Source organism: Silene latifolia, chromosome 2 (assembly GCF_048544455.1).
Source record: "Silene latifolia isolate original U9 population chromosome 2, ASM4854445v1, whole genome shotgun sequence".
NCBI classification, from domain to species: domain Eukaryota; kingdom Viridiplantae; phylum Streptophyta; class Magnoliopsida; order Caryophyllales; family Caryophyllaceae; genus Silene; species Silene latifolia.
In genome coordinates, this window is record NC_133527.1 from 196,147,456 (window position 1) to 196,219,544 (window position 72,089).

The window sequence follows — 72,089 nt, forward strand, 5'->3', positions numbered from 1 at the left end:
CTAGTAAGTCCAAGCAAATCTCTAAACTTGCTCTTATACCCTTGTGAAGTGGAAGGGATGGCAGGTAGATGTTCGGGGTCCCACCCGCCAATAGCAGCAATTTCCTCCGGAAAAGGACAAATATCACCTCCTGGGAACGCGAAAACATGATAATTTGGATCCCAATAATCAAGACATGCATCTAAGAACGGTTTTACTACCTTAATGAGTTTCAAACTCAACAAAGACCCAAGGTTGTAAGCACCCATGTCATGTTTCTCAATATTCGAAAACTCGTTAGTCCATTCCTTCAAGCGAATTTCTAGGGTATTCATGATGATAATTTTCTCTTGAAAATTTATGGGGAGTTTTATATGTGAATCGACGAAGAAGAGAAGGAAGAATCGTATGATTTAAAGCTTCATCGACGCTTCTATTTATACTAATTGCTGTTTCCAAAAATCTGTCAGAACCGACCTGCTTGGGAACAGGCGCGGCACTCTTTGCGCCTCTTCAAAGGGACGCTTGACTCTTCTTTGCGCCTCTTCCCTAGCATCACTTCGTGATCTCGCGTTTGGATCTTTCCTAATTCTATAACCGAATAATTTCCTATTCCTACGGGATTTTATTTTGGTAAATCCGCGAAATTTACCGTGCTCCAGGTTTCCTTGATCCATGAACGCGCATTTCGAGGCGACGTCGGCATTTTCGGCCATTTTTTCTCACACTTTTATATTTAGTTTTCATTTTAATTCCTTTCTTTGATTCTTTTCTTTTTCATTTTCACTTTTATTTAATCATTTCACTTCTATTTTCTTCATTTTCTAACTTATATATTTCTTTTTTCTTTTTTTTTGCGGGGGTAACCCTCCCTATCGTCCGGTCATTTCCGACAAAATTTTTGCATTTTCGCGTCCTTTTCGAGTCTCATTTTGCACCAATTAAAGGCCTTATGCGTATATAAAAATGTAAATGAATGTGTTTTTCTATGTGAATTTCGGCAGCATGACGGTGCAAACCGTTGTCTACCAAACTTGTCCAAAAGCTAACCTGCAGATACAAACAACACAACCCAGCAGCAAAAGGCACTCAGGCCATCGTATATACAACAAAAAAAGCAAATGTACGAGCAAACTGGGGGCTTCGCCCCAAACAAATCCAGATGTGCAAACTGGGGGCTTCGCCCCAAACAAATCCAAGTCTAAACAAACTGGGGGCTTCGCCCCAAACAAGTCCAAAAATGTTCAAAATCAAGACTACAAAGACCACGCAGATTACTGCTGAGCACCCTCCAACTCAGCAACCCTCGCCATAAGAGCGGCAATCTCGGCGTCCCGAAACTCGAGCTCCCTCGACAAACGAGCCGTCTCCTCCCGGGACTGGGCTAACTCTCGCTCCAGCTCACGATCGGCCTGAGAACAGCAACAAGTTGGCTCATGTCAACCAATTCAAACAAAACTGGAAATCAAAAAGTCAAAAGAGATCCAACAAGGTTCATACCTGACGACCTCGACCGCCGACAAGTGCCTCGATAGCCGTAGCTCGTAGCCGGTTGGCCACCCTCCATAGTGCCACGAACCGAGATGGCGCGACCTGCGTTTCAAAAGCTTCTCAGTAAACTGAACAAGTTTAATCAAATGTGTTCTTACACAAAAACTATGCAAAGTAAAAGCTCACCCTCCGAATCAGATGCTGCCAGTCGTCTAGGCCAGCATCCGTCACAGCCACGTCAAAATCACGCAACTCGGAGATCGTCGTCCTTCCGGTCGCGTCGGTGTACTCGAGGGTCTCGGGATACACTGGGGGCTCGATGCCCGCCGCCTCAACCTCCTGCAAAGACAAGTAAGCTTTCATTAATCGATGATCCTTCATCGTAATTCCCGAAGCCAATCAAAGAGAAATAAAAGGATACTCACCACTACCGGCCAGTACGCCAACCTCCCGTAAAGGAACGCCGAGTAGTCCTCACCGAGGCGAAGGAGGTCATCGCCACCGGCACCAGCCAAGTCTCGCCTCCTCTCGGCCTCGAAGGCTCCCCCGAACATCGTCCTCGGAGGGTCAATAGGAACCGTCAATGCACCCGAGAGCACCGACGAGCCAAACGCTCGCCTAAGTACCACACATGACCCATCGACGTCCTGATAACAGTGAGGCTCGGGCTCCTAGGTCGAAGGACCTCGGAACAAAAGGAGGTGCCTCGGCATACTCCGCCCAAGGTCCGGGCACCCACCTTTGTGACAAGATAAAGACAGAGATCATTCCTATGATCGGATGAAGGGAAAGAAGTATAAATGCATACAAACGGGATACTCACGTTGCTGCTCGGTGAAGGCGTTCACATCCCGCCGGTAGACATTGTGAGAAGAACGCTTGCTCTTCGTCCGGCACATGACCCAATCCCTCACCACGGGATAGGCCCTCTCCAGCGGCTCCGTCCTCTTGGGCGCGAGGCCCGGGAAGTAAGAGTACACCCACGCCTGTAAAACGGGATAACCAATGACGATCTTTCGATCTTTGATAAAATAAAGGAATTTATTTTGGTCCAAAGGAAGGTTCATACCTCCAACAGTAGCCCAGGTCCGACAGCGCCAGGAGAAGTCCCCTTCTCCATCAACTCCGGACGAACCATGGCCCTCATGAAGCGGATGAGGACCGCAAAACCAGCGGTGACCCAGTCCCAACGCCCTAGGGAGCTCAGGTCAGCAAGAAAGGGAAGAAGCTTCGTCGTGACCTCTCACCCTTGTCTCGAGGTAAATCGAAGACAAGAACCACCAAAGCCACGAGACGAGCCCTCGCGCTCGGTTTGTACAAGGAGGAGGAGCCGTCTCCCTCCCATCGATCACCACCGATGCCGGGGTCTTCCCCGCGAAGTAATCTCGAACATAGGTCCTGGGTACCAAACCCGCACCGCAACGGCCTTCGGCGACGGGTTCCGGCCGATCAACCTCCTCGCCTCGGCCGAATCCGCCCTCATGCCGGTCTCCGGCCACACCATCTCCTCGATCCCGCACGCGGACGAGAAATCATGCCGTAATCCTCCAAGGTGACTCCCACCTCACCAAAAGGCAGGTGAAACGTGGAAGTCGTATCCCAAAATCGATCCAGGAAAGCGCGGACCAGGCTAAGGTTGGCCCGCAACTTCCTCTTCACGATATCCCTCCGGACCGAACCGGAGGACCGAACGCTCCACGCTCAATCATGGCCCTCTCCTCCTCCGACGACCGCTCGTAGTGCTCCATCGCCGTCGTGTACCCGAGAACGACCTGATATTCCCGGCCTCCTATTATGATTCGAAATAAAGCTATCTTTAGTTCTGAAGTGAATTTGAAGGAAATTTGAACGAAAAACAGAAAGAGGATAAGTAATGAGTTAGGGAATTCCTATTTACCAAGCTCTTCACCGTCCTGTAGGACAAGTGACCCTCTGCAGCCCACACAAGGTGCCTACTCTCCCAAGTCTCGGCCCACGCGGAGCTCCTCTCGGTGACGACCCCCTCGTCCGAGGTGGGCCCGTCGCGGAATCTCCTCCTCATCGGCAACCTCCTCCTCGGGAACCTCGTGCAGCAGCCCATCACCGCGTCGGTGAAAGTCCGCTCCAAAGCCTCCTCAACCGTACTGGCGTCAACCTCCATGGGAGTCCTCCGGAAGTGGAAGCATCATCACCTGCAACATTAAAGCAAGTCCAGGCCGCATCACGTGATGACAAGCCTTTGTTAAGTAGCTATTTCGAGCCTTCAAGGCCCGGAAGTCGCCCATTTCTGGCCATCCTTGGCCATATTCTCACCAATTCAAGCACTCATGTGACAAGTTGGGTCAAGTCAAGTCAAAGTCAAAGCCTAGTTCCGGGTTCGAGTCGAAAATTCGGCAGCATTTCGCTATAATGGCGGTTATGCCCTAGAAAGGTGTCCTGCAAAAGTTGTCACCAACCAAAATTCCGAGATGACAGGAAGTTTACCCGTCACCCAAGGGTCCCAAATATCAAGTTTCATCACAAATGGGCAATCCTAAGGCCATTTTCGAAGCCATTTTCGATCTAGTGTGAAACTAGTCTCAAAATTCGCTCAAGGGCTCAAAACTCGATGAAAATTCAAAGTGAATACATGGTTATGTTCCTAACATTGCCTACTATCCATTTCTAGCATCAATTTGGCAAAGCAAATCCATTTGGGGGAAAAGCCCCAAATTTTCGAGTAAAAGGGTCGAAAACCCTAATGTTTGCGGCTCAAAATTCGACAAATACGGGTGATTAACGCAAGATTAAAACACATACCTCGATTAGTCATATTTCAAGCAAGCTTTTGAATCTAACCTTGACGGAAATGGTGAAGATTTGAGAGAGAAATTGAAAGATTTGTGTTTCGAAATAATGAGATAAAACCCTCTGATTTCGCGTTTTTACGCAAGAATTGTCAAATTGGGGAAAGGACGCAGCAGGCGCTGCGCCTCTTCCAAGAGACGCAGCTCTTGCTGCGCCTCTTCCTTTTGTTCCCTCCTTACGAATTTTCGAAAATTCGTTATGAGTTCGTTATTTGTGGGCCCATCTTTGGTGCGCCTCTTCCTCGATGACATTTTGTATCATTTTGGTCCGTTTCGACGATTTTTCTTCGTTCCGGCCCGCATTTTATCCAGCGCGACAATATTTTGCAGTATCGTCCAAATTCATTTTATCCCTCGCAGCAGTATTTTGCAGTATTGCTCATTTTGTTTCGGCGCAGTGGTATTTTGCAGTACCGCTCACTCAAGACCTTCTTCCCCGACGATCAAGATGTCCCTAATCGTCGGTGTATTCCCCAACGAGAGTTTGTTTGAGACCAACGCAAGCAACTTCAACCTCAAGTTTTCTTGCCTGAGTTCGCTTGAGACCAACGCAAGCGGATTCCCCCCAGCAGTTTCTACCGACGTCCTGCTGCTTTCAACATTTCTTGTTTCCCGCGAAGTTCGATTAAGTCTCGGTATGGTCTCTTCCTATGGCTGGCGAGCTTCCTTACGTAGTCTAATGGACTTTAAACGACCCTCCCCGATAGTCGACAGACTCTAAAATGTTCCCGACGACAGGTCCTTGGCTCAGACCCCTTGAGCCGCCTCGCGTCGCCATAGTCGTCAGGTTGTAATCTTCGATTGACCTGATGGCTATACTTTGACTTTCGCCTTGTCCAAGCCTCAGTCAAAGTGGGGGCTCTGTAGACACCTCGTTTCTGCACCCCTCGCAAACCACCCGGTGATGATTGGGCCGCATGTTTGGTTCGCGGAACGATTAGTGACGATTCGTAAGATTATCGTCAAGTGATTGCTCAAAAATTAATGTCAGCCTCTTAGTTGTCATCCACGTCCCGATACGGTCGTTTTGTGATAATTAGAGTACATTCGAGTCGGGTCAAAAACCGTCTCCATTTTTCGATATTTGTAAAATCCGAGTCGAATGTTTTGGAATGTTCCGGATATTTCTATTCCATATTTCTCAAATTTTATCTTTTGGCAAATAATATCCCGTAATATTCAAAAGATAATCGAATTAAATCCGTCCTACCATAACTAAAACACGGAAATCTTTCTTAAACAGGAGGAAACCTCCTGGGAATAGACGCAACAGCAGTCTTTGCGCCTCTTCCAAGAGACGCAGTGGCTGCTGCGCCTCTTCCCAGGCCCTTCTTTGCATGATTTACGTATCTTTTTTATATCTTTCCGAGATTCACTTCCAAAGAGTCTCCGAAACCCTATTCCTCCGTGTGATTAGTATAAATAGGAGCTTTCGTTCCTCATATTTCTCACGCGAGTGTCCGCCCTTCTCTTCTCCCTTTGCATTCTAGACTTTGTTCTTACTAATTGGCGCCTACGTGCTTGAACCTTCGACCACGTAAGCTCGGATCCTTCCGGGTACCAGCCTCTCCGTTGCATGACCGACCAATTTGACCACTACACTCAATCAATCTAATTAATCAACTTGTTAAATCGTTTTCCTCTTACGAGGGCACTCTTTCCTTTCATTCGCGTCGAGCATTCACTAATCGATTTTCTTAGTCCATCTCGTTCCGTCAACATGTAAGTCTGAGGGTGTAATAATTCTCTTTTATTTATTGTTTTATTGTATTCATCGTTGTAAGATTTACGTCGAAAATACCGTTTAAAACCGATTTCTAAAACCCCTTTGTTAAAACCTGTTTTTACGGATTTCCGATAAGTAACCGTCGAGAAAGGACGCAAAGCAATCGCTGCGCCTCTTGAAGGAGCGCGCGATTCTGCTGCGCCTCTTCGTGAGGCTGCCGCAGTTCCTGCTTCCTTTCTTCTTCGTTTATTCTCTGTAATTCGTTCGTGTTTTTACTTGTTTCGTTTGTTCTTGTTAATTCTTCGATATCATAATATTATATCTCACATGTATTATATTCATCATTCATTAACATGTTTTAATCGTCATAAATCCGACTTAAATCCTAAGTAATCAATATTTGTGGGTTTTCGTCATTAATATTCAACCCGAGTTTTAGAGATTCAATTCGTCAATATTGAGTTTCTGGAATTTATCTTTGATATATTTGCATCCATATTCATTGTTAATTCGTCATCATTCATTATGTTCAATTAATTAGTTTGTTTAGTTGTTAATTAATCATTCATTAACATCGACCCTTCACATAATTAATCCGTCTAATTAGTCTCATCCATGTTTTCTTGCTTTTATGACCTCAATCATGTGTAAATAATCCATTAATCACTTTCATCCGAGTAGATAATTTAATCGATCCATAAATTCACCAATTAACATTAACGGTTTGCGATTCGGCTTCACGGCGAGAACTCACCCTTGGAACAGACGCAAAGAATCGCTGCGCCTCTTCCAAAGGGCGCGATGTCTGCTGCTTTGTTCGAGATGAGTTCGTCACGAACTCCTTTTACGCCTTGACGTAGCTTAATTAGTTTACGTATTAATTCACTAATATCCGTATTATCACCTTCTGTTTTGTTCGTTAATTTATTTCTTTATTCTTTTATTCCTTTTTTTCAAATAATCCGTTTTAAAGGTATTTTCGACATAAATCGCCTTATCCTTTGTAATTAATGTAATTTTCATTATTGTATTTTATAATTATTTCTTTCATTATTTGTATGTTTTCACATGTAAATTGAGCATTAAATCCTACTTCGACCAAATTGCATGGTAAACTAATTGTTCATCGACTTAGTTAATTCTCACATGTTAGGATTAATCAATGGATGTTGCATTGCATGCATATAACCGACGATATATCAAGTACGAATAACTTCCCTAATCATTAGTAGAGGCCGCTATCGAGGCGGGCGGGATTAGGTGCTCGATCAAAAGAGCTTCCTAATACGTACCCTCACCCCTTACTCCAGATCTCCGTGAGCACCCGTGTTCATTGGCATCCACGAGAGTCATTCTAGACATAGAATGCTAAGGGTAACGATTGCTTAGTGTTCATGTCACTACTTTGTGTCCTGACATGACACGAGGTATTCGAACGGTTCCAATTTCCCATAAAAATTGGTGGCGACTCCTTACAAAATGCAAACGCTTGTTTTCGAGCCCCTTCGTCCCAAGCGCCCCCGTGGGCGGCCCGCTGTCCACACAAGAGCGGCAGTCTATATCAAGAAACAGACGCCAGCTCACACTGTCACATCGACAAGAGCGGCAGTCGTCAAGAAGAAGCAGGCGCCGTCGCAGTCACCCCAAGTAGTAGACGCTACGGCAGTCACCCAAAGAGGTAGACGCCGCAGCAGTCACTCCAAGTGGTAGACGCCACGTTAGTCGCTATCAAGAAACAGACGTCGGCTCACACTGTCACATTGACAAGAGCGGCAGTCTATATCAAGAAACAGACGCCAGCTCACACTGTCACATCGACAAGAGCGGCAGTCGTCAAGAAGAAGCGGCGCGTCGTTATCACCCCAAGTAGTAGACGCTACGGCGATCACCCCAAGAGGTAGACGCCGCAGCAGTCACTCCAAGTGGTAGACGCCACGTTAGTCGCTATCAAGAAACAGACGCCGGCTCACACTGTCACATCGACAAGAGCGGCAGTCTATATCAAGAAACAGACGCCAGCTCACACTGTCACATAGACAAGAGCGGCAGTCGTCAAGAAGAAGCAGGCGCCGTCGCAGTCACCCCAAGTAGTAGACGCTACGGCAGTCACCCCAAGAGGTAGACGCCGCAGCAGTCACTCCAAGTGGTAGACGCCACGTTAGTCGCTATCAAGAAACAGACGCCAACTCACACTGTCACATCGACAAGAGCGGCAGTCGTCAAGAAGGAGCAGGCGCCATCGCAGTCACCCCAAGTAGTAGACGCTACGGCAGTCACCCCAAGAGGTAGACGCCGCAGCAGTCACTCCAAGTGGTAGACGCCACGTTAGTCGCTATCAAGAAACAGACGCCTTCTCACACTGTCACATCGATAAGAGCGGCAGTCTACATCAGGAAGCAGACGCCGCGACAGTTACGGCCAGCGCAGTTGATACTCGCAAAAGCGATCAAAATGCCTTAAGAGCGTTTAAACACAGTTGGGATGCGCACTCTAGACTGCCTCGGCCAGGCCGAGGCGGAAGCAAAAAGACAACTAAAGACCTCGGCCAAGCCAGAGGCAAAGTGAAGTCGCTAAGTACAGTTGATACGCTCAACTATTAGCGCAAGGAAACTCAAAGTGAGGTAAAGACCTCGGCCAAGCCAGAGGCAAAGTGAAGACGCTAAGTACAGTTGATACGCTCAACTATTAGCGCAAGGAAACTCAAAGTGAGGTAAAGACCTCGGCCAAGCCGAAGGCAAAAGAAACGAACTCTTATTAAAAATAATAAGTTACAAGTGAGGAGAATACAGACGACGTCCGTCCCCATAGAGATAAGCCAAAGCACAACCTACCAAAGTTGTACAAAATACAGGGAAAGAAAAGCAAAAAGTTACAAATATGTCATTTGAAGCGCCAAAAGATGGCAGGGAGGAAGGGCTTAATAATTGGCTCCCGAACAGCTGAAGCTATCCGAGACGCCGGGTGAGCCCGGTGACGACCGCCCGTCTCCCTATGCCTGTTGCTGCTTGCCATCAGCAGCGGTAGCAGCATCTTCTTCGATGGGCAACCCGGCAGCGTTCTTAGCAGCCTCAGCTTCAGCAGCCTCCGCCTTAGCCTCAGCAACCTCAGCTGCCCTCATTCTCTCGGCTTCCTGCTTGGCCGCCTTAGCCTTCTCAGCAAGGGCCGCTTTCTCCGCGGCCGCCTCTTTCTCTATCTTCGCCCTTACCGCCTCCTTGGCCTTCTCCTCCGCGGCTTTCTCCTTAGCTTCGAGCTTATCGTCTAACAGCTCATCAAATTTGCCCCAAGGAAAGGAACCATCAAGAGGAAAGAGCTCCCTAATCACTTCCCTGGCAGCTTCTTCGGCCGGATCCCGGTATTCGACACACATGTTAGGGAGCATGACGGTTTGGAGCATCTCAATGTCCTCCTCCTTTTGCCTGATTATGGCCTCTTTGCTCCGGACCACCTTCCCCTGGACCTGAAACTGGTCCCTGAATTCATTCCTCTGTTGGAGATAAAGGTCAGCGTGCCTCTGAACGAGGTTGCACTTCTCCAGCAGCTTAGCAGCTTCGGCAGCCGCAGCCTCGGCCTTGGCTCTCTCAGCAAGGACCTCCTTTTCAGCGTCCTCCCTGAGTCTTCTCTCAGCCAAAAGCGCCTTCTCAGCATCTCCCCTAAGCCTCTGCTCATCGAGGAGATCCAGCTTCACCGCCACGGCCACCTTCTTAGTGGCATTAAGCTCAAGAACAGTTTGAGCCACGGCTTTCTCCTGCTCTATGATACGAGCACCGGTCAGCTCGTTCCACCTCGCCAGCTCCTTGATCAGCTCCGTGCCTTCCACTATAAGCTGGGAGACGGAAGCCTTCTGGGATGAAGAGCCAATGGTGACCCTTTGATCACCAGCCTGCACTTGCTGGGAAGCCTTCTGGGATGAAGAGACAATAGTGACGTTTTGATCACCAGCCTGCACGGGGCTCTTCTCCACTCGCTACTCATTAAGAGCAACGGCCGACAACGAGTGATCTGCACGAAATTCAATTGAAGCATCCATGTCAACATACATGGACATACCGGAGAGCCTGTCACCGGAAACGTCTAATAAACCGGTTAAATCTGGGCCACGGGATAGATATGTACCGTGCTTGGCCTTCTTGGCCGGAGGACGCATTTCCTTGCTAACAGCAGCTTCAGCAGTAGCCGGAGCAGGCCCCTTCCTCTTACGAAATAGGGGAGATCCCTCCGCATCGGAGTCACCATTGGTAATGTCAACAATTTCCACCGTCTCCTTCTGGACTGAAGGGATGGGAGGTGGAACCGGTGTCGACGCCGTCGCCGCCGAAGACTTTGTTTTCCGCGTCCGACGCGCCATGCTACCAACAACCTTCGCCTGGGCCGCCTCCATATTCAAGCCCTTCAGCTGTTGCTCCATGAGATCACTCGGCGACGTTCTGCGGTCATGGGCTAAAGCCTTAGGGTGCAAATCAGCAACGGTCTTATCCTTGTTCAGCCCCATTCTCCGAAGGATATCCTCAGACAGGTCCGGCCCAAAGTGGTCTGCAAAGGAAACAAGGCAAGAATTAAGTAGAAGAAATAAATAGAAGTTCAACAGAAACGTCGAGAGCAGAGATGGGCCTCACACCGACCCCACTCACCCTGCGCTAGGGCCGGTATGAGGCCGACATGGCAGAGCGGCTCATCCTGAAGAATGATCTGCGTTGGGGGAATCCATCTTTTCGGCACCCCCTTGTCCGCCTCAAAAAGCCTCATCGACAGCTTCTCATCCGCCTTAAGAGGGACCTTGCTGGCGTCCATCTTAAGCTTTTTCCGGGAAACCCATCTGTCATGCTCCGCCTTAGTCTCGCATCGCAAATTAACTTGGTGCTGGAAAGACCGGGGCAGCGGATAGTCATTTGGCACCTCAACATACACCCACCGATCTTTCCAGCCTTTGCAGGAAGAAAGTTTATCAACGGAGACGTAACCCGGCTCCATCTGCACACTATACCATCCGACGCGACCAGAAAACGACGGCTTGAGGTGGTGAAGCCGACGGAATAAATTTACCGTTGGAGCCTCTCCCTTGAAGAGACAGAGCCAGACAAAGCCGACTATGGTCCTAATGACCAACGGGTGCAGCTGGGCCACGGCGACGTTCATGGCCCTAATGATGGCCATGACATACTCATTCAACGGAAACCGGAGCCCGTACTCCAAGTGTCGCATGTATATGCCGGTGCAGCCCGGTGGGGGGCAATAAACGGCCTGACCCTCCTCAGGGACAACAATTTTGTATCCCCTGCCAAAGTGGAAATGGCCCTCGAAAAATGTCTCGCCGGAACAACTGGCGAACTTATGGGTCCAAGCACGGTCAAGACGGACCTTACAGGCGTCACCATGATCCATGACGTACTGCCTCCCCTCATTAGGATGAGCCCTTCCAGCATCATCACCAGACTCATCACCGAAGTCATCATCATCATCATCATCCTCCCATTCCTCCAAAATTTGAGGATTAACTTCAGGAGAAGGAGACCTAGGGCCCCCAGACTTTATCGGGATGGCATCTAGTATCCCCTCCTCATCAAGACGCGACGGGGAACCCCCCGGCGCAGAAGTGCTAGTCCCGGCGTCAGCAGCAGACATGATAGCAAAGATTACGTAACGAAATAAAAGACTGAAGAAAATTTGTTTTTTTTTACCTTGAAGAAAAGCACTAGCCGAGGTGACAACTCTGAAAGTTAGAAGAAAAAGAAGCCCTTGAAAGTTTGGAGATGAAAATTTTGGAGAAAATTTTGTGAAAATGAAATTGGTGGCCAAATTCACGGAACAACTGCCCTATTTATAGAGAAAAGCCCGTGAAGAAGGACCAATCAGGGTACAGCCTATGAAGTGTCAGCCAATCAGCGAACAGACACGTGTCAGGCATGCAAACACGAAATGTCAATCGTTGCAACAGTTGAACGTCAATCAATGCAACAGTGACCAAGCGTATTCAACACGCCCCTTCACATCTCTGCCTATTCATCTTCCTCAACAAATTCCTAGGTATCTGCTCTCCGCCGGCCACATGATCAACCAAGCTAGGAAGCACCGGCCGAGGGGCAATCAAAAAACTACCGGCACTCTCAACCCTGGTCTCGGCCAGCGTCGCCTTCTTTTCCACATCGGATGCCCTTTACACATCCATGTGGAGGGGGGATATGGTACGACCTAAGCAGAACCAGGCCGAGGCAGAAGAAGCCGATACAGAAAAAGTTTCAAAAATTACTTGCGCAGAATATACGCTCAACATACATCGGAGCCCATACCACGGCATAGACTACGCTGGGGGCAAATTGATGGGGCATATTCTGCACCGCTGACCAAGTCAACATATTGAGCAAGGTCAAAGATATCCACAGCAAAGTCAACGACTTAGACAGCCTAGCCGATGAAGCCCATCGGCCTGTCACCTGGGTCTCGGCCAGGCAACTAGCTAGCCGGGACACATATCCGCGTACTCATATCCAAGACCACTCGGCCGGCCTACCATGGGTCCATCGGCCGAGGGTAGAACGGTCTTTCCACCTGCTAGCCACTTGGCCACTTGGCCACTACGTGACAAAAGGTGAAAGTCTATAAATACTCCTCAACCTTCATTGAGGAAAGGATCCACAATTAAACCTAAGAATCACTATTCATCTGGTAATATCTTCCTTATCTCTCTACAATACTCTTAGCCAAGCAACACACAACTTATCTCTCTAAGTTTACTGACTTGAGCGTCGGAGTGAGTACGCTCGGCCAAAGCCGAGCCCTCAGTTTGTTCATTGTTTCAGGAGAGGTCAAGGGAGAAAGTCAAGCAAAGACGTCATTCTACAAGCACGGGTGGTAACGATACTTGCTTTGGAATTACACCCGGAACATTATATTTCCAATAAAACAAAACCCCAGAATGATATAAATGACAGAAAAAACTCGGAAATTGGAGACAGACAAACGGATCTCACCAAAAGGGATACTTTTATTAATGGATTCATAAATTTTCATACTAATAATTGATAAATAAAAATTTTATCGGGCTTACCGTCGATTAATGGTCGATGAAAGCCCCGAATCTGATTGTTGGAGGCTAAGGTCTTTTTTTTTTTTTTTTTTAATTAGGTAAGAAAACTAGGTTGATCCTCTAGGGTAGGACCAACCTATCTCATCATTTCGAATGAGGCAGGTAAGTTGAAAGCCACCGGCTATCAAACCACCTCGAAAGAGTTGGACATGAATGTTCAATAGTAGCCATGAAGTCAGCAACCTTGTTGGCTTCACGAAAGCAATGTTTAATTATCACTTCATCGAAAAAATGAAGGTCTAATTTTACATATTTGATAATACTAGAAATTTCTCAAGGAATTTACCAAGTAAATCGAATTGAGTTAATAACACATAAATTATCACCCTCCACAATTAACTTTGAGATTCCTAAATATTTAGTGGCTAAGGTTTTTTTGACACTATAACCTCTTCTCCAAAAGGCCACAACTTTTTCGTAATATAATAAGTACGAAGTAAATTGTTTTCTAGGAGACCAAGACTTTGCAATAATAATTAATTATTTTCTAGGAGACTTGCAACTTTGTCATAATAATTAATTGTTTTCTATCACTATTATGAGCCATTTCCAAACCGCCATATGCTCTTCTCAGGAAGACCAGGACATTCTCATACGTAGTAGTAATTAAAATTGTTTTCTAGGAGACCTAGACTTTGTCAAAATAATTAATGGCTTTGTATAACATCTATAAACCGACAAAAGGGGTACTCAGATGGACTTTGGTGCGGGTCAGTCTGGCCCACCCAACCGGGTCAACATCCCCTCAGCCCGCTGGCTTGCTCCTTTGGCCCGCCCCTATACCCAGGCCGATCCCGGGCTCCCTCTACCCCTGCCCACACTACCCTAACCCGCCCCTTTTCCCCCCAATTTTCCCAACTGGGCCGGTTCAGGCCATCATTTCCCAGCCCGCACACCCTCGACCCGTAGTGAGGGCTCGGGCTCCCTCCCTACCAACCCGGCCCGCACCAACCGAGCCAACAATCCACCTCTACTCGTAGTTGCATTAGGATCTTCTGCATTTCCTAAAAGAAATACTCCGTATATAGATTGTCCATTTCCTCTCAATGCCAATAATAGATATTGTTGGTTGTATACTTGTATATAGGCTTGTTAAAACTTAAAACTGATCCGGCCCGGAAAACTAGACATGAATAACACAACTGAATCTAAATTAAAGATCTGAAGTTGACTTGAAATCCGAATTGACCCGACATTAAATACAAATACAATGTTTATTATCAGATACTAAACGTCATCCCCAAACAACTTGACAACAACCAACCGAAAACGACCCATCCAAATTGAACCGATTAACCTGATTCGACCCGATCAAATTAACCCCGATTTAGTTGTGGACTTTTATGTAGTATTCTATCACTTCCTTCAATCTAAATATATAACCAATAGGAGAATAGTCCACATAATTCTATTAAAATAACTCAATCCGAACCTGAATTGAAGACTCGAAAACTTAAAATTTGAATTGACCGGGCCTTATACCTTATCCAACCCAGACCGAATGTTTATTATCGGATATTGACCGGGCAATTGGGTAAAATTTACATCTTGCTTGGTTCCTAATGACAAGAATCAGCAGATGATCAACATATACTCGTCTATTTAAGTGTTCACAATATTGCAATGTCTTATAGTATCTAATCTAATTCCGTTTAATTTTTACAATAGTTTTCATAAAACATGAATCAACCAAATGAAATGAGCGTAGCCATGATAGAATCAACCATGGTAAGACCAGCAACAGAAACACCAAAAGAAATTATTTGGCTTACAGACGTAGATTTAATTAGGCTCCCAATCCTTAGCCATACTCCTGCAGTCTACATTTATCCAAATTCAAACAATAATCCTATTCCTGAGGTTAACTCTACCCTTCTTAAGTCGTCTCTTAGTCAACTCTTGGTTACATTCTATCCCATTGCCGGCCGGTTAAGCAAAAACGATGTGACCAGTCGTATTGAAATCGATTGCAATGCAAAAGGAGTCTTATTTGTCGATGTTTATTAGCAAAATAATTAGGGAGTTGGGGTTGGTTTGAAACTATTTTGACTTATGGTGTCCACGTCATCAATTTTTATTTTTTTTCCAGTTTTTATAGTAGCGGCTTAATTTTTTTTTTTTAATTTTTTTTTTTTTTGAAAAAAAAAGTAAATAATAAAGCCGCTAAGAAACCTAGCGGCTTTACTATTCATTTTTTTTTCAAAAACCCTCACCTTCTAACACTGATGACAGCCTATTCTAGAAATGAATAACTACTAAAACCGCTAAGAAAGTTAGCGGCTTCCCTATTTCTCTATTTTTCATAAGTTTATGACATTTATTATCTAAAAAATGACAAAGAGACAAAGCCGCTAAGAAACTTAGCGGCTTTGCCAAAAAATTGGAAAAAAAATAAAACTGATGAGGTGGACACCATAAGTCAAAATAGTTTCAAACCAACCCCAACTCCCTAATTATTTTGCTAATAAACACCAATTTGCCAAAATTATACCATTTCCAACACTTTCACGAGCAGAGTGTCACATTGAAGTCTTAGCTCGTTCCTCGAACACTAATTTGCAGACGACAGTCGCATGCTAACGACCAAGGTTTTATATGACTATGTGAGGGATACACTAGTTTCGGGGTTTTGTTTGTTAGTTTACTGATGGGCAATTTGATTCATGGTTTCGTCCTTATTGGTACGAATATGAGGCTTACTTGAAGCGATTAAACATTCGTGGAACCCATATACAATTTAACGCTTCTGCTAACATGTGATATGCATATGAAAGTACAGAAGATGGAGTGTATTTTTCATCTCTGGAAATTTAGAATATGAAAGGTGCCACATGATATGTTTGCACTTTGGAACAACTTTACCCGATTTACGGTTCGGATAATGATACGGCGCCACCGGGTGGCGCTCAATTTCGGCACAACCCTTTCACATGCATCCCTTATTATTGGGGTCCCCACTTATTTTATGGGATTTATCCATTATTTTGGGGTTCACATTTATTGCTTGTGAGGGTGGCGCCGAAATTGGAAGCCACCGGATGACGCTAACTCATTTTCCTTTATGGTTCCACTACTGACACGCCTAAAATGTCGAACTAAAAGACGGCCAAATTAACAATTTATATACCACTAAACACACTAATTAGCACTAATTTTAAACTAGTAAAATAGCAAGCAAGGGATCGAACCCAAGAGAAGGTGGGTTTTGCAATAGTGTAATTAAAGAACAATTAGAACAATTGTGACACAAATAACAACAAACATATAAAAAGGGGGGGGGGGGGGGGGGGGGTTGGGTTGAATTTTCAATTTTAACAAAAACAAGGCAATTTCAAACAAGAGTGCTATGCAAGTAAACAATCAATCAAGATGGTTCAAGGATGGAAATTTATCAATTTGAGAAAGACTTAACCCGACCCAAAATTTGGCACTTTAGTTGACAAAACCCTTCAAGCAATCCTTCAATTATATATTATCACTCTTGTGAAGATTAATCTTCTAAATCTTCTAAATAATGGCCAAATGACAAGGAAATCACACTTAATCAAATAACCCAACTTATCAATTCTACCAAGTAGAAATCACATACATTGGTCAAATTAACAAGAAGATACGAGCACAAGAGATTCAATAGAGGTAATTAGACACAATGAAATCACAATTAATGCCTAATTACAAGTTAATCCTTTACTTGCTAATTAAGCCAAGAAGAAATCACATTCATTAGCATAACAACAAGGTGATGCAAAGATGGAATTGCAAGGAAATCACACTTAACAATCCCAACAACAATAAATTAAGGAACTTGATTAATTAAACAACAAGGAAATCACACTTAATTACTCAAATTCAATCAATAAACACAAAAGGATTAACAATGATAATGAAATTAAAAGAAGGATAAAAGAGTCTTACAACCAAAAGATTAAACCTTGAGTCGGATTAAGAGAGGAGATTAGTTCCTCATAATTAGATCTAACCCAATTCAAAAGATGAAATAATCCCCAAATTACAACCCTTGATTAATAAAAGTGACAAAAGATAATTAACCTAACTGAAAACATTGTATTTATAACATCCCGTAACCTAAAACTTATGGGCTTAACAAAAGACAGGCCCCTAATACAAATGCTAATAAAAAATTGTCAAACCCAGAAAAATCGCCCCGTGCGAGTTCTGGGTCTGGAAAACTCGCACGGTGCGAGTTTGCTCCTGTAGTCCGCCTTTCTTTCTTGATTCCTTTGCTCCTTTGGAAGGTCTCCTTGGTGCGTTTCTTCAAGACTATCCTTGGCTCTTCCTTGGACATTCCTCTTCTATCTATTGGCTTCTTTATCTCCACTTGAACCATGCTAAATGGCAAAGCACTCGGAATTTGGTCAAACAATGTAAAAATCGTCACAAACCACCCCTAAATGTTACCAAATGAGCTCAAAATAGTGCCAATAAGTAGTAGAAATGGGAGCTCATCAACTACCCTTTGTCTGGATGGAGATATTTGGAGAAAGAAAAGGGATCATTTCCCTTGTTTGGTTTGGGTTTTAGGGTGATGGACGTGAAATGATCATTTCCCTTCCCCCATCGCCTCCCTCCATTATTCAAGGTAGACCTGTTAAATTCTGACCCGACCCAACCCATTTTTTCAGGGTCAAGGCTCGAAAATTCCGACCCGACGACCCGTTTGACCCGAGCCCGAAATGACCCGTTACTCTAGGGCCGAGACCTGATCCGAACGGGTTGACCCGTTGGCTCATAGGTAAATCAATAATTTTATTAAAATATTAATATTTATATATTATTTTTGAAAAAATAGTTAATAAAATATTTTTTTATTACTTAAAATTACACACAATTAAAAAGTCAATTTTATATAATTTTTATTATGTTTAATAATAAAATAATTATTAAAAAACTTTATTTTAATAATTATGCCAATATAATTAATGTAAACATTGAATATGATTAAAATATTAATTTTAAATGTGTGTTACATTTTTAAAAAAATATTTTTTTGATCGAAAAGATCGTTAAAAAAAGGCTTTAGAAAGTATTTCTTGACCCGTATTCTGACCCATAACCCGTATAACGCGACCCGTATTCGACCCAGGACTTGTATTCTGACCCAATTCGGGACCCGACCAGCCCGACCCATTTGACAGGTCTACTCCAAGGAGTGCGGTCTATGAGCAATTCTACTTCGAGCTTAAAGTAAATGGATATCAGTTAGGGATTTTAGTGATCACCTCATACGAAATTCAGTGGCCGTTCGACTGATGCTGAAGTAAGGAACTTGATTCAATGCCCATGTCCTATGTATATAGGAATACATGTGAAGTGAACTGCAAAACTAGCATCTATCCATGCTGAGTTGATTTGCCTACATTTTACACATGTCAAACTATTCGAATATCACAAATTCTCATTTGTGACGTGTCACAAGCTTGTAACGGGAAAATGTGATCATTTAATAATAAAATGTAATTATTATCTGATAAATAAGATTTGCGAGCAACATAGGTGCGGCTTGTGTGATTAAGGGCAAATAAAGCATGTACAATACGGAGCATATTCCTAACGAAAGTCAAATAGGGGAATGATAACGTCAAATATGAAGCAACTCTGCCGCTCATTATGTAAGAGCATTATTTTAATACCGTAACTTACTAACTTATCTAAGGTGTGTTTTGAGTAGCAAATACATTGCGGTGTGACGTTATGACCACCAAAAAATATATTCGAAAACCCATAACCAAAGTGTCACATTGATGTGAGATACCATTGTACAACCGCTCACCGAGATGTGAATGATAAGAAATCTCATAAATTTTGTGCAAATTTGGTTTGTATAATGAGTGCTTACCGTGTACGAACTATATACGGATTATTATGTTTACATTCTGACAATTGGAGTATTCGTAATATTTTCTCTATTTTTCTAATTTAGGTCTGTGAAGTGCGTGAATCTAGACTTGGCAAAGTTGTCAATAAGGCTGGTCCGAGATCCAAAAATGACCTAAAAAATGTGACTAAATCTTAACCCGATATATAGAGCCAAACTAACTCAATCCAACTTGACCCGACTCAAAATAGAGTTCCGCGAGTGATTGTGTAGCACCGAAAAACTTGTATGAAACTCTAACCATTGTTTTTGCCGACACAAAAATTCGAATTCGAGGGAGTTTTTGATAAACAAGTAAATTTTGAAAATCAAACGTACTCCGTAGGCATTAATACTTTGTAAATCATATGACTTCTAATATCACTTAGTGTAGTAGTGAAATCCATTGTTTTTCAAGTAGGAACTTAAATACGAGTAATCAACTAGAGAATGGACTAATTGATAAGGACTCTTAAGAGAGGTAGACGTAGATGATAAACGAAAGAAATCAATTTTTTCACCAAAGTTTTACTTTGTAATTTTAAGGGTGTGTTTGGATAGCAAAAGTGGAGGGAAAGGGAGGGGAGGGGGAAGGAGGGAAGGGAAAGGGAGAGAAGAGAAGGGGAGGGGGAATGGGGTGTGAGTGTTTGGATACAATTTCCCTCCAAATCTTGCCTATTGTGGAGAAATTTTAATTAGGCTTAGAGGAGGGAAATTGGATCCCTCCAAATCTCTCCCCCTCCATTTCCCTCCACCCTCATTTGCTATCCAAACAAGGGATTTTAAATCCTTTACTCTCCCTCCCTTTCTTTTCCCTCTAAATCCCTCAATCCAAACACACCCTGAAGGACAATAATGAAACTCCGTACTTGACAACATGTTACTCTCAGTTTAATGCTCGACATTCAATTCAGACAGTTGAATGCTAACAGTTGTGTTGATGTGTTCCATCGCCTTCCTCTAAATCTATCAGTACCAACTGCAGAAATTTCGACAACAAAAATAAAGACGGGACGACTGAAGCGTTTTAAATGAATCAGTGATTCCTAACTATAAGAACACGACACATCAACACACGTCTATTATTATCGGTCTATAAAAACGTCTACAAGATCGCTCAATCGCTTCAATTTTTACAGTCGAGTTCAAAAAACATGAATTATTGTCCCAGTGAAATAATGAGCGTAACCATGATAGAATCAAGCATGGTAGTACCAGCAAAAGAAACCCCAAAAGAAACTATTTGGCTTACAGATGTAGATTTAATTAAGCGCACACCCTTCACACATACTCCTGTCGTCTATATATATCCTAATTCAAACAATAATCCTTTACCTCAAGTTAATTATTCTACCCTTCTTAAGTCATCTCTTAGTCAACTCTTGGTTACATTCTATCCCGTTGCTGGCCGGTTGAGCAAAAACAACGTCACCGGTCGCATTGAAATCGATTGCAATGCAAAGGGAGTCTTATTTGTTGAAGTTGAAACGAGCTACAAAGTTTCAGATTTTGGAGAGTTTACTCCTAATCATACGCTTAGGAAGTTGGTCATACCTGTGTGCGACTATTCAGGTTAGTGAAATATACAAGTATATAGGAAAGGTGGACACTGTATAAGGTAAAGCTATCTCATTTTCCTTTGAACAACGAAACACGATTGAATTTTTTATATTTCATCACGTAACTCAACCTATTTAGGTAATAGTCTTGCATATTTTTGCCTTTTTCACTTAGTTAGACTCGGTTAGACAAAACTATCTGAAAAAGTTGCTGAAACTTGAAAAGGTTGTTGAAAACTGAGAAGCTAACTGAAACTGAAAAGATAACTGATAAGGTAGCTGAAAATTAGGAGCTGATAAGGTAACTAATTATATAAAAATGTGTTTGACAAACTAGCTGAAAAGGTAGCTGATTTTGTTAAAATGACGTAAAAGCATATAAAAATTATTTAATATTATAGAATAAAGGGGTAAAAAATGGAAAATAAGTAATTTCAGGTACCTGATTTATCAAATGCTACCTGGGATAGTATTTGAGAAATGAGGTACCTGATTTGACCAAATAAGCTACTTGTCAAACACTTGAAAAAGAATCAGGTAGCTGAAATTTTGGTCAAATAAGCTACTTTGATCAAATAAGTTACCTGGAGTGTCATGTCAAACAGAGCCTTAGTTACCTTCATTTACATATGTTCTTATATACACTAGCAAATGAAATGGAAATTTAGCGGACATGCAAAATGAATTTTTATTCGGAACTAAATTGTAAAATTGTGGATTCTAAGTGATTCTAATAACACTTATCATCGATCGTGTAGGTGGTCTCGCGAACATTCCTTTATTTATGGTGCAACTCACCCGATTTGAGTGTGGTGGGGTGTCCCTTGGGCTAGCAGCGAATCACTTTGTTGGAGACGGGTCTGCTTATGTGTATATGACCAACGAGTGGGCTAGACTAGCCAGGGGAGTTGGACTTAACATCGTACCAGCCTTTGATCGAACTACACTTCTTGTTCCTCGTAACCCACCCCAAGTCAAGTTCAACCACCTTGAGTTTCAACCACGCCCATCAGATTCCGACCAATACTCTAGTAAGTCCTTGTTCCTCATTATATATGTTTTTTTGGTTGGCTTGTGACTTTTTAAGCATGGGCGGATTCAGGGGCAAATTATACTGGGCTGTTGTCCAACATCTTTTTCCGCGTAAATGTAAACAGTTAATATTTCTAGGATAATGATAGGACGCCATCAGTAACTGATTTTCCATATTTCTATACCTCAGCAGTCTAGCACCGGTGACTGAGAAGTGAGAATGTATGTTATGTTAATTTAGAGAGAAGAGCACAACTAGGGGTCGAGGTGATCAAGATCGGGTTTGGGTCGGACATGGACGGGTCTAGATTTTAAAAAATTGTCCGCCAGGCCTAAATCTGTTGTCTGTGTCCATTATAGCGGGGAGTTTAATTGTTCATACCCGTGGGTTTGTGGGTTCAAAACTATAACAAAGAAACTTGATTGTTACCCAAGGTGTGTGAGTCTAGTGTAATTTCAGGGCAACTTCAAAGCCTCCAAAGGAGGAATTGCGAGGTCCTGGGTTCGATTCCCTAGATGAACACTTTCCTGGGGACCTGACGCCCGGAGAGGGAATAATCCCCGCGGGAAAGAACTCACATGGTACAGGCGCCTAGCAGGGTGGGGTCCTGTATCCGGGGAGGATCCAACCTCCTCGTCATCAAAAAAAAAAAAAAAAAAGAGAAACTTGATTGTTATCCTAAAATAAAACTACCTATTATAAAGAATAAAATAGGTTTATGAACTTTTTTTTGAACTTAACTTTGTTTTGCTTAAATTTATATAAGAAAAATAGGAAAATATTTTTTTTAAGCGGGTCGGCTCATGAACATTTCTCTTAGTCCATATTCACCCATTAATTCTAGCGAGCTTATTTTCTTTATCCGTTACCCGTTAATTTAATATATTTTTATGTCCAAACTCGCTTAAATAGCAGACTGAACGGGACGGCCCGCACTTGATTAGCTCTACTAGGGGGAACCTGCCTTTTAATACCCATTCTCTTTGTAAGTAGAGCTGACAAACTTGACCTGACCCGATTTGGCCCGAAACAAACTCGATAGAACCCAAAATTTTAGTAACCCGAAACCAACCTATCGGACCCGTTTGCGACCCGACACCAAATACAACTCGATGTTAGTGACTCGAAGCCGAACCTGACCCGACCAGAGATTAACCATATAATATTGATGACCTGACAATTATTAAGCTTAATATTGATCAATAGAGTAATGCCTAAAAAAAGGACCTAAACTATGGTTCTTTTTCCAGTTAAGGACCCGAACTATCTAATTGGGCAGTTAAGGACCTCTTACTAACGGCGTGAATAATTTCGTTAGATATGCAGTGGGTCCCACACTAAATGCTTCCTCTCTTTCATCATTTTCCATATTTTAACTGTTTTCTTCCTAAATGACCGGTCCTAGTGTCTTGTTTTGTGTTGCTGACTATCATCTTATTCATTGAATTCTCACACACAAGAAAATTGAAAATAAATTTGTTTGTCACAACTCACAGCCCCAACTACAACCACAAATATTATCTTACAACCAGTTGTATATTAGCATTGTACAACCGCCTTAAAGTTGTTGAGTTCTTTACACAAAGTTGTCGAGCTATTTTATAAGTTATTGAGCTAATTTAAAAAGTTATTAAGTTTAATAATTATTCCTCTTAAGCTCAATAACTTTGTATTGTAACTCGACAATTTTGTTAGTAAAGCTCGACAAGTTTAAAACAAAACTCGACAACATTGAAAAGGTTGTACATAAACTACATACAACCAGTTGTATAATCTACTAGACCGAGATGACTCGCGATTGAGTAGACCTATTAAACAGGTTAGGATAAATACGGGTCACAACTCACAGGTCAGGACAAATTAAGATTGAAATACACGCTAATGCCTTACTTTTACCATTTTCAAACCACAAAAATATTTTTTAAAAAATAATTTTTTTTTAAAAGTTAACTACTAATTATAAAAATAAAACTTTTTTAGTACGCGAAAGTAGTAATTAAACCCCTTAACTTTAGTCAAAGGTGAAATTAGGCCCCTTAAGTTTGATATGTAGCAATTAAGCCCTTAACTATCCCCAGAAGTGAGATTAAACCCTATTTTATAAATTTTACTAAATTTAGATCATAAAACCAATTTATAATCCATTTTATTAACTACAAAATATATATTTTTTTTAAAATAAAAATTTTTACATTACATATTACATTTTAGCATTTATTTCTTATAATTTTACACTATTTAGATAATTTATTATACATGTAAGAATATATATTCAATTTTATACCATTTACTAAATATGTATGTAAAAATGATCATCAAAAATTAATAAATTGTGTAGAAATTAGTAAAGTTGATATTAAAATTAGTAGTTTTAGGTATTTAAAATTTTTTATAATATTAGAATAAAATTATTTTGGTTTTAATACTTTAAAAAATTTATAAAATAAGGTTTAATCTCACTTTTGGTGAAAGTTAAGGGGCTTAATTGCTACATATGAAACTTGAGGGGCCTAATTTCACCATTGACCAAAGTTAAGGGGTTTAATTACTACTTTCGCTTAGTAACTACTTTAATATTAAATGTTATAAAAGTCATTTCGTGCTTGGGTCGTATAAGTCATGGCTGGAAGCCTAGAAAACGGGTCATAATTAACAGGTCTACTTGTGACCAAATAATGCCTTGACCCGATAACCAATTAATTTTAACCTGGCCCATAACCAATCGATAAACCGGACTCCAGATTACGGACTCGCTCTAACCCGACTTATAACACAACCAGTTGACGTGCTTACCAGTTACCACCTCTGTGGCTCTCTGCCTCTATGCTGCTTACCAAAACTTGGGGATAAGAATTTCAGTTTACTTATTTAGATTTTAAAAAATTTCTTGACTTCTTGTATTACACTAAGATTACAAGCTTTATCTCTTGATAATTCTAATTATCAAGCAATCATAACTTATAAGTAAACCAAAGCAATTCAGACTATGATTGCAGTAAAATTTTGGCGGGCTTTCACTTTTATTCTCACGGCAAGTTAACGGAATCAAGGCACAAGTCCTTAACTGTAAAGTCTGATAGTTTAGGTCCTGAACTGAAATAAATGGGAAAGTTTAGGTCCTTATCTCACCCTTAACTCTTGATCAATATGTAGGCGATTTAGTGTGTATCTTGATACTTTTGACTTAATAACAAAACAGCTAAACCAAAATAATGGTTGAAAACTAGACCTGATAATGATCTCACCTGTTATCAATTCTCCAAAAAGACCCAGCCCGACCCGACTGAACCGGTTACCAATTCTAATTGAAACCATGTTATACATTTGTTTACCGATCACTATACCAACTACTCACACAATACTCTATATTAAACAGGTAATTCTCAACAAAAGGAGGAGGAGACAAAAGTGGGACTCTTCAAATTTTCACAAGAACAAATTAATAATTTAAAGCAACAAGCAATGTCTCACGAAAATAAGTACAGCACGTTTAATGTACTAGCAGCCCATGTTTGGCGTTGTGCGTTAAAAGCTCGTGGTGTCGAAAACGACACACTCGTCAAATTCTCCACCCCGGTAAACGGACGTCTAAAATTTAATCAAGTTGTTGTACCACAGGGGTATTTTGGTAATTTCGTATTCAACTCGGCATATTTAGACAAATGTGGTGAAATAGTGTCCAAACCACTGTGGTACGCCGCAAGCAAGGTTAAGGAGACGGTAACAAGAGTGAACGAGGAGTACATAAAATCAGCAGTTGATTTTCTTGGTCTACAGCCTGATGTAACGGCTTTAGCGAGTGGGCCTCATAGTTCAAGGTGTCCGGATATTCATGTTAACTATTGGAAAGGGATACCATTTTATGAAGCGGATTTCGGGTGGGGCAAACCCGGGTTTGTTCGTCATGGTGGGATCGGGTATGAGGGTCTCTGTTTCATTATGCAAAGTGAATATGGTGAGGTTTTAGAGGTGGCTATTAATCTTTTCACTAGTCATATGGAGCGTTTTGAGAGAATTATTTACGACTTCTAATGTCGAACGAGTACTAGCTAACGAATCAGTTCGACTTGGGTCGGATTATTTTAGTTCGAGTCATGCATATAGGCTGGGTTGGGTTAAGTTATTTTAGGTTTGAACTATTTTTTTCTAGGTACGATGTTTGGAGTCTTTTCGGGCCGGGTTGTCTCCAGCCGGGTTATTTTCAAGTGTAAACGGGTCATTACAGAGTCCTAAATAAGATATCCTACTAGATTAAGCAAATGAGTCAGTTCGGTACGGATCATACAATCGGGTTAGAATGGGTCATGCCATTTTATCGTTGTAAAATGTACTCCATCACTTTTTATCATAAATGACTACTGTTTATTATAAAGTGGAACTTTTTATTCGTTCCATCATTCAAATGTCTAGCACAACAATAATTGATGAGACAATAATGGTACTCGTATTAAACAAAATGAATTGAGTTTGGGATTTTAGTGATCACCTCATTTGAAATTCAGTCGCCTAGTTCATCTTATTCAATCCCCATGTCCTATGTCGGCTGTCGCATGTAAATGCTAACGGAAACGGGCTTTTCCGAAGAAGCCTTTCATTATCTTGTGTATCGATGACAATCTACAATAAAACAATAGTCAAATAGGAGAATGATAACGCCAAATATGAAGCAACTTTGCCATTCATAAACTCATTATGTGAGAGCGTTGTTTTAATACCTTAACTTTTCTAAAGTGTGTTTTGAGTAACATAATACATTCCAGTGTGACGTTATAACCACCCTAAAAATATCATTCTAAAACCCTTAAGCAAAGTGTCACATTGATGTGAGATATCGTCGTACAACCGGACACCGAGATGTGAATGATAAAAAATCTCAAAAATGTGGCTAGATTACAAGAAGTTTGGCTCATCCCTTGACCACTAGTTTACAGATGCAGTTTGAGGAAAGCAGTGAATGACCACAAAATGACAGTACAAGCTAACTAACAACATTTCCTAATTACGAGTTACGACATGAGTTCAAACAAGTTCCAAATACTCGGTTACGAGCAAATATTAGATACGCAATTATTTGTAGATGAAACGGAATAAGATGTCTCGCTCAACTTTTCGAAATTTAGGAGAGGAGAGGAGCAAACTAAATAATAATGCTGTGTGACATTAACTGTATTAGGCGTATGGTACCACTTAAAGTAGAGTAATTGTACTGTTGTACGAACATAAGCCTCAAACTAGTTAGTGCTTCAACAGAAAAGCAAGTTTCTTTGCAAATTGGAAAGTGCATGAGTTGATATTGGCTCACAGCAAGTCAGCAACCACTCTTTATTGGGTCACACTTTTCTAGTCACTTTCGGGTCTCAGGTCGGGTTAGATTTGTCAGGTCTAGTTAAGGGTACACAGTCACATAATGCCAAATGCAAATCTTCCGTATATGTTAAGCCAAATAACAAGTTTGGTGTTTTAGTGATCACCTCATATGAAGCTTGGTTGACGTTCCATCTAATCCTGAGGCAATGAGCTCTTTTATATGCCCTTGTCCAGTACAGTGCTCTACCAAATCGAATGAACTATCCGAAAGATGTATGGTCAGTGTCTTCTGTATCAAATGAAGAGCCAACATCAGACTATAATAATTACTCCCTCCCATCCAGACCAAAGGTAACATGAACCCGTTTTTTCTCTCACAAAAAGTGGATTCATGTTACATTTGGTCTGAATAAGAGGGAGTATATTCTTTTTTGTAAATCAAATACGAGTATACATGCCATCGGAAGAGCAGAGCATGAATCTAACCATGCTTGCATTAAATCATTAAGTTCTCTGTGATGAAAGATCCTGAACTGCACATGGCCCATTTTACTGGATGTGTCCGTTTTAAACAAAAAATTGTGAATACGAATATGAAATACTCCGTACACAAAATCTCATTGAAGACGGCACGTATCCATCACTTAAAGTGACGGATACCATTTCCTCTCACAAATGACCCAAATAGAGGAGAGAGGGAAGCACATGGGGGTGCCCCCACCTTGTCCCTCGTATCCGTTTTGTGAGTGGCATTACCCGTCACTTGCTCCGACCCGTCTTCAGCAAGACTAACTGTACTCCGTAATAAATAGGAATTGCTTTTGATTCCCTGGGTTTTAAGGATCACAAAATCTCATTGAAGACGGCGATATCCGTCACAAGCTTGTGACGGATACCATTTCCTCTCACAAAATACCCATGAGAGGTGAGTGGGGAAGCACATGGGGGTGCCCCACCTTGTCCCATCTCCCTTTTTGTAAGAGGTCTTCAGCTTGTGACGGGATTAGCCCGTCACAAGCAAGACGCTTTGAGGAAGGATATACAGTTAACCCAACTTTTAGCAATAGAAACGCCATCAATTCACAATTTCATTCAAGTCAATGCTTCATAACAAATGAGACTATAGGCAAAAAGCATGTACTGTTGTTTCAGATAACAAAGACTACATCGTTCAAGTGTCGGTTTCAAAAAGAAGAATATCACAAGTTGCCCGACAAAACAAATGTAATTTACCACCATACCAACCACTATAGTTTAGGTACTATTCACTACGATACTCCTATCACCTGTTTGTATGATTAACAGGAAACTTCATCAGTCTTGACTCTTGACTTCTTATTCATTTGCTACCTGTGTCCTATGTTACTCCGACTCTTCTAATCACCCCACATACTCGTGTACGATACTCGACACTGGGACAAGAGTATGTATGACACTTTAACACCTCATTTTAAGTCAAAATATGCATATTTCTCAAAAAAAAAAAAAAAAAAAAAAAAAAAAAAAAAAAAAAAAAAAATAATTAGTCGAGTCATTGGACACGCACCCATGTCGGATACTTTTAAAGGAGTCTGAGCAACATAGCCCATGTTGGACAATCGATACTTAGTACTTAGTTTACTCTAAATATAAATCCTGGTTTCGCCAGTACTACTACATATACATCATTGTATGACAATATAATTATTGGCACTGATCCTGAGGAAGCACCCGAGTTCGACACTTATAGACAAGTCTAAATGTGAGTGAGGCTCGAAATGTTTTGTTATATGACTGCAATAATTAGATGAGGACGTAAGTTTAGTTACAAAATTACGTCCATACCATACTGCAACGTTATGCGTTCAACAAAAGGAGCTTACCACACAGTCTTATCTCTATTGTCCCTTGTATTTTTATATTTCATCTGTTAAGTGCATTATTCTACCAGATCCACAGACGTGCTACTGAGACTCAGAGCCATTCATGTAGTTCCAAATCCTTCAATCATGAAAAATCATGTAGATTCATGTTGGGCGTCGAAAAATCAACACAAAGCATGAATGTTCTAGAATTTAGAATGTCACGACGTAAGTTACTTTGATTCAACGTATTATCTTGCACATGGCACGCAACACTCGTGTACAAGTGTGACATCTAGACACTTCATTTTAGCGAGCACGAGTTTTTATAAAATAGCAAAGTTCATTATGGACCTATGTAAGATACCTCTAACCGAGTATGAGTAAATAGTTCACAACAACTACGTTAAGGAACAAAAACTGCAGAGCAAGTCATGAGTTGGCTAGTAATAAATCGAAAGTTACCTTGAGTCAGGGTAGTTTTCTGCAATTCTTTTCTGCAATTCTGCCACATCAGGACAGTGAATGTTTGAGCATCATACAGCTTCTGCAATGAAGGGTAAATCGCATGTTAAAAAGTCAGGAAATTAAATGAATAAAATACTAAAAGAGATTTGATCTAATTCTCCCAACAATCATGGAGGCCGTGAGATATCCAGTAAAAAATCTAGCAATTGAAAGATGGCAAATTCTCATTTAAGACGGGAATATCCATCTAAAGCTTAAGACAAGTTAAATAAGTCTGGTAATTTTATTTCTGTCAATAATTTGTTCACACTCACTAGACAAATAAGGACAAAGCTGCAAGAAAATTGACTCCATGATTCCTTAACAAACAGAATGATACAGACAGAAAGACGAAACAGGGGATGTCGGCTGCAACTAGTCAGAACATTGTACTACAAGACTTCACTATAAGATGCACTACTCCAACTTCCATTTCAAACCAGTGAAATAAAGGTAGCGGACATAATAAATTGTTTCTTAGACTCGGATGCAAGTGTTGGACCCAGGCATATGCCAAAAGTGTCGGACTCGTCTAATTTATGAAACCATTCATGTTTTGGCCAATTTCCAACCAGTCTTATGAGATCCAGTAATTACCATATCCAACGCCATGTACTGAGTAGCAGTAGTACTGTAGAACGGGAAGACAACAAACCTTCGGTCTTGTTTAAGACGACGTATCTGTTTTATCTATAAAACAGAACCAAATACTACCACATGGTGATAATAGGGATAAAGGCGCCATTTGGTATCTATTTTAACCGTCTTAAGGTATAAGACGGATATTTCTGTCTTACGCAAGAGTTTGTAAACCTTTGAATATGCACATAAGGTAGTTTATGAGGTTTAACCATTCAGAGCATAAAAGGTCAATATAAAAGAGTTTCTTCCATCACAGCAAAAGGAAAATAAAAAATAAAAGGCTAAAACGTAACTTTCATCCTTGTAACACTAGTCTCAGCTGTCTAATTCTACATCTTTATCTACAAGATCAATCTTGTTTCTTTTAACCAAACCTCCTCCTCCTACTACTACTACTACTACTCCCATCTTGTCACCACTTCTTACAAATTATTGTCCATCTATCAATTTAATATTGTAACTAGGTTCTTTTAGATAATTATACGAGTATTACTTAATACCTACAAAAGCAAGATAATCACAAATTTTCATTTGTGACGTGTCACAAGCTTGTGACATAGAAAATGTGACCATTTTCTGATAAGAAGTAGTAACCATTATTTGTTGATGATTACTTTTTATCATAAAATGGTCATGTTTTTTCCGTCACAACTTATAACCGTCACAAGAGAGACCAACTAATAATTAATACAGCCCACGTAGCGTTTACTTTGATATGATTGTAACTAGCTGTAATTGACATGATTATGCTTAATTAGAATAATCACCCCTTTGATCTTCAAATCACTTCTAGAGTCTAGGGATAATTAAGCCCAAGTCTAGATCTTTCAGCCAGAGATTATTCAAATTCTTATTTAAGACGGATATATCTATTTTAAACTTAAAACGAGTACATTTATGAACAAGACAAAAACAGAATGCACAAAAAAAAACAAGATATTTGTCTTATATGCTAAAGTTGAATGATATTTGACTTGTTTTAGTGTTACGAAGGTCCGTCTTAAGGGAGACTAACTCGATTGATTATTCAAGTTTAGGAGGCATACATGTTGCACCCAAGTGAGCTAAGTAAAGGTTCAATATCTGTACGGTATATCATACTTCGTACTTTAGTAACTAGTGTATGGAAATGTGGCCCTAGATTTGGTTTCATCATCTTCTCTAATGTGGTATTACACTAGCAAAAAAAAAAAGAAAAAAAAAGTTACGTTAAAATTGCTAGAGGGCAAAAGATCTCCCGCTTTAGTGACATGGGTATGCATGCTTCTAATTGATCAGCTTTTTAGGAAGGGTAATCACTATATAAAATTGAAATCAAATCTAACCTAAAAAACATAGCTATTCTAAGGTTTATTTTTGTGGATATACTGATATACATACACCTAAAAATCTTGACTGTTAAATGCATGGTGTCACAATCTTCCCCTAATCACCAGTTGTCACGGACGACCAATAGTTTCAAGTGTACATGCAATAAATCATCGAGTTTTGGACATGGCTATTTTGTGAAAAGGATTCATTTATTTCTAAAATGAAATGGAATTTAGCATGCATTCTCTCGGAAAGTAAAGTCTGAGTATTGGACACGAGGTATACAACCAAAGTGAATTTCCAAAGTAATAACATACTCCGTATTACTGAAGCAGGAGCAAAAGAAATTACGCTAACATCGTAGATTTTTAACAAGGTTCCTTATGAATCACAACAACAACAACAACAACAACAACAACAAAAACAAAAACAACAATAACAATAACAATAACGGAGCCGTAGTCCCAAAATGATTCATGATGGAAATAACCAGTGATATTCCTTATCACAAGAGTGTGGAGGACATTGATGTATTAAGAATAAAGTAACCTATGAACGCTACTTATTCTGTTGCTGCAGATTCATTGCATGCAAAGTGATGACATTAGTCTGAATTTTTTTCCAAAATAGGGTTTTATAACAAACAATTTAACAAAATGTGATAACTTTGAAACTAATTACCCAAAATGGGTCCACGTAGGCTCGGTTTTGGCGATGCTAGGTTCAGATTAAGGTCGCTTAGCGGGAGAGCGACTTGAGGTCAAACCGCCCAGCCACTGAGCGACTCAAAAAAAAAAAAAAAAAAAAAAAAAAAAAAAAAAGGTAGCTGATGGGAATCGAACATGGAATTTAAAACAATCCAACCACACCCCTAACCATAACACCCAAGATAATATTATGATTTAATAGGGAGAATAAAATTAGATATTTAATGTTAGTAGTAATAAATGCATTCTGGGACTTGAACAACAATTACTCAATAATATTTTTATGCACTTTATTTTGACATGTAAATTTGATTGCTCAGCTGGTTAGGTAGTATAGAATAAGTGTCAATTTTGTAGATGGTTTTGAGTTCGATCCTGTTAAACTGCGTTCTTCTTCTTTTTTTTTTTTTTTTTTTTTTGGCAAAGACCCAAGTCGCTATGGGGGAGGACGATTTGAACTGAAATCGCTCGCTCCCCGAGCGACTTTCCTTGAAGTAGCGTACTGCGGTTTGGGCGAACATTAAGTTACACTTTGGGTAAGGTCGTTGAGCGGGAGAGCGACTTGAATCCGAGCCTAGCTTCGGTGATGACGTGGACCCATTTTGGGTAAATACTTTGAAACCCAACCCATTTTGTTAATTTGTATGTGTTTAAACCCCATTTTGGAAAAACATTCCATTAGTCTTAGAGCTTTCACAAGGTCAAAATCTGAACCAACTAAACCAAACATTTTAGAAGGATTAGGTCTTAAGTCTTGACTAAAACGGGGAAGCTAATCAAAACACAGCTTACTAAAAGATGCAAAGTTTTCATCCGTACTTACATAAGCAAAACAGAAAAAGAAAAACACTTCATTCTTCCATTGTAAACAACTTAATAATAATCATTCCAATTAAAGTCAAAACAAAATCATGTTAGTATCTGACCAAACTCTATATAAGGCATCCTTTATCTATCTTACTCCGATTATTCTAATTCCTACATGTACCCGTGTCTAACACTCGACTCTTAGATATGGGTATGAACTTTAACACCTCATTATAAGCCAAAATATGCGTAATTTTTTATAAAAATGGCGGTCTGATGGTTGGACAAGCACCTGTGCGGGATAATTTTAAACGAGTCTGAATAACATAAGGCCTATTCTTTCTTACTTACTTATAGCTCATTTCAGTTCAGTTTAACTTTATTCAATTCAGTTCAGCTTTATTTAGCTCAGCTATCACTTCACAAATTCACTGTCATTTCAGCTCCATTTAGGCCATGTTCTCAACTCTTACTGAATAGACCTGAAGTAAAAGTTAATTTGTAAAAAGATGACTGAACTAAACTAAATGAAGCTGAAATTAAGCTAGAAAGAACATGGCCTAGTTCAGCTCAGCTTCATTCAATTTAATTGAGCTCCTTTTAGTCGAAAAGAAAGGCACCATAGTCCTTTATTAAATTTAATTGAGCTCCTTTTAGTCGAAAAGAAAGGCACCATAGTCCTTTATTACTAAGCAAATGAAATTATAGCAGTGAAATCATGGATGGACCCATAAGATTGGTCTAAACTCTAAAGTGCTGTATGATTCAAGCTAAGCTGGACTGGCTTCACGTATAGTATCACATTGCTTACTTTCAGAACAGTTTCTTGTGGGTCTTGCCAATCAATACTTTTCTTATTGAATTTCCCTTTTTATCACCCAAATCAAATGGGCAAATTCTCGTTTCAGACGGGGTTTTTTCCGGCAGAAATTAAGACGGATAAAATGTGACATCATTTATGATAAAACTTCTTGATAAAACGTTACCAATAACAACTTTGGTAACAACATTTTATCATTAAATAGTCATTCTTTATTATAAAATGTTGACATTTTCCCGTGTTAAGATGAGTCCGTCTCAAGAGAGACCTAGTCGTTATATTTTCTCTTTGCTTATTCCCACCTTTAAATAGACGTCTTGTGTGTTTTTCCCAACTCACCATTCCATATTCCTCTTTCTCTCTACAACTTAGTACTACAACCTTAGAAAAAATGGGACTTCTACCATGTCCTCTACCATGCCATTCAGAAACCGAAAATCAAACCCATCCACGTCAACTTCGATCAGGCTACTCGTCTTCTTCTTCATCTTCATCCTCGCTTAATTCTATGCATAGTCTTTCATCCCTACCTTCTCTATCATTTTTCCAACAACTCGACGACCAACACCTTAACACATCACACCATGAATGCATTTCCACCCTCAAAGGTCACACATCCTATGTTTTCTCCCTTACGCTCTCGGGAAAGTACTTATATAGCGGATCATCCAACGATGAAATCCGGGTTTGGACCCGAGACCCGTCCACTCACCATAAATATGCTGAAAAACCCGAGAATAAGAGCAATATAGTAGCTACTACAAATGCTGCAGTCAAGTCCCTAGTGGTCTTAGGTGACAAACTCTTCAGTGCACACCAAGATCACAAAATTCGAGTTTGGAAAATCGACAATTCTAAGAAATACCAATGCATGGCAACTCTTCCAACAATGAACGACCGTCTACGAAGCCTAATTTCAACCAAAAACTACGTACAAGTACGTCGACACAAATCATGCACATGGGTTCACCATGTTGACACCATATCATCTCTCGCCTTATCAAAAGACGGTTCGGTCCTATACTCAGCGTCATGGGATAGAACGTTCAAGGTGTGGCAAACGTCCGACTTTCGGTGCCTAGAGTCGGTATCCAATGCTCATGATGACGCCATCAACGCAATTGTAGTATCTTATGATGGATATGTCTACACAGGCTCAGCTGACAAGACGATCAAAGTTTGGAAGAAGCAAAACGGAAAAGAAAAACACTCGTTAATAACAACTCTAGAGAAGCATAAGTCTGCTGTCAATGCATTGGCTCTAAGCAGTGACGGTTCCATACTCTACTCCGGAGCGTGTGATAGATCTATTGTAGTTTGGGAGAGGTCGGCCGTTGGTGGGGCTCACATGGTGGTAGCTGGGGCACTTAGAGGGCATAGCAAGGCCATTCTGTGCCTATCAGTGGTGTCTGAGCTATTGTTTAGCGGTTCCGCTGACAAGACTATCAGGGTTTGGAGGAAAACCGGCGTTGATATGAGTTATACTTGTTTGGCAGTTTTAGAAGGACATATGAAACCAGTCAAGTGCTTGACTGCAACTGTGGAGAAAAATAGTTCTCCTGGTCCCGGTTCTGGTTCTGGTTCGGGTTCTGGCTATTTAGTATATAGTGGTGGCTTAGATTGTGATATTAAGGTATGGCGAATTTGGGTTCCTCTTTTGTGATTAGTTTATACCGTTGCATTTTTTGTTATGTTTTTCGTGTAATTAATAAGTTGTACATATAAGAGTGATGATGTGTGTATCGAACTATCCATATATGATTATATGGTTTTTGGTTTTTTGGAGATGGCTCTGAGTATAATATTTCTACTCGAGCCTTTTTTTTTTTTTTTTTGCTTATATATTTATGAGAACTACAGCTTAATTTATTTATCTCTTATTTTTGGCGTATAATTGGATAAGATGGTCTGTAAGAAATACGAACACGAAAAAAAAAAAAAAAAAGTTTAAGAATTTTGTGGTGAGCTACGGACCCCTATGATGCCGAAAATGGTCTAATGTGTCCAAAAAACTCCTTGCCTATACTCCGATCTTCCATTCTTAGCTTTCGGAAATACCGCATGGAAATGGTAGAAGTTTGTTTACACAAATTTCTTCTAAGAAATTTCCTCGTCAAAATTAGAGGAAATTTCAAGGTCGTTCGTCAACTTAGGAATATAAAGCTACAAAGCAAAGGTTCACAGCATGTTTGTGTGGAAGGTTGGAAGCCTTTTCACATGTTATCGGATTTGCTTTTCTATAATTCTTCCTCAAGTTTACATATTCTAGTTTCCCGAACATGAAAGTAAGCCAAGACAAAACCCGCCAAAGGAAGCGTTAAATTTGTATTATAAATCAGAATAAAACACGGGCAAGGGTCAGTTTTGGCTTAAAATGAGGTGTCTAAGTGTCATATCCTTGTCCGAGTGTCGAGTGTCGGACATGGGTACATGAGGGAATTAGAAGAGTCGGAGTAACATAGCTTGTACGTCCTATCACACAAAAAAAGGAGAAAAATGAAGACATCCAACAAAGCATCGACTTTAGCAATACAACTCCATCAGAAGCAAGAGACGGAATCAACAGCAGCAAGTAGTTCAGAATTCTCAGTATGGGCATAAAGGCTGCTCTAGTTAGATAACTAACACACAATTATCAAAAAAAAAAGAGGTGAGCATAAAAAAAGAAATCTATGTCATGCTCATAAGAACAATAGACCTTGATAAAACAGAGCTGCTAGCTAATTATCAGTATAAATTCATGTAAAAAAAATTCAGCTGAGTTCACCTAGTCTTTTAACCGATGATATATTACTAATACATTGTACGGTCTCGGGTTTAAGAATTAACAGTGACAGTTTGCTAACTTTGATTTCCTACAACGCTAATGATCCTGTTCGAACCTCTATACTATATTCTGTACAGACTACAGAGTACAGAATAGCATTGCTGTGTAATTCTGAAATGAAAAAAATCACCTAGATAAAGTTTAACCTTCAGCACAGAAATTTAATTACAAAGAACAAATTTTATTACGACGACAAAAATCATAATCACGGTTTCACCCTATATGCTATGTAGTACTCGAACTATACAGAACTATACTGCCTCAAATCTAATTAGCAGGACAGGCCTACGATGCATAAAGAGAGTTAATCTTAGTTTAATCACAAGTGGAATACGTAAAAGTCGCTTCTGTTTCCGATAATACATTGTTTAATCGTTGCTTTATCTTTATATCGTCTAGAAAAATCAATAATTGTGGATTAAGGAGACAAAAGGTGGCCGGTAACCTGGTTCTCACAATCTTTAAATCGGATTTTTATGTTATGTAAATTAACACGTGGATTACGAAAACAGCATAAGGTGATACTATAATCATACCATTCTGCACATTTTTACTTTATTTGTTCAATGGTCAATATACGCTTAATTACCTATCTTAAAACAGCCGGTTATAAGATTATAAAAAGCGAAAGCGAAGATTTTACAAAGAAGGTGCTGCAATCACCCATATTGACCCAGAATCCTCTTCGGTAGGTACGCAGTAATTTAGTAGAACATTCTGAACAGAAGCATTGTAAAAGACAAGCCCATATTCTGGTCTAAAATCCGCAAGTGCAATGCATTTTAAAATAAGAAACGCTAAAGACAACTGCACTCGAGGATTCTGGTAACAAATGAAATTTCAACAGCAAAATTACCCCAGTGCCTCAATGACTCCATTATTGGAGGATAATAATTGAAATCTAAAATCAGGCAATTTTATCAGAGTATAACTCTCCATTTTAGCTTAGGTTTTAATCAATATGATACAAATTACAAATGGTGAAGTTTTCTTTCGGATTATAGTAGCACAACTTGACTGCTATTCCAAAGGCTAAAGACAATTTAATTTCACACATCGTTCGTTCAATTATTGTCATTTAAAAACAATATTTTCTTCTTTGAATTATTCATCTGATAAAATAGCCAAGGCTTAAAAATATTGCTCTTGCCCATTCTGAGAATATGAGATATAGTCATATAAAAGCCGAAGTGACGTAAGCCGCTAATCATAATTGATTATGATTGAGCAAAGTGCAGCCTCACAGGCTAAACTGTACATGAACTTCCATAACCATAAGCATCAAAAGTCATTGTCTTAGACATTTTTCTTAGTGGTATATTCCAATATATGAGCTGCAAGGCATTATAATCTTGTTCTATAGCATACGTTTCTCTAGTATCACCTAACATAACTAGATATTTTGAAAGTTTAAACAGATACGGAGTACTATAATATTTATATAGAGAATGAAATTATTAGATTCGTGATCTCACAAGTCACTCCTTCCAGTTTCCGAACTAAATGATACAAAAACAAGACCAAAATTCTGGTACAAGAAAAATAACACCTGCCACATATCGAAACCAAAAAAAAGAAAAACTGAATTGGTAAGCTCAGTGTAAAGGAAGACTAACCTGGAAGTCTGGAACATAAGTCACGAAAATTATGGATGCTACGTTTTCAACAGATTACTGGTACATGAATCCCGAATATCACATTTCTGAATCAGAGACCTCTAACAATCTGATGTCTGACCTGAACATAAGTCAAATTAACATAGATAGGGGTGAGTATATATGCGTGTGTAGCATGATTACCACTGAGTACGTTACTATGCAAAGTATCATATCTACCTCAGTTTGTCCATATAAGAATGTCTGCAAAAAAAAAAAAAAAAAAGACAGTAGATAGGCATTCAACCACCGCATTTACAGTTACTTGTTCGTAAGGCTCACTTTCGATAAACCTGCAAAACAAAGAGGGTACTCAGTGACTCAGGCAACAAGTCCCAAAAGCTTTTCAAGGTATTACCAAACTGCAATTACTCGACTACTCAACAGAAATAACATTGAGGGACCAAGAAAAATTACTTATCCAAGACCTGAAAACCATAACAACTAACAAGTTCATAATACTTTTAAACTGTACAAATCTCTAATCAATCACTACATAAGTGCGAAAAAAATGGCTGATTCTTATAAAGTACAGGCCTAAATAATCCTTCAAAATGCCAGTGCTATCTTCTATTAATTTGTTTGATGAGAACTGATGTAGCAACCATCTGTTGAACTTAGAAACATGCTCATGTTATAGATATACCTCGTGTAACTTTTCGTGAAATGTGTGTCATTGTGAACGGAGAAGAACACATAAGAATGGTCTTACATTACAGACCAAGTCATTAATCATATACTTAAATGAGTAACATCAAATTATTTGTAGTGAATTAAGGTAATGACTACACATGAGCAATCCTTCCAGGTCAAAAATCATTACCAACTTTCACCTTATTCAAGCACAATTTTCATGACCAACAAACGTTCCTTTAATTTACGACTTAAGGTCGGACGAGCCATTAAATTTCTGAAAAATCACTCATCCGCACATCACACCAAAACAATATTACTCCAACGCCTTAAAGGCTCTTAACTACTCTAGGACAAGGGGATCAGATATACCCCGTCTTACAGCCCTACCTCTAAACAGACCGGTGTTTACAAATGACACTAACAATAGTTGGTTTGGAATTGCATTACACCATTTCACCCAAAATTTTGCCTATCTAAAACCATAATTGCATAACTCGTGGTACTCTGGAGTCTCCAATACGAATATGTTCTATGCATATACAATATGCACTCTACACACTGTGACACGGTTATTTTAAACCAAATATATCATAATACATTGCAATATGGATACGAAATAAATAGAAATCAATTCGTAATTCGCGGAGATCTGAGGGAATCCGAATCCAGTAATCATGTTCAAAACCCTAAAGCTTGCTAAGCATAGTGAAAGCCAATTAACATCCTACCACAATTAACCAGTAAATAGCCGTTTCTTCACACATTAATAAATGTAAATTATTCTGTTGGATACACCTAATATGACAGCCCACACAAGTTTGGACAGAAGAAAAGATGGGCCAGCAACTCATCCTCTGGCTCCTGATCCAGGCCCACACACAGCTGTACATTCTAGGTTTTCATTCTAGGTTATTATAAATAGATGCCTCCTTTTCTTTTCAGTAATTAAGAGAATGACCAGATTTTTCTTACCAAATTCAATACAAAACAACTACTTCTTTCATCATCAATTGTCATCATAATATTTACTGTTTCGTTCAAGTATTCAATCATCATCATGTTACATCAGGGAATTTATCATGGTATCAGAGCGGGTTAGCCTGCCTCTGTCTACCTCACCATTCTCATTATTCAGGTGTTATCTCGTTTACTTCTTTCCTCTGTCCTTGTCATCGTCTGTTCGTTTTAGTTTATAAAGTTTCTATCTTTGAGCTTATTTTTCGAGTAAAGTTCGTATCTTTAAGCTTTATCATCATGGTAGATCCCCCCAAAACTTCTGAAACCATAGATCCTCAAGACCCTTTATATGTTCACCCCGCCGACAATCTTTGGATAGTCTCGGTTTCCACCCCATTTGAAGGCACTTGGTTTTAGTTCTTGGAGAAGGGTTGTGCAAATTGCTTTGTCGCAAAGAATAAGATAGGATTTATCGATGGTAGCATTAAACGTCCCGCTAAGATCGACCCTAAATACGAATGTGGGAGAGATGTAATGACATGGTCATAGGATGGTTGACACACTCTGTTAACAAGGAAATCAGTGATAGTGTTATCAATCGTGACACGCCAAGGAAATCGGGATGATTTAAAGGAGAGATTTGAACAGTTTAGTGGGGCGCAATTATACCAAGTTCAGGATGAAATGAACAAAATTTCTCGAGTGCGACTCTATATCCACCTATTACACCAAATTGAAGAGATCTTGGGAAGAGTTGAGGAACATGTGTCCCTTACCAACTTGCACTGTTTCGCCAAGCAAACCATGGTTAAAAATGAAGAGAATCAAAGGGTAGTTAAGTTTCTGATGGGTTTAAATGACAGCTACAAAGTGGTGAGAGGCAACATTCTAATGATGACTCTTATGCCGTCCATTAGTGTTGTTTACTCTTTGCTTGTGCAAGAGGAAAAGCAAAGGGAAATTCTTGCTCCAACTCCTCCGAATCTTGATGCTTCGCCATGGCCGCAAGAGGGTGGTCAAGCCGGCCCTGCAAGGTTACAACAGGGGCAATCAACAAGGAACAACAAACTACAGAAACAACAATACTAGTGCTAATGTCATGAATTCAGGAAGACCTATGAATCTTGAACAAACCTGGTGATACAAGATTGTTCAACTCCAGGAATTTTACACCCAATAATGGCAGAAGAAGCAATTATTATCGCACCACTGTAACATGGAAGGACATAGCAATTCCGGGTGTTACATTCGCACCCGAGCTCGAAACAACGGAAAAGTTTTGCCGAATCGCTGCAGGGAAGGTAGAAGGAGAGTGTTCAAACAATGCCGCTCACATGACCGTTTCACCTCTTGAGAAGAGTATGATCAAATCATGGACAACCTAAGTCGATTCAAAGTATCAATGAGGCTAATCGAATTGTGCCATGGTGGCGGTATGAGTCAATCTTCATCTACTTTTGACATGACCAATTCTTTGGATTGTGGACGGTGGAGCCTCTAGTCACATGACACCACATTTACACTTCTTTGATTCTTACACTAGAGTTAGCAAACCCTGTCAAATCACTATTCCCACTGGACACAAGGCTGACATTCTTCACATAGGCACAGTTAGGTTCCTCCCTAATCTTGTTCTTCATAATGTCCTCCATGTTCCCGACTTTCATTTTAACCTTTTGTCTGCTAGTCAACTCACCAAGCAGTTTTCCACACCTGTTATATTTACACCTTCTTAATGCCTATTTCAGGTCCCTTCCATGAGCACATTCTTGATTCTTGGTAAGCAAAGCAATGGCTTATACCTAGCTGATTTCAAGCCTACTACTCAAACCAAGAATGACCAAAGCTCTTCTCCTAATATTTTGGCTGCTGCTTCCCTTGACATATGGCATTGTAGACTAGGTCATAGCTCTTTATCTAGTCTAAAACATTTGCCTGTAATAAGGAGTTGTAAGCAAAAACAATTATCTATTTGTAATGTTTGTGCTAAGGCTAAGTTTACCAGACTATCATTTCCAATTAGTACTTCTGTTTCCAATTCTATTTTTGAGTTAATCCACGTTGATTTATGGGGACCTTACCTACATTCCACCCATTCCAATCATAAGTATTTCCTCACCATAGTTGATGATTATTCCAGAACCACCTGGACTCACTTACTGTCTCATAAAAGCAGTGCTTTACCTATTTTGAAGAGTTTCATCACCTACATTGAAAATCATTTCCAATCCAAAGTTAAAACAATTAGAAGTGACAATGGCCTTGAGTTCAGTGAAGTTCAAGCACATCAGTTTTATGAATCTAAAGGAATTTTACATCAAACCTCTTGTGTTGACACACCCCAACAAAATGGGGTTGTTGAACGCAAGCACAGACACCTTCTTGACATAGCTAGAAGCTTATTTTTTCAGTCCAACTTACCTATCCAGTACTGGGGAGAATGCATTCTCACTGCCACTTACTTGATTAATAGGATACCTACTAGAACTCTTGGCCATAAATCTCCCCTAGAACTGTTATACAACAAACCACCTGCATATGACCACCTCAGGGCCTTTGGGTGCCTTTGTTTTGCAGCCACTCTCAAAAGAAACAGACACAAATTTGATCCTAGAGCCAGCCCCTGTGTTTTTTTAGGATATGTCTTTGGCAAAAAGGCCTACACTGTTATGGACCTCACTAATCACAAAATTTTTCACAGCAGAGATGTAGTATTTCATGAGAATGTTTTCCCTTTTCACAATGCTAATCTATCCAAATTCTTCACCAAAGACACCACACCAAATCTCTCCAACCAAATGACTGATCCCATCTTCTTCAACATTGCTGACAGTGAAAATTTATACCAAGATTGTGAGCATTCTTTCAATGACCTTGTTTTAACTCCTGAGAATCCTACTTCTCCTGACACCACTTCCCATCCTATCTCTGACACCAGCCCCGCTCATTCTTCTTCCATCCCAGACACCACCACCCTTCTTCCTTCTCAACATGGCAGAGCAAGAAGGGCACCTTCTTATTTGCAGGATTATGAAACCAATCTTCCTCCTTCCTTGTCTTCCACTGATCAAACTCATCTTGCATTTTCTACTCACTGGTGCAATCTGGTCACCTTCACTTCTCTTCCTCCTCCCGCTCAACACAACATCAACAACCTCATTTCCTATTCTGAACCTAGTTCATACAAAGAGGCTTGCACCGATCCTAACTGGCAGGAAGCCATGTCAAAAGAAATAGACGCATTGAACTCAAACCACACTTGGGAAGTTACTGATTTGCCGATTGGTAAAAGGGCCATTTCTTGCAAATGGGTATACAAAGTTAAATTGAATGCTGATGGCAGCTTAGAAAGGCATAAAGCCAGACTGGTAATACGGGGTTGCAATCAAACTCAAGGTATAGACTACCAAGAGACATTTTCTCCGGTTGTTAAAATGACCACCATCCGGACCCTCATTTGCATAGCTGCCCACAATAAATGGGATCTATTTCAACTTGATGTAAATAATGCCTTTTTACATGGTGACATCAGTGAAGACGTCTATATGAAAATGCCCGAAGGAATACCAAATCCTGATTCCAAAGTTTGTAAGTTAAAGAAATCTCTTTATGGCCTCAAACAAGCATCCAGACAATGGTTCTCCAAGCTTTGTTCTTTTCTCATTGGTCTTAATTACAAGCAATCAAAGAATGATTATTCCTTGTTCATCAGGAGAGACTCTCATAGCACTACCTATCTTGTGGTATATGTTGATGACATCATTGTCACTGGTAATGAGAAACTCCAAATTGATTTATTGAAGCAACATCTTGACCTTGCCTTTGGAATTAAGGACTTGGGGAAGCTCCACTACTTCCTTGGCATAGAGGTTAGCTATGTCACAGATGGCATTGTTTTGACTCAGAAGAAATTCACCACTGAACTGTTGCAATCCCTCACTACATCTATCAATAACACCGTTGTCACACCCCTTCCATTGAATTCCAAATTCAATCACACAGATGGCACACCTTATGAAGATCCTTCCTACTACAGAATGCTCATAGGGAAATTAAATTTCCTCACCCATACAAGACCTGACCTGTCTTTTGCGGTTCAGACTCTCAGCCAATTTATGCAAGCACCAAGAACACCCCACATTGCAGCCATCCATCACATAATCAAATACTTGCAGGGGGTACGTGGTCAAGGAATCTTGTTGGCTGGATCTTCCAAGCTGTCCCTACAAGCCTTTTGTGACTCGGATTGGGCTTCTTGTCCAACCACCAGACGTTCTATCACAGGCTGGATCATCCTCTTGGGCACTTCCCCTCTAAGTTGGAAGAGTAAAAAGCAGAGCACAGTTTCCAAATCCTCTGCTGAAGCAGAATATAGGGCCATGTCTCAGGCTGCAGCAGAAATCACATGGCTTGTCAGGCTTCTTGATGAATTGGGGGCGCCCAATCTGAGACCAGTTACTCTCCACTGTGACAATAACAGTGCCCTCCACATAGCCAAGAATCCTGTCTTTCACGAACGCACAAAACATATTGAGCTTGACTGCCACTTCACTAGAGACAAAGTCCTGGAGGGTCTTCTTCAACTCAGCTATATTCCAACTTCTTCTCAACTTGCTGATGTTTTCACCAAAATCTTACCATCTCAACAACACTGGCATCTTCTGAACAATCTGGGCATGTTACCAAAGCACCATGCTCCATCTTGCGGGGGGGTGTTGGATACACCTAATATGACAGCCCACACAAGTTTGGACAGAAGAAAAGATGGGCCAGCAACTCATCCTCTGGCTCCTGATCCAGGCCCACACACAGCTGTACATTCTAGGTTTTCATTCTAGGTTATTATAAATAGATGCCTCCTTTTCTTTTCAGTAATTAAGAGAATGACCAGATTTTTCTTACCAAATTCAATACAAAACAACTACTTCTTTCATCATCAATTGTCATCATAATATTTACTGTTTCGTTCAAGTATTCAATCATCATCATGTTACATCAGGGAATTTATCAATTCCGTATAAATCAATCAGTTTACATTAGTTTAATCGCAATTAAAATATGTGAACAAAATTACAAATTATTAGTCAAGCCGTAATCAAAATTACGACCATCAGGTGACGACCAAACAAGCAAGACAAACAAACAGCGATCATCGGTAAATTACAATTAATTTCTCAAAATTAAGCTTAATAGAGTGAACAATAATTACGACAATTTGTACTAATAATCATCCGTAAATTATACTATTATCTCAAATTCATACACAAAATTACAATTGAATACGACTAAAAACGAAATTGTACAGTTATTACGCATAAATTGAGTGTTAAAAGCATAAATTTTACCGGAGATAAAAGGAAATATGATCAAATGTGACGAAGATAAATCAGCGAGAAGGGAGAAGTATGAAAACACACTGAATTTAGCTCATGTATCGACAATGGCGGGAAATTGGGGAAATTGGGGAAATAGGGATTTGAAGTTGAACTGTCTTAGTTTTATGGGTGTATCCGTGTATGTAATGGGCTGGACGGAAGTCATTTGGGCACAAAATTGATGTTTTAGTTTCTGCTAAAAGAGCCCAAAAATTAATGTTATCATTCTCGAATATGCGGGTTAGCGGGTTTGAGAAGGAGTAAGGTCAATTAATTTATTATACAACTGGTTGTATATACAATTTATTTAAGTGAGCTTTATTATAAAGTTATCGAGCTTTACTAACAAAATTATCGAGCTATGATACAAAGTAATCGAGCTTAACAGAATAATTATTAAGCTCAATAACCTTGTAAAATAGCTCAACAACTTTGTCAACAACTTTGAAACAGTTGTACAATACTACTATACAACTGGTTGTAGGATAGTATTTGTGGAGTAAGGTCATGTTCTTTTGGATTTTTATTTGCCCTTTTAAGTTCAGTTCAGTTACTATAAGTTCAGTTCAGTTCTTATAATAAGTTTAGTTCATTTCCTATAAATGCGGTTCAACTTCTATAAGCTCAGTTTATATAAGTTCGTACAACTTATATTAACTATCAATTCATACCCATTTTTTAATATTGACGAATTGAAAAAAAATAGTACACTTTTCATTAAAATCATGCAAAAAAATCCAATATTAAAATTATCGTATACACAATATTCTTAAAAAAAAAAATATATGGTTAGAAAAAAAACAGATGGATTCGATGATGTCAGTGAAAATGAAGATGAAGATGAAAGTGACGAGTAATAATGGTAGATAGTATTATTATTATTATTTTTACACAATCTACTTTGCATGAGAATGGTTTAGAAATTATCTTCCGAATTTAAAATATGACATGCAGAATAATAATGGTAGATAGTATCGCTTGCTTTTTAATTATCTTATGGAATTAAAGTTAAGTAAATAGGTAGATTAATAACCAAATTTATGAGGGGAAAATAAAGAGTTTATATTAGTTTTTTAGTGATTGCAAATACTATTTTTTTTTATTGGTACTTATAAGCATGTGACAATTTCGAAGATAATTAACTTTTTAATAATTAGTTTTGCTTTTTATAATATTGTATAAAAATAAATAATTAAGTAAATATATAGATGAATTAGTATTAACCTCTATAAAAAAGTCATGTGAATTAAAATTAAATGTTTTAAGTAGCCTTTTAAGTTTATTGTATAAATAGATTTTTCCTCGGTCTCGTGCCTTTTGTATTTTTTTCCCTCTTCAGATTACCCACGTGATGCTTTGTCTTATCTGCATTCACATATATTTCACGATGCTTTAAAATTCATATAAATAATATATTGACCAAAATGTAAAAACATCAACATGGCAAAAACTTCACAAACGAATCAACATTGTCACATGTAAATCATTGAAATTAAACCAAATGAAAAATATGAATTTAAATATAAATCAAATGATTTATAAAACCAATAAGATAACAAATTAAAATATACTTTATTGGACATGACAACAATAATACTCAATAATAATACTCAATATACTCTCTATAATCAAATAAATAAATTAAACCATAAAATATAATCCACAACTTAGAAACTCATGGGAAAGGAGCAATAGATTTTAAATAAATATTGTGAATACAAACTATCATAGGTATTATAGGTTTTATAGCCATCACATAACCATAGACTCACATATTTTAATTTTATTTTTAATTTATTTTGTAATATTATTAAATTAGATAATTGATTGCTGAACAACTCAAGAGGTGAATTAAATAGGGAAAAATGTTAATGAAAATTATGGGTATTAAGTAGTATAAAGACATCTAATCAATTTATTCATATATTATATTAATAAAAAAATTAATTAGATAGGAAGATATTTTAATTAATTTGGTGGGTGTTAAGTATTATGAAGAGTTTTAATCAATTTATTATAATGTTTAATTAAAAAAATGAATTAAATAGGAAAAAGTGTTAATAAAAATGTGGGTGCATGTTAAGTAATATGAAAAGTTTTAATTTATTAACATGTTTTATTACCAAAATTTCAATTAAAATGCCAATTTTTAGTTATAAATTATGACATTTATTAACATATTTTTATTACAAAAGTTCAATTAAAATGTCAATATTAATTATAAATTATGAAATTTTGATCTAAATTTGTAAGGGTTACATAAATTAAATTAATTTATAGACAACTGAATTAAATCTATAATATAAGACAATTACGTGGCAATGAGTTTTGATGCTCACATTTACGTGGCATTTACGTGGCATTTTTTGATCCTACGTGGCTTTGTCTACGTGACGTTTATTAGTCATTTTAGAGTAGCCTTTTAATTATATTATGAAATTTTGATCTAAATTTGTAAGGGTTACATAAATTAAATTAATTTATAGACAAATGAATTAAATCTATAAAATAAGACAATTACGTGACAATGAGTTTTGATGCTCATATTTACGTGGCATTTACGTGACATTTTTGGATCCTACGTGGCTTTGTCTATGTGGCGTTTATTAGTCATTTTAGAGTAGCCTTTTAATTATATTTTATAGATGGTATCAGAATAGCATGCAGTAGTAACTAGTAACTAGTAAGAGCAACGAAATGAGTATCAGAGTATAGAGTATCAGAGCATCAGAGCATCAGAGGTAATAGCAGTTTGAGGTTTCATCAGTTACAAAATTAAACAACTCTCTTTTCGTAGACGAGGATTTCAAATCCATTTCTAATTGCACGATCTATTAGGACAGGATTCATTGAGGAAATCACACATGTGCACTTCATCTGGTTCGCTGTAATTAAGGAGAGATCGGTGTTATCTTCAACCAGACAAAGACGTAATTCACGTATCAACTCTTTGGCCTCCACATGAGCATCATCACTGATTATCTTGTTGGCACTTTGTGCATATTCAATCTCACCCCTTAGTTGCACGAACTCTTTAGTCTTAACGGGGGCCCGTATGCTCTTTCATTTCCGCACTCAAGTTCCCGGAGGAGATCCAAGGTAGGCTGAGTATGAAAACCTTGGGATACTCGTGTACCATGCTTTTATTTTCATCTGCGGTATCCTTGGTCGTTTTGTAAAGACGGAGTCGCCTTATTACATCAAGTGCGTCAGACATTTGCTTGGGAGTAGCAGTTTCAAAGCAGTTGTGAATATGACCACTACACAACAAAAACATGTATCACTGTATGTCTGTATCAAACTAGAAAACACATCAGAATACAACCAAAATAGGAAACACATAAACAGTCTTGTGCTTCAAGTATTTCCACCCTATAAAATATTGTGCAGTAATTTAAAATAGAAGTACATATGCACTCACATCTGGTAGACCAGGATGCCAAATGCATGTTCGGTTGCATCTTTGATTAGGAGGTGGTTGGTTGAATTAATGAATCTCAGTTTGAAACTGAAATTTGCCCATTTTCAGCTGTAAATAAGAGCAATACATAAGAAAGGTCTTCCATCAACACAAGTAAGCAACTAAATAGCTTCATACATACAGTTCCCACGGGTATATAAATAGCAAACACTGTACATATGAGGAGAGGTTTTGTATAAATTTTATTGATAAAACAATTGAATTACAAGAGTCCTACTCATACTGAGTTACGATGCAATAAACGTAGAATCTCATGCTGTTTAGGAAAGTACAAAAAGATATAAAGATATATACAACAGAATATCGACTAAGATTTGGAAATATTCTCAATATATACATATTAAATTATACTTTTGGAGAACTAATAACACCTATCATCCATTTTATAGTTCACCAAGGCGATCACAGCATCATAGCACATATGAATTTCATCATCACTAATGTAGTCATTGCACAATGAACTGGTATATGACTAACATAATTCTAGAAGACGATCACAACATATGAATTATGACAATTATCTATGTTACTCCGTTACTCCGACACTTCAAGACACATTTATTAACCTTGACATAATTCTAGTCGTAATTACAACAATTACAATGATCAACATGATTTTAATTTGTTGACATAGCAGTAAAATGAAGAAAACTGGAAAAAGGCATAAGAATCGTCTTACATTATAGACCAAATCATTTATCATATACTAGTAACATCAAACTAAAATAAATCAAAGCGCAATTAAAATATGTTGACATAGCAGAAATCTTGAGAAAGGATTCAAGGAATGCATACCAGAAATCAATAAGAAATCAAAGGAAATTCAAGCAAGTGAATGAAAATTCAGGAAGAACCTCAAATACGGAGTATATGGGAATAGCGGGGGATAGGCGGGAAAAATAAGATTTTAAAATGATTTGGGGAAATAAGATATTGTTGTACGAGCTTGTTTATTGTATACCTGGGTCGGGCGGAAGTTTTTTTTTGGAAGGACGGGCCGGACGGAAGTTAATCTAACCTGTTAAACGTCGTCGACAAATTATTAATTATCGTCGATATTTTTTAATGACTTTCCTAAATTACCCCATCTTAAACTCTCCCATATAAACTTCATAATTTCTATAATTCATTATTCTAACTAAAAATCTCTAAAAAACCGTCTCACATAAAAACAAAAAAAACGTCTCACATCTACGAGATTTCCGTCACGTTTTCGTCATCTGGTTCAAACAACCTTTGAGGTATGTAATCTTTCTTTTATAGATTTGTTTTTAAAAAACTGTATAAATTAGTTGATTTAGGATGATTTAAGATATAAACGGTAATTGTAGAACAATTTTAAGACGGAAATTAGTTGATTATGCATTACTCTCCCTACACCCATAACAATTTAAGATGAAATTTTGTTTTTTTTTTAAATAATTAAAAAATATACGAAATTGGATTGGACGAAAAACATTTATGCAGCAAGTACTGTGTGGACAGCGCCACTGGATAGACTTGTTTAATTCTAGCAACGTCACTATCATATCTGTCCCTTCCATAAACATGGTCACGATACGTGTTGGAACTCTGAATTTATTTAAGTAACTCCATTTTAGCCATCATGAAGTGATTTTGGTCACCCCGTAAAGCATGTGAGATAACTCGATAACCGCAATGACCGTCTCCGAAAGGATCAAATCGCGCTTCAAGATCGTGAAGAAGTATAGTCATCTCTCCAGATGGCATGTGAAAGCTGTTGGTGTCGGACTGCCACCTCTCAACGAAAGCAGAAATAAGAGGCATGTTCAAGTGCTCAAGCATGCACTCCGGAAGATGAGAAGCACCACTTATGTCAAAAGTAGACTGGGTCTTCGAGGGTAGCCGCCAACTCGCAACACCCTCGTCTTACCAAATCGGTGGTAACTCGTCAGCACTGGTTAACCAACTCATTAGGAGTCGACCACAAGGTATGGGCAAATGTGACCCCCAAAGTTAGGAATCACGTGAGCAACCGTTGGCCCACCAGGAACACGCTCAGTATTCATCCAAGAAATATCCTTGCTCGACTTCTTCTTCTTCGGAGCCACAACGCTACGTACTAGAACCCTCGTCCGACACCCGCTGCCAACGTCCCTTCTCCGCCCGTTGAACATTGCCGCGGGGAGCCATACTAACTTTCTCGTCGGCCACCTCCTCACTAACCCGCTGAAAAGTCCCCTCCTAACAACTCGGGGACTCCCCTCTCTAACCAAACGCTCCACTTCCTGCTCTGACCATGATTGAGTATTCCCTCTCCAACCACCAATGATATATTACTCCGAATCGAGGTCCTCTCCGAGATCGTATCGATGATGTGACATTACGGTTATGAATTCGAATTACAGGCTCTTTGCCTCTACCGGCCATCTAATAAATAAATATAATAAACATTAATTAGTTAAACAGATATAAAATTTAATGAAATTAATAACGATATTTAATTACGTTAATTTCTACAGAAATATATAAATTTGTTAACGATATTTAACTTCAAAACACGATACACCTAATGTCATTAAATATCATTTTTTATTATTTTGTTAATGAATTTAATGAAGTTATCGATATTTAATAACGTTAGATACTTAAAAACGATAATTAATAATGAAAATTACTTCGAAACACGATACCCTAATGTCATTAAATATGGTTTTTTATTATTTTTTTAACGATATTCAATGACGTTAATTACTTAAAGCGAGATTTAATAATAAAAATTACGTGTATTTAACGACATTTGTAAGACGGATTTTTTTTTTCTTTTTTTCTACAAAAAAATTAATTAAAAAAATACACAAAATATGGTCTGCACAAAAATGTTTTTCGTCCAACCCAATTTTGTATATTTTTTTTCAAATAAAAAACAAAATTTCGTCTTAAAATGTTTTGGGTGTACGGATAGCAACGCATAATCAACTAATTCTCGTCTTAAAACCGTTCTACAAATATCGCTTCAATCCTAATTAATCCTAAATCAATTAATTTATACAAAATTTTTAAAACAAATTAACTATAAAAGAAAGAATACATACCTCAAAGGTTGTTTGAACAAGATGACGGAAAACTCGTAGATGTGAGGCATTTTTTTTTTAATTTTATGTGAGACGGTTATTGTTCCGGGTGTAATTACGGAGCAGGATTATGACCACTTAAGCTTGTAGAATGACGTCGTTGCTTGTCTCTTCCTTTCGCTCTCTCCTATAAAGATGAACAAACTGAGGGCTCGGCTTGGTACCGAGCGTACTCACTCCGACGCTCAAGTCAGTAAACTTAAAGAGATAAGTTGTGTGTTAACTTGGCAAAGTATATTGTAGAGAGATAAGGGAGTTTTATACCAGATTAAGATGATTTCGGATCCTTTTCTCAATGAGAGAAGTGGAGTATTTATAGACTTTCACCTTTTGTCACGTAGTGGCCAAGTGGCGTAGCAGGTGGAAAGACTATCTTACCCTCGGCCGAGGGACCCATGACAGGCCGGCAGGCCTGGTTGACTCCATGCCGAGGGTACTGGATGTGAGTACACGGATTATGCCTCTCGGCCGGCTAGTTGCCGAGCCGAGACCCAAGTGACAGGCCGACAGACTTTGTCGGTTAGGCTGTTAATATGTTCACTTGCTGTCTTTTATCTTTGACCTTGCTCAATATGTTGACTCGGTCAGCGGGTGCAGAATTTGCCCCATCAGTTATTTTTAGAGATTTTTAGTGAGAATAGTTTTCAATGTACATTTCACATGATTCATGGAGAATTAAGAAAGAGTGATATAAAAATGTGTTTGACTTTAGAAAGAGTTACAATATTGATTTTGTATTTGCTTGGTTCTCTTATTTCTCTATGAGAAAGTATTTATACAAACTCAGTGAGCAACTGAAAAGTCACAACTAATACGCTTAATTATGCAAACTAATACGCTGAGTATGCGAAGACATCTTTGTTCTTCCTCAGTAGGTCTAGGAGATCGGCTCTGAATTTTGGCTCCAGGCCGACACCGACAGTTACGGTGCGCCCTGGGTCAATTTTCACTTCCTCGGTCTCGGCTCCTTCGACCATGCCGACGTTAGTGTTCATCGGGTCGCCCTCCTGCTGCAAGGATGGGCTCTTCCGTTTCTCCGACTTCTTCGCCACTTTGAGTGATTGCATGTTGCACCCCCTGGCAGACACTTGGATGTTGACTATTTCGTCTCTCTCGTCCTTTGAGACGAGCTTTTGTGCTTCCCCCCGGTCCGAGACATACATCAATGTCAGGGCCCGGATGGACATCACTGCATCGGCCTCGCTCAAAGTGACTCGGCCGATGAGAACATTGTAGGCAGACGAACCATCAATAACCACGAACTCAGATAAAACATTTTTAGCCGCGTCCGCTTGGCCGAACATCACCGTGATCCCGATTGACCCTGGGGGTACCAGGCCGGCCCCAGAGAAGCTGTATAGAAGGTTAGCGCAGGGACTCAGGTCTCCAATCTTCAGACCGAGATTAAGAAAGCACTCCCTGAACATGATGTTCGTGTAGGCGCCTGTGTCAATCAGGCACCTTTTGACCAAGTGGTTGGCTATATCCAGGTGGACTACAAGCGGGTCGCTATGCGGAGCGACGACTCCCTCGTAGTCCTTCTTTCCAATGGTTATATCGGGGATGGTGGAAGCGGGAATCGCTGTTTTGGGCACAAAGTTGATGGCTTGGTATAACTCATTCAGGTGCCGTTTGTGCCCATTAGCTGACCCACCGTTCTCGTTTCCCCCGATGACAACCTGGATCACTCCCATCCGTTGGAATACTGATTTTCTATTCGCCCCATCGGCGCTTGCTCTTGGGCCTCCTGCTACATATTTGCTGAGGCTTCCCTTTCAGATCAGCTCTTCGATGGCGTTCCTCAGATGTCGGCAGATGTCAGTTTTGTGGCCGGTGTGGCCGTGGAACTAGCAAAACTGGCTTGCATCACCGTCCCCCCTCGCCTTGGGGGGCCTTGCCCACTTCTGTCCATCATTCTTGCTTAGGGTGAAGACCTCGTCCGGAGAGGCGACCATAGGGGTGAGACTACTGTACCGCTTCTGGTTGTACGGTCCCGAACTCCCCCCGGCGCCCGCCGAGTTCTGTTTCCTATTAAATCTCTCAGGCCGTGACCTATTCACATCACGGCGACCTTCATGTGCGTTGTCCCGGCGGCTCTTCCTCTCTGGGTGCCCAGCTTCACTGTGGCCTACCCAGGTCTTGTGATAGTCCTCCACTTTTACGGCTCGGTCGACCATCTTTCTGGCGGATTCCAGGTTGAGGTCCTCGCACTTGATCAGCTCGTTTTTGAACTCGCCTTTCGGGAGGCCTTTCATCAGTGCGAAGGCCGCCAGTTTGGTGTTCAGCTCACGGATCTGCTGAACTTTTGCGTTGAATCTCTTCACGTAGATCCGGAGGGACTCATCCACCCCCTGTCGGATAGTGAGGAGATCTGATGTTTCCACGGCCCTTCTCTTGTTGCAAGCATACTGGGCTATGAAATTGTCTGTCAGGTCGGCATAACAGTATACCGAGTCATTAGGTAGCCCCTTGTACCAACTCTGAGCCATCCCATGCAGGGTCGTTGGGAAGACTCGACACCACACCTCATCAGGCTGCTCCCATACCGACATGTACGACTCGAAAGCCTCGGCATGGTCGGTTGGGTCGCTATCCCCTTTGTATGATAAGGGCGGCAGCTTCAGCTTAGTTGGCACAGGGACTTCGAGGACATAGGCACTGAGGGTCTGTCTGACCACGTGTCGAATGACACGCGGCGATCGGCTCCTCGCAACCTTAGTCCGACTTCTCTCCCTCTGGCGGGAAGGGCTTCTTATTGTCCGACTTTGGAGAGTCGGACTTCTTTCATTCCTTCGGGGGTGGCCTCGTTGTTGCCGCGGCGACGCTGTCCTCCCGCGAGTGGGGGAAGGACTTAGGTCTGCCACTGGCACCACGGGCTCTGCTGGCGTCCTAGCATGCCCAGCTCCTTGTATCGCTCCGGTCAAGTTGTTCAGAGTCACTTTATGGGCAATGGTCACCTGTGGATGCGCTGCCGTCACCGTCGTCGTGACGGGGGTGACCGGCGTACTACCCATCGAGTCCGGGAATAGCTTCGTTTGGCTGCATCGACCACATGCCCCATGACAGTGACTTGGCCGGTAGGCAGCGGCCTTTCTGGCTCTTTTGGCATCCCGCGCCGGCTCGGTGACTTGGCGGTGGGGATCGCCCGATCCAGTACGTAACGTGGCATCCTGGTAGAATGCCATTCCTTCACTCACAGTTTCTTGTTGCTTTGACATCTTCTTAGCTTGCTGAACGGGTCTTTTTTTTTTTTTTTTTTTTTTAAGGGAGGTGACTAGCTTTTAGTATCTGTCCCCACATACGGCGCCAATTGTTTCGGGTGTAATTCTGGAGCTTGATTATGACCACTTAAGCTTGTAGAATGACGTCGGTACTTGTCTCTTCCTTTCGCTCTCTCCTATAAAGATGAACAAACTGAGGGCTCGGCTTGGTACCGAGCGTACTCACTCCGACGCTCAAGTCAGTAAACTTAAAGAGATAAGTTGTGTGTTAACTTGGCAAAGTATATTGTAGAGAGATAAGGGAGTTTTATACCAGATTAAGATGATTTCGGATCCTTTTCTCAATGAGAGAAGTGGAGTATTTATAGACTTTCACCTTTTGTGGCCAAGTGGCGTAGCAGGTGGAAAGACTGTCTTACCCTCGACCGAGGGACCCATGACAGGCCGGCAGGCCTGGTTGACTCCATGCCGAGGGGGCTGGATGTGAGTACACGGATTATGCCTCTCGGCCGGCTAGTTGCTGAGCCGAGACCCAAGTGACAGGCCGACAGGGTTTGTCGGTTAGGCTGTTAATATGTTGACTTGCTGTCTTTTATCTTTGACCTTGCTCAATATGTTGACTCGGTCAGCGGGTGCAGAATATGCCCCATCAGTTATTTTTAGAGATTTTTAGTGAGAATAGTTTTCAATGTACATTTCACATGATCCATGGAGAATTAAGGAAGAGTGATATAAAAATGTGTTTGACTTTAGAAAGAGTTACAATATTGATTTTGTATTTGCTTGGTTCTCTTATTTCTCTATGAGAAAATATTTATACAAACTCAGTGAGCAACTGAAAAGTCACAACTAATACGCTTAATTATGCAAATTCATTGTATCATAATTTCATTAATAAACTTAATTATGATAATTCATTATGTCCTAATAAAATGCAAAGAAAAATAACATAAAATGTGGCACTTAAAATTGTTTAACATGACACGCGTCAAATAATACACTACTCATCTTGCCTTTTATTATATTATATAGATACTGATAGTTAAGTCATTTATCATACTAAATTTCGAAAAAACAATTAATTTTGAATAAATTTTAAAGGATAATTAAACAATAAAAGTAGAATGGAGAAAGTCTCATTTAAATTCACCATGAATACAAAATTATAAATATAATTATTTTAGTTTTACTTACTAAATATATTGCTAAACAATGCAATTTTTTTTTACAAAACTTTATCCTTTACGTGAAATAATTTCATGAACTAAATACATGGTATTATTACCCTTTTAAAATTTTATTATTTGTGTTTAATTTCACTTCAGTATTAACCGAATTTGTTTGTAAATTACTTAAATTAAATAAATATTTTCTTTTCCATATATTTTTTATTTTTCTAAGAAAATATTTTATATGATCTTTAATACTCATTTGTTGATTAATTAGTTTTGTAAAACATCTTCTATATACAACAAAGTTATAGTATATTATTGTTTTTTTATAGTAACAATAATAGTGAATTAGTGCCTTTAAAAAAAGTAGTGAGTTAGTGACAATACATAGAATTTTTTTTTTGTTTTTTTTTTGTTTTTAACTTTATTTATTCTTCTTCGTTCTTAATTTCTTATGTATTCATTTTTTTTTTCGAATACATATAATATTAATACTACTTCATATGAAATATCTTGAAATTACTAACTTATAGTTAATCCGTATTTTTTTTATTATAGTTTTTTTTGAGTTAATTAAGTTTAAAGCTAAGAAATATGGATGGATTTTAAAGGAAATAAATGAATTAAATTAATGCAATATAATAATAAATTGGTAATTCATGTTATATTAGTTTGCCAAGTCACATTGTTATCGTATACGTGGCTTTTTTTCATCTCATGTGGCATTGTCTATGTGGCATTTTTAGGCTAGCCTTTTAATAATATTTTATAGATTTGGTGATGAAATTAGGATTGACAATCCTGATAAAAAAAACTTACCACATAGTAGTACTTAATTCGTATAAAATCTTTAATGGTTATAATTTTTTTAACTAAATTATAATCTTTTAATTAAAATAAAACTGGTATAAATCTAAAATTAGTATATGAAAAACCGATAAATTAATATTATTAGTTTTGTATAAAAAAAGCTTACCACATACTTAATTCGTATAAAAAAATCTGAATTGATATTATTAATTTTGTGACAAAAAAATCTTTAAAATTATTTAAGAAAATTTATTAAACGAATTCATTGGTTTTGTGGTAAAAAAAATTCATTAAAATACACATTTCATGACTTTACTCAATTTTGTTGATTAGTTTTTTATTTCAAGTTTTTATCCTCATATTAAAATTCGAAAAATTAATAATATGTTTAAAAACCACCGCACATGCATGTGCGGGATCCATACTATAGTTATTAGTATTCTCGATTGGATGCCAACTAATTTATCGAGTAACAATGTGTAAAGAAGAAAGGTGAATTACATCAATGATATGGGATTATGGGCTATCAATTATGGGCTATCAATTTTATGGGCTATCAATTTTAAGGCTATCAATTTTTTTTCCATATTGTATAGAGTACCATCTGTAATCCACTAAACAATACGGAAAAAAAAAGGAGAAAATTAATATCTAAATGCACCAAACAATTAGTCATTAACTAAACAATACGGGAAAGAGAAGTAAGAGTTGGATTACACATCCAAGTCTTATTTTTTCCCATTTACACATCCAAACAATAATTCCAAATCAACTATAGCGATATTTTGATACGGAGTACCATGTGTAATCCACCAAACAATCACTCCTTAACTAAAATCGAAACAGAGAAAACTAAATTCTAAATGCACCATAAGTTGTTCACTTGTTCATGATGTCAAAGATGTACAAAAGCTTTCTTAATCAAAATAACAGAAGAATGATCATACTAGAAGGAGAATAACAGAAGATTGAAGCATTCAACTACATGCTCTGTGATAACAAACTTCTTACGTTGCAGACATCTTGTTTCTTACACCTTCAACTGTAGAAGATTGGCCATTTTCACTGTATTTCTTCGTAGATTAGGATTTCAAATTCACCTCCCTCTGCATCTTCGATTAGCTCCTGATCAGTCGAAGATATAAACACATGCACACCCCAGATGGACATCGTTGTCAGTAAGCAGCTGAAAATCGGTGACATCTTTAATCAGGCACACCTTGTTCTCTTTAATCAAGTCTCGAGCTTTGAGTTGCTGACTATCACGGATTTCCACATGTTTCTCTTGTCCAGACTCTATCTCTTTCCTTAGATCGGTGAACTTCAGAGTTCCCGTAAGAGTCGTATAAGCATTCACATCGCCCTCATCCACCTGTGCGAGCAGATCATTGACAGTCGTGTATAATAGATCAGGCCTACTCTGAAGAATCCTCATAACCTTACGTATCGATTGCTCACATAGCATAATCAATTGTTCATTAGTTATGTCTCATGCAACCTTGTAAAGACGAAGAACCCTCCTAACTGCATCTGCTTTGGCCAATTGCTCCGGGGAAGCAGTTTCGTAGTGATTCATATTGGTTATCAAACCCCAACTGAAAACACAAGAGCATAATTACATTCAACAATATGAAAAGTCGATACAGAAGCAAGAAAACAGGAGAAATGGCGAGGAAGTAAAGAAAATTCATCAGAACCTGTAATTTTCCAGCATTTTCAAATCAAAACTTTTCTTGCATTTTCACATCAAAAATAATAAGCAAATAAAAAAAAGCATTGCAAAGTTGGAAGATTTTTATTTGCAGTGCTAGTGCTTGGAGATGATCAACATGTACAATATGTTCTATGCATATACAATATGCACTTTACAGTTTACACACACTGACACTCTAACAGTGTTCCCATCTGGTGCTACATCTTAAATGGAATAACATAAAAGTCTGCATGCTGCAAATTCTGTGTTCCTGATCTTCCATTTAAGATGTTATTCCTGCTCTAATCTCTGTGAAATTTTTTTCTTTCTATTCCTACCCACAATTAGAGAAAATCTCAGAAAAAATCCTAAGAAAAACCCAAAAATATTTAACTCATCTTTTTATCTTTACACGAAAAAACACAAAAAAATCCAAGCCTAAAACAAAAATCAATATAATGGTGAACCCAGAACTCGAGACAGAAATTCAGCAACTTAAGGCGCAAATTGACACTATGGTACAGATCCTAGCAGCCTTCTCTTTAAACGCTGGAAAATTTGGAGGCAACCAAAATAACATGGTAAAGATCACCCACTATCAAGTTTCCTACGTTTGATGGTAATAATATTGAAGATTGGCTATTCAAATGTGCACAACTTTTTCCTGTAACTGAGGTGAATGAAATTGTTAAAGTCACTTATACTGCTATGCACCTTGAAGCCAAAACTACTAAAAAGAGGCTTGTCCTCAAGACTCAGTAACATGAGCATAAAACTCAAGAAATCATTGTTGTACACTATCAGCAAACTCCCAAGTTGCAACAATAAGATAAATTGACACCTCCTCCATCATTATTTTTACGATGCACCGACTTACAAGAGATTACACGGATAAATTACTAAGATAATAACAATAATCTTGCGTAATCTTCTTATCATTATCAGGCATGACTGCAATATTGCAGTATAAAATCAAGAATTGTAGAAAAAGATGATCAAGAAATGGAGAAAAAAACGATTTGATCAACTAGAAACGAATGCAGAAGCGTGAGAATTATACCTCTTTCTCTTGATTAGATTTACGTAAGAAATAGATGAATGAATTCCCATAATCAACTATAGTGTGTACGATGATACCGTAATAAAACCCATAATTTTCTAAGAAGATATGAATGAATTTGAAAATCTTAGTAATATTGATAGATGAAGATGTAAGAAGTAGAGAGAGTAAAATTGTATTATTAGTCAAAGAATTGTGATTATAATGATTTTAGTATTGGACTTTACACTAGTAGAAAAACCCCCTACAGTGGCGGTTATAAATGAGCTTTTGTGGCGGTTTTTAGAGATTTAGGGTCCGCCATTTATCACGGGGTCGTATAAACTTTTGCGGCGGTTGTTGAACCGCCGCTATAGATCTCCTATAGTGGCGGTTGTTATAAAAACCGCCATTATAGACTTATATAAAACGACGGTTGTTAGACAAGAACCGCCACTGTAATTCATGTACAGTGGCGGTTATTTTCTAAAAACCGCCACCATATGTATTTCAATAGTGGCGTTTCATATTAAGAACCGCCACCATAGATATATTTTTTTTGAAAAAAAAAATTATTTGCTACCAAAATTTTCGACAACGAAATCCTATAGATCTGAGAAGCCAAATAGCGAAATAAACAAACAAAGCATACAAAAGAATGCCAACGAATGAACATGCATATCATCAGACATAATAGTAATGTCTATGCTCAAAATTATACATCCAAAGTGTATAAATAATCACATACATGTCTTTGTTAATAAACTAATCATTTCATGTTCTCTAAACATTTAATAGCCCACACGTCTTTAACATCTTTCATCTCGTCAATTAAGATTGTTGAATCTGCAATAATACATTTAGCAAACAAATAGTTAGAAAAACAGGTTATGGCAAAACAAGTAGTGTAGCTATTATCCCCATTTAATATACTAGTGTATTAAGACTTCAAAGAGTTACTTCCTTAATTATAACTAGTACAAGTAAGTGTGTTGCTTAGCTTTGAGTAATGTAGCTTATTATCCCCATTTAGTAAATGTTTAAATCAGATACGTTATTTTATATCAAGACAACAGTATATGACATCATCTTACACTATATCACTGATATCAATATATCAGCAGCAATTTACAGCAACATATTTCAAGCAACATATTTCAGCAAAACAACAAAAGTTAGAGCATGTTACACCATGATTAACCACCAAAACTACCATTTCAGCATATAAACTAAATCTTATTCTTTTTAGGCATCATAAACAAAATTCAGAGTAAGGAGTTTAGTGTTATAACTTAGAAGGGGAAGCAACACGCTAAAGTACAGTTCCTATTTGAGAAACACCGACAACTACATTAGAAAAAAATTATTGTGTGTTGGAACAACATAAGTTAAATAATGAAGGAATTTACATACGAATGAACTACATCCTTGCTTGATAATTATCGCATAAGGGACAAAAGGATGATCACTTTTTCGCAACACATGGATGTAGTCAACCTACACACAAAATGCAAAATAATGTAAGATTAACTGGTCAGTATATGTAATTTTAAACATGATTTAATTTGAGACTCTTAATTAAAGATTAAAAAGGAAAAAAACTTGCATCCATTTCAGTATGGCCAGTGAGGACTTCAGTGGCTATAATGCAGAAACTTGTGCCATTTAATGGTGATTTGATTGGTGCTCCAAATAAGTTTCTACAAAAATCATAAATCAATTAGTATACTTCACCAAATCTCGTGAATATCTGAGTATCCAACTCCCCATTGACTTATGATTTGTGAGCTGTTTCCAATCCGTACAACATATCAAGTGGTCTTCTAATCAAAGATACTAAATTATCACTCATGCTACAAAGAAAAATTATTATCTGTACCATGAGATGTAGCCTTATCATAATCCAATATAGTAACCTTCTTTTGTGATTAAAAGAATCAAAATGTATTTTTTAAAACTGAAATACTAAGATTCAATCACCTTTGGATTACAATTTATTAGTTGTAGCATTAGGATGTTAGATATCACAACATTTACGTTCTCAAACCAAATACTATGTAGTAACTATTGTCTGCTTCACACATCGACCCGACCTGGAGTCAATATTGAACAAAGGTTGAAGGAGATCAGGTTACTACTATGCACAAACCAGCTAATGGAACAACAACAAGAAGAAGAAGAGTAAAATAGAATGAAATCATACGTTGACCTTACCTAGTAAAATGCTAATACTGATCTGAGATGCAGGAATCACTGAGTTATCCTCAAAAGAGCCATATGCTGAAGGGTGAGAACCAGCAACATCAGCGGCTAATTTAACCCCCATCCTGAATAATTATAACACACAGATTTCCGGACAACATCATCTAAAACTTTAAAAGAGAAGATAAAGCCATATATAAAAGATATCTCAAAGTAAATTCAAACTGAAAATGTGGCGAAAGAATACAGTCAAGCTCATGAGCACTAGCTAACTGAACTAAGACAATCCGACAAATAGATTAAACTGCACAAAGCTTCTCAAGTAATGCTTAGTGCGTTTACTATGTGTTGGAACAACATAAGTTAAAGAAAGAAGGATTATACATACAAATGAACTACGTCCTTGCTTGTTAATTATCGCATAAGGAACAAAAGGAGAGTCACTTTTTCGCAACACGTGGAATTCAATTCAAAATATTTAGCGCATTTTATCGCATAAATAATATAGCTTTTAAACAATCAGATAATAATATATCAGTAAAAAATATCAGAATCAATTAAGATCTTATTATACATCTAACTTCAGTACATGTCTTAAAATGCGGCCATGTACCTAATTTCCATGTGCCCGAATTCAACATTGCAATAAGGCTAATACTACTGTATTTTATTCTATAGAAGAATGCTTAGTTCAGTCCCAATAACTGGTTATCAAACTTACACACATGGAGAACTGCTTATCGTCTTTTTAACGTTTACATACTAACATGGAATTCAAGTTTAAGAGAGTTCTTATATTGCATCAAGTCTCAAATATTGCACTTAGTGAAATTTAGACGAGGACTCTACACTAGCCTATTCTATGATATCCTACAACTTGACAACCACACAAATGACATGCTTAGCTAATGCAACTAGAAAGTAAGTTTAGTATTAAATAGATAAGGCTCCATTATCGTTGCTAAACTTGATGTCAAAAAAAAAAAAGAGAATAACAAGATAGTTGTGGTGTGTGAATCAACAGTTGAAGTTTCAGTACTTTTGATTTATCTTAATTAACAACTGAAAACTCATAATAAATGAAGCATATAATTTAAGCTTACAAGAAAATTATAACAAATTGTCCAACTGAATACTAAATAAATCTCACCTCACAGTCGTGACAGATTCAGAGAGAATGGACAACATTATAATTCCAGCAATAAGCTTTACGGATTACTTGAATTGATAGATGAATCTTGGCGCCTGACCAGTATGCTCTCCTATGAGACAACAATCACTCTCCTATGCTCGCTTGACAAGCACACAGAACACCAGACACAGCACAAAAGACATGCTCAGTCGTATCAATGTGGATTAAGGAAGTTGAATATTAAAAAGGTGAATAAGATATAAACCTGATATAATGCACATCCAAACACCCGAACTAAATACAGAAATGACAACATGGTTTTGGGATGTAGTTCAAACTAGAGTTACTAGTAAAATCCCCCTTTATCTCAATTTATTTCAATTTCATGACCTAAAATCAACAATTATCGTTGCTCTCAGTACCAGTTCAGTTAATAATACAATTTTTGCTGGAAAATCAGTCTCACCAAATGAAATCACAAGTCAAAATCTATCTCAATTTCATAACAATTAAACACAATCACAAGTCAAAACTCAAAAATCAGATTACCTGTGGAGTGTGAGAGCAGTGGCGGGAGAGCAAGGATGATTACAGCAGTAGCGATCAGCGACGGAGAGTGACGACGGAGGACGGTGTAGCAGAGATCCGACTAGGACCCGTGTCTGGGCATGCGCGGTCTAGGCATACTGTTAACAGAAATAAAATCAATTTTACCTAGAGGCGCTGGATCGAGGGAAAGCGTTGGCAGTGACAAAGGAGAACGGTGAGGCTATCGAGGGAGTCGGGTAAGCGTCGTGGCTATGAGAGGTGGAGTCTGGAGAACGATGGTGATGACCGGAGATCAGATGACGAAGAGTAGAAGACCAAATAAATTAAGTGTAGGTAAAATATCCAGGAAACTCAATAGAGAATTCTAAAGGGTTTTTGATTTTTTTTTTTTTTAATTTTGCTATTAAAGTCGGTTATAGTTAAAACTTAAAAACCGACACAAAAACATACAATGGCGGTTTTTTAGCCCAAAAAGTTATCACTTTGTATTAACTTTTAGCGTCATTCATAACGTCGGTTGTTAATAGAACCGCCACAATTGATCTATAGTGGCGTTTTTCATTTGGAACCGCCATAAAAAGCTTCTCTTATCACGTCGGTTCTTACTTAAACCGCCACAATAGAACCCCTACATACATGAAAATTTCGTTCCCGCCAATTTATTGGGCTTTTCGCGTCGTTTCTATTAGAACCGCCACGATAACCGCGTCGTAATAGGGGTTTTTTCTACTAGTGTTATATAGCAGTAGTTAAACCGATATAGCTTCACCATTCTAACAACTTATAACTAACTCAGGTTTAGTTAGTTATAAACTCTCTAGACCGAAGACCAAATAAGGGTTAAAAGGTGGATCGAGGACTAGATCATATTAATATTGGTCCGGTCCGGTCTGGGCCATAAAAACGCGTTGATTGGACCGGACTAAAGTGGACCAAATATTATTGTTACTAACATGTTTTAGCATATAAAACTAGAACTCGAGAAGTTCGTAACGATCTAAAAATACTCGTTGTTGCACTGCGCCCCAATTTGGCAAAACGACATGTGTCGATAATCCTCTATTTACTAAATGAATAGGTGAAACTATGAAACCCTCAACTACAAATTGGGCCTTAATAGTAAAAGATTTGGTTATTCTCAAATATTGGGCTTAAACTTTTATTTATGCTATACCCATGTTGACCTACTTTATAATTCTTATTTCTCATTATTTGTAAACAAATATATTACACTTTAATACTTTAGACTACCATATATATGTCAGTTTGTAAGCTTACTATATATTTTACTCATATTATTATTATTATTATTATTATTATTATTATTATTATTATTATTATTATTATTATTATTATTATTATTATTATTATTATTATTATTATTATTATTATTATTATTATTATTATTATTATTATTATTATTATTATTATTGTTCCGGGTATAATTCCAGAGCAAGTATTGTTACCACCCGTGGCTTGTAGAATGATGTCTTGAGTTGAATCCCTCTTGTCTTTATCGTTCCACTCGGCCTCTCCTGCAACAATGAACGAACTGAGGGCTTGGCTTTGTGCCAAGCGTACTCACTCCGACGCTCAAGTCAGTAAACTTAGAGGGGTAAGTTGTTGTTACTTGGCTAAGGATGTATTGTAGAGAGATAAGGAAGATATTACCAGATGAATAGTGATTCTTAGGTTAATTTTTGGATCCTTTCCTCAATGAAGATTGAGGAGTATTTATAGACTTTCACCTTTTGTCACGTAGTGGCCAAGTGGCCAAGTGGCTAGCAGGTGGAAAGACCGTTCTACCCTCGGCCGATGGACCTATGGCAGGCCGGCCGAGGGTCCTTGGATATGGGTACGCGGATATGTGTCCCGGCTGGCTGGTTGCCATGCCGAGACCCATGTGACAGGCCGATAGGCTGCATCGGCTAGGCTGTATAAGTCGTTGACTTTGCTGTGGATATCCTTGACCTTGCTCAATGTGTTGACTTGGTCAGCGGTGCAGAATATGCCCATCAATTTGCCCCCAGCGTAGTCTATGCCGTGGTATGGGCTCCGATGTATGCTGAGCGTATATTCTGCGCAAGTAATTTCTGAAACTTTTCGGTATCGGCTTCTTCTACCTCGGCCTGGTTCTGCTTAGGCCGTACCATATCCCCCCTCCACATGGATGTGCAAAGGGCATCCGATGTGGAAAAGAAAGTGACGCTGGCCGAGACCAGGGTTGGGAGTGCCGGTTGTTTTTGATTGCCCCCAGGCCGGTGCTTCCTAGCTTGGTTGATCATGTGGCCGGCGGAGAGCAGATACCTAGGAATTTGTTGAGGAAGATGAATAGGCGAAGAGAGGTGAAGGGGCGTGTTGAAGACGCTTGATCACTGTTGCATTGATTGACGTTTTTTTCGTTGCGACGATTGACTTTCCATGGTTGCATGTCCGACACGTGTCTGTTCTTGATTGTTTGGCGCTTCATGGGCTGTTCTCTAATTGGTCCTTCTTCATGGGCTTTTCCCTATAAATAGGGCAGTTATTCCGTGAAATTGGCCACCAATTTCATTCTCTCCAAAATTTTCTTCTCTCTAAACTTTCAAGGGCTTCTTTGTCTTCTAATTTTCAGAGTTGTTACTCCGGGGAGTGTTTTTCTTCAAGGTAAACAAACAAATTTCCTCACTTCTTATTTTGTTAAATAATCATTGCTATCATGTCTTCTGCTGACGCTGGGACTAGCACTTCTGCGCCGGGGGGTTCCCCGTCGAGTCTTGATGGGGAGGGGATACTAGATGCCATCCCGATAAGGTTTGGGGGTCCTAGGTCTCCTTCTCTCGTAGTTGATCCACCAATTTTGGAGGAGTGGGAGGATGAGGATGATGATGCTGATGATGATGAGAGGACTCCTTCTGATGGTGAGAGGCCGTCTATCCCGGATCATGGCGAGGCCTGCACGACTGGTCTTGACCGTGCCTGGACTAATAAATTCGCCAGCTGTTCCGGTGAAACTCTTTTCGGAGGCCATTTCTCCTTCGGTGAGGGGTACAATATTGTTATCCCTGAGGAGGGTCAGGCGGTCTGTTGCCCTCCCCCGGGTCACATCGGCGTGTATATCAGGCACCTGGAGTATGGGCTCCGGTTTCCTTTGAATGAATACGTCATGGCTATCATCAAAGCTATGAACGTCGCTGTGGCCCAACTGCATCCGTTGGCCATGAGGACGATAGTCGGCTTTGTGTGGCTCTGTCTCTTTAGGGGGGAGATCCCAACAGTTAACTTATTCCGCCGCCTTCATCATCTACGGCCGTCAATCGCCGGTAAAGTGGGGTGGTACAGCGTGCAGACGGAGCCAGGCTTCGTCTCCGTGTCCAAGCTTACTTCTTGTAAGGACTGGCAACGGCGATGGGTGTACGTCCAAGTGCCGGAGGACTACCCATTGCCTCGGTCCTTCCAGAGCCCTGTTTACTTGCGGTGTGAGAACCGGGAAGAATATGAGAAGTGTATTTCCCTGGGTAAGGTTAAGATGGACGCTTCGATGGTCCCTCTTACTGCGGAGGAGAAACGGGCGATGCAGCTGGTTGATGCTGAGAAGGGATGGCTGCCCCCGACTCAGATTATCCTTCAGGATGAGCTGCTTTGCCGCGTCGGCCTCATACCGGCCCTCAATCAGGGTGAGTGGGGTCGGTGTGAGGCCCATCTTTGCCTGTTGTATTCCTGTTTTAGAGCTTTGTTTTGCTTCCTTTATGTAACTCTTGTTTGATTTCTTCCAGACCGGTTTGGCCAGGATCTGTCTGAGAGGACCTTAAAGAGGTTAGGGCTTGATAAGGACGGGAAGGTTGTTCAACGGCATCCTACGGCTGACGCGCGTGATCGCAGTCTGGCTCCCAACGAGCTGATGGACAAGCAGCTGAAGGCGTTGGATCCGGAGGCGGCCCAGGCACGGGTTCTCGGAGGCGTGCCGAAGAGAACAAAGAAGGCAGCGTCCAAATTGGCGGCGACGTCAGTGCCAACCCCCTCTTTGACTCCAGTGGTCCAGAAGGATCATTTGGAGGTCATCGATATCACTGAGGGGGTGGTGACCGTTGCTAAGGACCCTTCTCCTCTGAAGAAAAGAAAAGTGCCACCGTCCCGCTTCCACCGTTGTCGGGAGAAGATCGCCCAACCGGCCCTCCGACTAAGAGGGTCCGGGATCGGTACGGATCTAACTTGCGGTTCGAGACTTGGCTGGTTCGTTGGACATTCCCGATGACCGACTCTACGATGTGTCGATGCATGTTGACGTGGATGCTCTGTGTAAATTTTTTGTAGATCCGCCGTCGGCGTGCCGTTCTCAGCGAGCGGCGGCTCGAGAAGCGACCGAGAAGACGGGTGATAGAAATGTCACCGTTGACTCCTCAGTTCAGAAGATTCCTTCCACCGAGCTCGTGGCGGAGGGTGAGAGAATATATAAGAGGCTGGCGAAGTGGACCCGTCTAGCCGGCTCCCACATCATGGAGCAGGAAAAGGCCGTGGCCCAAGCTGCGCCGCTGATCGCAAAGCTTAAGCTTGATCTCTCCGCTGCAGGGGAAGCCGGAAGGCTAAGTGGACCTCTTTCTTTGCCAAGAAGCGTGTGGAGGAAGCCGAGAAGGCTTTGGTGGCCGAGAGGGCCAAAGTTGAGGATCCGATGCCGCCACTGCCAAGATGATGGAGGAGCGGGATAGGTATAAGGGCGCTTATGACGCCGTGGTTGCCAAGAGGGAAGAGTGGAAGGATCTGTTCCATAACCAGGCGGAGGCGCTCAGGGACACGCAGACCTCCCTTGCTCAAAAGGAGAAGGATATTGAAATGCTTCAAGATGATCTCCTCCCTAAAATGCGCGCCCAATTCCGGGACCAGGCCGAGGAGGCGACCAAGGAGGCAATCAAAAAGCTCATCCCCGACGGCTCCTTCCCGTGGGATAAATTTGACCAGCTTCTGGATGAGATGGCTGATGCTGCGGAAGCAGCGGCTGCGGAGAAGGCGGAGGCGGCGAAGGCGGCTCAGATAGCTGAGGCCAAGGCGGCCTACGATGCAAAGGTGAAGGAGGCTGAGAGGCTAAAGGCACTTGAAAACGTCGAGCCCTCTTTTGAGCCGGCCACCGAAGATGCTGCTGCTACTGGTGGAGGGCAGCAATAGGCATAGGGAGACGGGCGGTCGTCACCAGACTCACCCGGCATCTCGGATAGCTTTAGCTGTTCGGGGGCCAACTATTGAGCCTTTCCTCCCTGCCATTTTTTTGGCGCTTCAAATGATATGTTTGTAATCTTTTGCTTTTCTTTCCCTTGTTTTGTTAGTAAAACTCTTGGTAGGTTGTGTTTAGGCTTATCCCTATGGGGACGGCCGTCGTCTGTACTCTCTTTGTAATTGTTTTCAATAAAGTTCGTCTTATTGGCCTTTGTCTTGGCCGGGGCTTTGATCACAATCCCTCACTTGTTTTCTTGCGTTATTAATTGAGTGCCTTCGTTTTTACCTTCGGTATGACCGAGGCAGTTAGAATGCATATCCCAACTGTGTTTAACGTCTTTAGCGTGTCGACCGACGTGTTCCCGTCGCTCTCGGCTTTGGTCGAGGTAATCGGGGTTGCGGCTCGACAGCGTTCGTAACTGTGTAGGCATATTGACCGCTAGATTTGCGTCTCAATTGCACTGAGTGTACGTTTATTCTAGCGTATCGGTCGATGTGTCCCCATCGCTCTCGGCTTTGGCCGAGGTAATCGGGGTTACGGCTCGATAGCGTTCGTAACTGTGTAGGCATATTGATCGCTAGATTTGCGTCTCAACTGCACTGAGTATACGTTTCTTCTAGCGTATCGACCGACGTATCCCCGTCGCTCTCGGCTTTGGCCGAGGTAATCGGGGTTGCGGCTCGACAGCGTTCGTAACTGTGTAGGCATATTGATCGCTAGATTTGCGTCTCAACTGCACTGAGTATACGTTTCTTCTAGCGTATCGACCGACGTATCCCCGTCGCTCTCGGCTTTGGCCGAGGTAATCGGGGTTGCGGCTCGCGCAGCGTCGTCAGAATGTAGGCATATTGATCGCTAGATTTGCGTCTCAATTGCACTGAGTGTACGTTTATTCTTGTATCTCAACCACGGAGGGGATAAACACTGACGGAAAACTTGGATGTTTCTTCACTAGATATAAACACGCGCCGGGGTGCCGACAATGGTTTTGGACACCTCCGCCGCTTATACAAAGTACTTTCTTAGGTTGTCAGTGTTCCAGTGGCTCATCAAGGGCACGCCCCCCATGTCTGTCAGCCGGTATGTACCCGGCCTCATCTCTTCAACTACTTTGTAGGGTCCCTCCCAGTTGGCCGTTAATTTACCATGAATATTTCCTTTGTTGGTGGAGGCCGACTTTCTTAGGACCAGATCTCCTATTTTTAAGTCCCTTTTGTGGACTCTTCGGTTGTAGGCTCTTTTCATCCGGTTTTGGTATACTGCCAAGTTGAGGCATGCCGTATCTCGGCTTTCTTCGACCAGGTCTAGGGAGGCTCTCAGGCCTTCCTCGTTTTCAACTGGGTTAAAGGTAGCCGTTCTGAATGTTGGCACCGTCGCTTCAATTGGCAGGACTGCTTCGGAACCGTAGACTAAGTGGAAGGGGGTGTACCCTGTTGCTTCTTTCTCCGTGGTCCGGGGACCACAGACACCGGTAGTTCATCGGCCCACCTTCCCTTAAGGTCTTCAACTGTCTTCTTCAAACCGTTGAGGATTGTTTTGTTGGCTGCCTCCGCCTGCCCGTTGCTCTGTGGGTGACAGACGGAGGAGTATGCAAACTTGATGCCAAGCTCTTCTAACCAGTTCATTATCAGGTCACTCCAAAACTCTCGGTCGTGGTCAAATACCATAACTTGGGGTAATCCGAAACGAGTTATAACATTTTCCCAGATTACCTTTCGACGGCCATTTGTGGTTTTCGCCGCATCGCTACGCCTTCAACCCATTTGGTGAAGTAATCAACGGCGACGATCAAGAACTTCCTTCCTCCGGAGGCCGTTGGGAACGGCCCTAGCATGTCCATCCCCCACTGTGCGAAAGGAAGGGGACTAAGCACCGGTTGTAGGTCCCGGGAGGGAGCGTGTATCACCGGGGAATGCATTTGAGAGTTCGTGCACTTCTTGGTCTTTGTTCTGGAATCCTGAAGCATGGTGGGCCAGAAGTAGCCGGCTCGGAGAGCTTTGTGGGCTAGTGTTCTTGCCCCCATGTGGTGTCCACAGATGCCTTCGTGAATCTCTGTCAGTATCAGCTCTGCGTCGGCTGGACCGACACACTTCAAGAGTGGTCTTATTACGGACTTTCTGTACAGTTCCCCTTCGAACACCAAGTACCTGGAGGCGATCCTTTTTATCTTGGCCGAGGGATTGCGGTCCTCCGGCAACTCACTTGTAAGTTTGTATTTCATTATCGGAGTCATCCACGTTGTCTCGGTCTCTAGGTTGCCCACCATGCCGACGGTCTCAGTGATGCTCTTTGCATTTCGATATCTACCAAAGACGGTTGGTGACATTCTTGATGGTTGAGTGGCAAGTTTCGAGAGAGCGTCGCCCGAGTTGTTCTCGGATCCGGGAACGCATTGGATTTGGAAAGATTTCAATTTCGCTATGTCGGCTTTTACCCTTTCTAGGTACCTTACCATTCCGTCGTCCCAAGCCTCAAACTCCCCTCCGATTTGGGTTAGTAACCAACGGTGAGTCCATTTTCAACACAATGTGTTCTGCTCCAGCAGCCCTAGCTAGCTCGACTCCGGTTATCACCGCCTCGTATTCGGATTCGTTGTTCGAGGCCGAGAAGGTGAATTTCAAGGCATACTCAAACTCGTCCCGTTTGGGCTGATGATAAGGATGCCGGCTCCTGAGCTGCTCGTTGTGGAGGAGCCGTCGGTGTAAACCTCCCATACACCTGGGTTTGGCTCTTCTTGATATGTGCATTCGGCCAGGAAATCTGCAAGTGCTTGCCCCTTTATCGAAGGCCTTGGTTTGTACTGAATGCCGAAGCCAGAGAGTTCCACTGCCCATTTGATGAGCCTACCGGATTGTTCGAATTTCTCCAAAGCTTTCTCCAATGGCTGATCGGTTAGGACCGTCACGGGGTGTGCGTCGAAGTAGGGTTTCAGTTTCCTTGCGGCTATGACGACAAAGAAAGGCCGCTTTCTCAATCGCCGGGTAATTTCTTTCGGCGGGTAGTAATGTATGGTGATAAAGTAGATTGGGTCTTCTTGCTTGTCTTCTTCTCTCGACGATCACTAAGATCGACCGTGGCCGAGGTAATCGCTATGTATAGATATAGCGTCTCCCCCAAAGATTTGCCTAGCACGGGGTTGGCGTGTCGGAAGGTGAGCTTTCGATTGCACGAAAGCCGTGCTCTGTTCCTCCCCCACTGAAATCTTTATTCCCCTTCAATACTTTGAAGAAAGGGGTGCTCTTGTCGGCGGACCGAGAGATGAAGCGGGCTAGGGCCGCCATCCTCCCGGTCAGTATCATGACCTCCTTTCGATTTCTCGGTTCCGGCAGGTCTAAGATTGCTCGGACTTTGTCTGGATTGGCATCAATTCCTCTGGCGCTGACAAGTACGCCGAGGAATTTACCTGCCCGGACACCGAAGTTGCATTTCATTGGGTTGAGCTTCATCTTGTATTTTCTTAGTGAACAAAATGTCTCGTGTAAATCGGCCAAGTGCTTTCGCCGCCGTCGACTTGCTTTTTACAATAGCATCGTCGACGTAAGCCTC

The 72,089-nt window shown here is 40.1% G+C and overlaps 2 protein-coding genes and 1 long non-coding RNA gene across 3 annotated transcripts; 2 read left to right on the top strand and 1 right to left on the bottom strand.

Moving 5' to 3' along the window:
- Window positions 1-19,989: 19,989 nt before the first annotated feature.
- LOC141644240 (shikimate O-hydroxycinnamoyltransferase-like) lies at window positions 19,990-25,966 on the top strand. The gene is made up of 3 exons (XM_074453710.1): window positions 19,990-20,549; window positions 21,295-21,567; window positions 24,946-25,966. Exons 1-3 carry the CDS (start codon window positions 20,132-20,134, stop codon window positions 25,599-25,601), a joined length of 1,347 nt encoding a protein of 448 aa, XP_074309811.1. The 5' UTR covers window positions 19,990-20,131; the 3' UTR covers window positions 25,602-25,966.
- On the bottom strand, window positions 25,538-45,050 carry LOC141644242 (uncharacterized). Its single transcript, XR_012543982.1, has 6 exons — window positions 44,932-45,050; window positions 38,174-38,286; window positions 37,955-38,075; window positions 29,183-29,264; window positions 27,041-27,165; window positions 25,538-26,186 (listed from the first exon to the last, which is right to left on the bottom strand). It is a non-coding gene; the product is annotated as an uncharacterized LOC141644242 (long non-coding RNA).
- Window positions 33,804-35,309, top strand: LOC141644241 (protein JINGUBANG). Its single transcript, XM_074453711.1, has one exon. The coding sequence runs from the start codon at window positions 33,903-33,905 to the stop codon at window positions 35,172-35,174; it is 1,272 nt and encodes a 423-aa protein (XP_074309812.1). The 5' UTR covers window positions 33,804-33,902; the 3' UTR covers window positions 35,175-35,309.
- Window positions 45,051-72,089: the final 27,039 nt, after the last annotated feature.

Coding starts and splice junctions, on each gene's coding strand:
- LOC141644240 (XM_074453710.1), top strand. CDS start 20,132: ATGAATTATTGTCCCAGTGAAATAATGAGCGTAACCATGATAGAATCA. Junction 20,550..21,294: donor ACCTGTGTGCGACTATTCAG/GTTAGTGAAATA, acceptor TCGATCGTGTAG/GTGGTCTCGCGAACATTCCT. Junction 21,568..24,945: donor AGATTCCGACCAATACTCTA/GTAAGTCCTTGT, acceptor TATATTAAACAG/GTAATTCTCAACAAAAGGAG.
- LOC141644241 (XM_074453711.1), top strand. CDS start 33,903: ATGGGACTTCTACCATGTCCTCTACCATGCCATTCAGAAACCGAAAAT.